The sequence below is a fragment of the Hydra vulgaris genome, chromosome 01 (genome assembly GCF_038396675.1).
Source record: "Hydra vulgaris chromosome 01, alternate assembly HydraT2T_AEP".
Taxonomy (NCBI): domain Eukaryota; kingdom Metazoa; phylum Cnidaria; class Hydrozoa; order Anthoathecata; family Hydridae; genus Hydra; species Hydra vulgaris.
The window spans coordinates 46,197,340-46,269,428 of NC_088920.1; the positions used below are offsets into that span (position 1 = coordinate 46,197,340).

The 72,089-nt window shown below is 28.1% G+C and overlaps 1 protein-coding gene and 1 long non-coding RNA gene across 4 annotated transcripts; both read right to left on the bottom strand.

The window, feature by feature from the left end:
- Window positions 1–7,004: 7,004 nt before the first annotated feature.
- Window positions 7,005–36,533, bottom strand: LOC101238921 (uncharacterized). 3 transcript variants are annotated; one of them, XM_065788357.1, is made up of 6 exons: window positions 32,124–36,533; window positions 28,259–28,523; window positions 27,113–27,252; window positions 25,481–26,957; window positions 20,640–25,025; window positions 7,005–7,500 (listed from the first exon to the last, which is right to left on the bottom strand). In XM_065788357.1, exons 1-6 carry the CDS (start codon window positions 32,343–32,345, stop codon window positions 7,064–7,066), a joined length of 6,927 nt encoding a protein of 2,308 aa, XP_065644429.1. In that variant the 5' UTR covers window positions 32,346–36,533; the 3' UTR covers window positions 7,005–7,063. The 3 variants fall into 3 exon arrangements, with proteins under 3 accessions (XP_065644429.1, XP_065644428.1, XP_065644430.1); XM_065788356.1 differs by having other exon boundaries at window positions 7,005–7,503; XM_065788358.1 differs by having other exon boundaries at window positions 7,005–7,503; window positions 27,147–27,252; window positions 32,124–32,362.
- A 16,512-nt stretch (window positions 36,534–53,045) lies between these two features.
- LOC136074885 (uncharacterized) lies at window positions 53,046–54,360 on the bottom strand. Its single transcript, XR_010635528.1, has 4 exons — window positions 54,062–54,360; window positions 53,804–53,979; window positions 53,232–53,328; window positions 53,046–53,159 (listed from the first exon to the last, which is right to left on the bottom strand). It is a non-coding gene; the product is annotated as an uncharacterized LOC136074885 (long non-coding RNA).
- Window positions 54,361–72,089: the final 17,729 nt, after the last annotated feature.

The following is a 72,089-nucleotide window of genomic DNA, read 5'->3' on the forward strand; positions in this document are numbered from 1 at the left end:
TAAGCTTAACATTGAACATTGCCCCATTGAGGCTTAAAAAGGGAATGCTCTTCAATATCTAAGCTCCAATTTAAATTACATAGTTCGTAATGATTATTTTGACCCACTAACCTCTTTTTTTTTCACTCCTTTAGTTACACTCCTACACGAATAACAGCTAAATCGCAGACACTTATTGATAACATATTTGTAAACAAAATAATTCACCTGACCAAATTTCTGTCAATCACACTTTTATCATATGGAAGATATTATCTGCATTCCTAGGAAATATAATCACCCTAAAATATTATATTTTCTATTTTTTTTATTATATATTAACGATATGCATAAAGTATATCTTTATGCATATCGTTAATAGTAATTATAAGTAAAATAATTTATTTATAAATTATAAATAAATTATTTTTCAAGAACTTTAAAAAGATAAACTAATAATACCAGAGTAACACGGATCTGTTAAATCAAAATATTGTGTGACAAATCTTCTTGAGACTTTAAATATAATAACAGAAGCAATAAATAGTGAAAATTTTGTTGATGTTGTCTTTTTAGATTTTTTCTTAGGTTTTCGATTCAGTTCCGCATTCCAAACTGAAACCATTTAGTATTGTTGGAAAATTGTTGCTACAGTGTAAAGCTTTTTTAGCAAATTAAAAATAAAGAATTGTATTGGGAGTATTTGAATTAGAATGGGAATCAATTTGTTGTGGGGTACTACAAGGATCAGTTTTAGGATCTTTGATCTTGACATTTTATTGGACGAAAAAATGGATAATCAGTTTTATCAAGATAAATGTAAAATTATGCTTTTTGGTTGTGATAATTCAAAAATAAAGTATATTTTGAAATATAATGATACAAAAACAGATATCAACACGAACTAGTAGTAACGTGTTTATGTTTCGGACATTTTAAAAAGGGAATACACATTAAAAAAATGGTAGGTAAGGAGAATCAAAAATTGGGTATGTACACATAATTCTCTATCCAGATAAAATATCAACAAAATTGTTATATATGTCATATACAATTGTAGCCACTGAATTTTGGATCTTATCTCCTTTAGCCTTATCTTCCGTAGCCTTATCTTTTTCTAACAACTCAAGCTTGATTTTTGTGTTTTTATAGATTAAATTTTATATTCTTTTTGTAATGCCTTTTTTTTTCTAGAACTTTTATGAGATTTTTGAATTTTGGATTCTCTCTTATTTCCCAATCTTCCATCATTTATTTATATTTTTGAATAGATTAAAGAGTATTTTTGTTTTTCCAATTCATGCCAGGTCTTTGTAGCATCATTAACTTTGCAGCCTTTTTCATTTTTTTACAAACACAATAAACTTTCATCTGTCATCATATGACTTTCATCTAACCACCATCTGTCAAATAAGCTATCATCACTTCTTCCATCAACGAAAATTCCATCTTGAGTGACTCGTCACTCATCAGCTATGTTTTATCATATAACTGTCCATTTATTGTATTTGTCATTTTTTTGGACAGAGGACACCTTTGTTTCAAAAAGATCGATATGGTTTCTCCATGAGAAATTTTCATCAAAAAGTAATCCCAAAAATTTTGTGTACTTTTCACGTTTATTTTTATTTTTATTAATAAACAGTTTAGACAGCTTTAACAGAAGATTAATTGATTTCTTTTTTATGAAAAAGAGTAAAGCTAGTTTTTCCACAATTTTGGGATAATTTATTTGCTATAAACCAGAGGTTGAAATTTTTGAGTTCAATATTCATAGTTTTAAACAAAGTCTTTGCATCAGGATGATTAAAAAATAAATTTGTATCGTCAGCATACATAATTGTAGATATTTTTTGGGAAGCTTTATGCATATCGTTAATATACGTTAAAAACAATAATGGACCTAGGATCGAACCCTGAGGAACTCCACGCGTAATGTCGAGGGCTCCTGACTTTTCTAGTTATACAAATTGCTCTTTGTTAGAAAAATAGCTTTGAATCCACTTAAATGTTGAGCCTATTATACCGTAATATTTTTGTTTGAAAAGTAAAATACTGTGATCAACTGTATCAATGCCTTGGAAAGATCAATAAAAACTCCTGATACCAGTTCATCCCTATCAAACAACTTGTATACTTTTGTCAGCAAGTTTAATAATAGCATGTTCAGTAGAGCAATTGCTTTGAAATTCAAACTGATTTTTGTGTAATAAATTGTTTAATGTAAAGTAATTACTAACTTTATTATAAATTACTCTCTTAATTACTTTTAAAAATACTGTAAGTAGAGAAATAGGTTGTTAGCTAGAGACACTATTGCAGTCAACTTTTTCGAGGATCGGATTAATTTTGGCTGATTTAAGTTTGTCAGGGAATATACTATTTTCAAATGAAGATGATATTAAATAAAATAATGATTTACTAATACTGTCCATAACAGAAATGGCTACATGACTGGAAGTACCATCATCTCCACAAGATTTGTTGCGCTTATCTAATAGTAGGCTATTAGATAATGGACGTAATGGTACTCCTTTGTAGCAGCAGGCTATACGATAATGGATGTAGCAGTACTCCCTTGAAGCAGCAGGCTCTAAGATAGTCGATGTATGCACTAAAGCCAATAAATATTTTTTATGCTTATATTAAAAAGTCACCACTTTGAGCAAGTCTCCACACGAAAGCGCAACAAGCGATAAAATAAAATTATTTTAGGCCGCATATCAGTAGCTTTGCCTCGTTTTACTTGCAGTAATCACTTATGTAAAGATTTCTAAAAGTTTAGGAACATTGTGGTGCAAAAAGAGTTGCTATCCAGTTTTGGGCTACAAACAAGCTCTTTTTTCATCAAAAATGTTACCTGCCTCTGACAATAGTCTCATTTTTAATGGATTTAACTTTTAAATAGTTAAAAAGTATAGGATGCCTAATACAGTAAATATTTCATATACATGTATATATATATATATATATATATATATATATATATATATATATATATATATATATATATATATATATAAATATATATATATATATATATATATATATATATATATATATATATATATATATATATATATATATATATATTATAGTTTATAAATGTATATTATGTAGCCACGATGCTGAGGTGCAGGCTTTCACTTTCAATCTTGATGGTAAAAAACTACATAAATATAAATCTCGTTCTGATCGGATTTTTTTTAACAATTCCGGCAAATGGTACACCCCTAATATATATATATATATATATATATATATATATATATATATATATATATATATATATATATATATATATATATATATACAGGGCCGGATTAGGACATTATTAGGCCTGGGGCTGTAAGTATAGGTGGGCCTAATGTGGCGGTAAGGTAAAAATGCCAAGCGTTAGGAGGCTAAACCCGGGGGTCAGCCCCCAGCCGGGAGGGGGGGTTGGGGGCCCCCAGACCCCCCAAGTAGGAGGTTATTTAACGTGTTAAAAGGGTTTCAATTGATTGAATGTGGGTTTCACTTGTTTCATGGCGAGCTAAGTCTCTTGCAGCGTGTTTCCAATCATCATATCCTGATGACATCAAAGCAGATGCTCCAATTCCACATTTTGAATTAAATGATTTACAATGGGCGCAGAAAACCTTACTAGTTGATGGGGAATAGCAAATCCAGTCTCTCTTAATTTTCTCACCATTCACTTTTTCCCGGAAAAAAAGGGACTTTGTACACTGTCGTTTAAACTTAAAAGTGTCACCAGGCAGTACTTTAGTAGATAATTTAAAATCGCTATCCATATGTTGGCATGATAAAAACCCATCTGCACTTTTGCTGAAATACTCACGCAGGTCGTCGGTTATAATCCACTCAGCCACATCGGTGTTGACAGTGTGGGTCGTCAGAGCCAGGGGTAACACTGCTGAGATAGTTGAGACGCTTGAACTTGCTGTAGCTGAGTCTGCTGAGACACTATTAGAATTACCTGGAACTGGTGCTGACATAGTTAGTGAGTTTGAACTCGCTGAACTACCTGGAACTGGTGCTGACATAAATGAGTTTGAACTCGCTGAACTGGTGCTGACATAAATGGAATGGTGAACTGGTGCTGACATAATCTGGAACTGGTGCTGACATAAATGAGTTTGAACTCGCTGTAGCTGAGTCTGCAGGGACACTATTAGCACTACCTGGAACTGATGCTGACATTATTGACATAGTGAATTTGAACTCGCTCTCGCTGTAGCTGATACCGAGACACTACTTGCAGTATTACAAAACTCAGTCATTTTTTTATTTTTGTTCAATAATTCATTTAATTGAATCTCATTCTTCTTCTTTTTTTGCATTTTGTCCCAACCGCTCAGGCCGCTCCTTTTCATTTTTTATTTTAATTTTGTAAACGAATGAGCAATGCTGTAATTTTCTGCGGTAACGGAAGTGTTCATAAAATAAAATAAAATAAATTTTTTTTTGATGTTTTAATGTTTGAGAACATTCAAGTTTATTTATGTTTCCATCTATGTCCGCACAACTATTAGTTTTTTAAATACACGCTAAAAAATTAACTTCGTGACATAAATTTTCTAATCAAATAGGTTTTTTAAGAGAGTGCTTTAAAATCATTCACTAATATAATTGTTTTTCCTTTAAAAGGTTTTTACATCAACGAATGTTTTAAAAGCATTCTCTTATAAAACCTATTTAATTAAAAAATTTATGTTACGAAGTTAATTTTTTTAGCGTGTTTTTTAAAAACTGATAGTTGTGCGGACATAGATGGAAACATAAATAACTTGAATGTTCTCAAAACATCTTTATGCGGAAAGATAATTTTAAAAATATTTGCGAATACCAAAATTCCGCCAAATATACGAAGATAGAGATATAGTATATCTCTATTCATTTATTTATTCACAACGCCTCCGCAGCTCCCAATAAATTGATTTAAAAAAACTGAGAAACATAGGAATATTTATCTGGTTCCCTAAAAAAAAAAAAGTAAAAAAAAAAAAAAAAAGTCACGGGCCTTAGGGCCTATTTTGTTTATAAGAGCCTGGGGCTGCAGCCCCATCCGCCCCCGCCTTAATACGGCCATGTATATATATATATATACATATATATATATATATATATATATATATATTTTAATATGTATAAATCTATACTTTTATTGTCATCAGGTTTAAAAAATGAGAATCGTTACTATTGTAACAATTTTTATTTATAATACCTGATCTTGCTGACCACGATAGATCAGCGAAAAATCGATTAATATAAATTAAAATAAAATTATTCATTTAAAAAAAAGTTTATAGACAGCCGTATTAATTTAATTCGGCATAAAAGATGAACTTTCCATATTTGTCACAAGCATCTGCTATGCATTATGGAAAAAGAAACAAAGCAACTTGCATATCAATACGCAGTTAAAAACGACATTGAAATACCAGAAAACTGGAAAAGGAGCTGGTACTGAATGTTTTTTTATTTGTTTTTTTTTTTATTATACTTGATGCAGCTTATCTGCAGTGCTTGAACTAGAATGAGCAAAAAAAAAAAACCACAGAGAAATATGAAACATTTCTATTGAAAAAATTTTAAATATAAAGGAGGATAACTAATAAAAACAAATAAAAACGAACAGATGTTCAGAATTTCACAGATTTATCTTAAGAAGAAAAAGCTAATACACACATCATAATCACAGTAATTTTACCGTTAAAGTATACCTAAAACAAAGCAGGACACATAAGTAACCATAAATCTTCATTAAATACAAAAGTTTAAATTACTTTAAAACAAACATATATATATACATAGATATATCAATGTTAAAATGAATAAACACAAAATGATAGGTGGTATAAGATAAAGAAAAAACATTATTGCTTTTGTGTAATCATAATTTATGTAGTGGTGGTAATAAACTTCTTTATGGAATTGCGTTTATTTTTACCGGCGTTTCGAAGAGGCTCAGCACCAATACCTAGTTTATCCCGTCAGATAAACATCATCGCCATTTACGCTTTACCCTGCGATTTACGCCTACTCCATACTGCAGTAAAAAAAGACTTTACTACAAACAGCCAAAACCCTAACTTCATCCAAATTTGTAAAGCACTAATATTTTTAAAGAAACAATATGGATAGTGAGAGATGTGATGTGAGAGTGTGAGATGTGAATTCAATACCAAATACTATAAACAAAATTAAAATAATATATAAGTTATAAGTTAAGTATATAGAATAAAATATAAATAAAAATTTTAACAAAAATAACAAAAAAAATAAATGATAATATAAAATAATGAAAACTATAATATTCAATTAGAAAACCACAAAATGCTTAACTCCACTACCAATGTGATAAATGCTGTTAGATAAAATTTTATTATAAACACAGCTAAAATCATTATTTGATAAATAAACCCAAGCCGATAAGATTTAGAAATATAAATTTGAAATAAAATAACTTGCATATCCATATGCAGTTAAAAACGACATTAAAATACCACAAAACTGGAAAAGGAATCAAACTGTTGGCACTGAATGGTTTTATTTGTTTCTAAATAATACAAAATAACTATTCGTATGTCGGAAACTACCAACCACAAATAAATTATGCCTATTGGTATTTATATTCTGAGTAGAATAGACAGAATAATTAAACGCTCAGACTTTTTTTCTTTTTAACTTGTCCCATTTCACTTAAACACGGAGTGACATGTCACATCAAAAAACCAATGCCGTGAACTGCATTGCCCATAAATGGTAATTCACTCATTAATTATGTAATTATGGTTTCATTATTACATAATTAATGAGTTATGTTATAATAAGTTTAAGATATAAAGCAGCACGCAAACAAAATTTTTTGTCTCATCTCACCCCTCTCCCCTACAATTTTTATTATTGTACCAGGCCACAAAAATTATGTAAAAGGCACGGTACAAAACGAGCTGAGAAATGCTTTTATAGATCCTTTAAGCTTGCTGAGTATTATAGCAAAACATATAAAACTGCCAGAGTGCGTAACGATAGCAAAAATTTTTATTATATTAAGTTAAAACTCATTTAAACAGATATCTTAAGTAGATTTATCGTAAGCCACCATTATAATATTGTCACCTCTAACAAAAAGTTGATTAACATAGCGTTTCTTATAAATGAGACCAGATTTAGGATTATTCGGAATAAACGTGATAGGTTGGACAGACTTTAATAAACTTTCCGTTCTTGCTTTTTCTTTTAACTCAAGATTGTGCTGTGAACGTCTTTCCAGGAATCCTCCTTCTTTCATTAGTTGCTTGGTGTGAATCAATGATGACTTCTTTTTAGGTAGAATAGACGTATTAAAATTTTCATTATCATTTTTTATTGAAATGACGGTCTGATCATCTCGTTCATCAAGTTTCCTTTTTATTTGAATAGTTTTTTCTCGATTCCGTTTCTGAAACACGTTTAAATCGGACTCCTTTTTAGAACTTATATCTTGTTGAAGTATTTTATTGCCGCCAATCAAACCTGCTAAACAGGGTATAAACAATTATAAATAAATATCAAATATATTTTAAAAGAAAAAAATTATTTATAAACTTGTTATCTATTTAATAATAAAATAACTACTTATAAATGAAAATGCTTTTCAAGGGTGTAGACATGTTTTTTTTTCCTTTTTTATTTTTGGTGTTTGAGATTATCTCAAAGACCTTATCTCAAACACATAATTCAAACGTTTTGCAAAAACTATGCTAACTTCACAACGAAATAATCTCTGAATGTTAGCATCCCTACCTAATGTTAGCTTCCCTACCTAATGTTAGCTACCCTACCAAATGTTAGTTTACCGGAAACTTACAAGCAATAAGTAAAAAATTTTTTTGATTTTTGTAATCATATTACGAAAACCAAACTAAGTTTATGTTTCCTCTACTTAGTGTCCTCGACACATTAATTATTATTAAAAATTATATAGTGGAAGACCTATTAAAGACGTATTTTACGGATTTTTGTAGGGTAAGACGGGGCAAAATGCGACAGCGGGGAAAAATGAGTCAGATCGCAGTTATAATAATCCCAACCTCGCAATTTATTGTTTTAATCATTTTTAAAAGTTTAGTTGTGTTCTAAAATCATTTGTTACAGAAAATATCTTGAGTCACGTTAAAATAAAGAAGATGAAGAGAAAGACAATCATTTCATCTCTTGGCTATGTGACAATTATGAATTTCGATGCGTTGGTGTTTTTATTTTTCTTAGTGTTTCTTGATCTCACGCAGTGGAAAAAATTTTATAATCAAAGTTTGTGTTTTATTATCACCTTTAAGCATTGCTCTATCATTTCGATACTTTGATAAATTATTTTTATTGCTAAATTGCCAAAAAATTACTAAATTTCGATGCCAACATGTTGCGGGGCAAAACGAGTCGTTTTTGTTTTGTTTGTTTTGCCGATATCAGCCATGTTTATTTAATGTTTTACATGAAAACAACAAACATAACAAATAATATTTTTAAATATTAACATTTACTCTAATATTTGAAATATTTGAGTAATATTATTGTTTACATACTGTAGATTTATATACTTTATGTTTTAATATTTGCTATGTTTAGCTTTTATCCAGCATATTATTATGTTTTATATTTTGTTTACTTATATTTATTATATTTGCCTGATATGTTTATATTTTATACAAGAGGTAATTCCTATTGTAATCAAAATACATACATACATATATATATATATATATATATATATATATATATATATATATATATATATATATATATATATATATATATATATATATATATATATATATATATATATATATATATATATATATATATATATATATAATGTATATAGAGTGTTTGTATGTATGTGTGTGTATGTATATATATATATATATATATGTATGTATGTATGTATGTATGTATGTATGTATGTATGTATGTATGTATGTATGTATGTATGTATAAAGTTAAATGTGGTTAGAAACTATAAGAGAAAAACTATTTGTGGCAATTTTTCTGAGCAAAGCATGTTATTGGTAATCGACTCCATAAAGTTAAAAGAAATGTCATTGAGAAAAGCAAAGTAAATAATGATGCTTTAGACAAAAGGATTCAAAGAAAATTAAAGAATTTAGACTCTATTAATATACATAAAAAATCACTTGGTTCATTTAAAAAGTATTGCCAAATGACGCTGAAAGTCAATTAGTTAAATACATAGAAGAAATGGCTTCATTTTATTATGGATGGTCCATAAGTGACATTCAACAATTGTCTTTGAGTATGTCAAAAAGTACAAAATAGTTCACCCATTTAATAAATATAATGGTGTTGCAGGAAGAGACTTTGTAAGTTTTTAAACAGACGTTTCGATTAGAAAGTCTTAAGGGTTGTCTTTAAATTGTGTTTATCGTTTAAACAGCAATTCTGTGAACATTTATTTCAATAGTATAGAAACTGCTATGAAAAAGTACAAGTTTGAATCTCATCAAATTTTTAACTGTGATGAATTAGGCATTACGACTGTACATAAACCTGTAAAAGTTATAACAAAAAAAGAAAAAACATTGTTTCCTCTGTAATTAGTGGCGAATGCGGTGTAACAACAACAGTTGTTAGTGCTATAAGCATGACTGGACAATTTATTCCACCCATGCTCCAACTGGAACAATTAGAGGATGCTCTTAAAATGGCTGGATTACAATTGATCTGTTTATAGAGTATATAAAACATTTTACAAAGCACACTAGAGCTTCTATCGAAAATAAAATTCTTTTAAATTTATATGAGCATAAAACACATACAAAAAGCATTAATTTGTTAGATTTTGAAAACACTCTTTAAATCCTCTGAAAAGTTAAAAGAACAAAAAATAGAAAATAAATGTGCATAAGGAAAGGGTAAAGAAAGGGTTAAATTTTAAGTGTTGAAGACTGGGAATGTTATGTTTGTAATAGATTATGGAGTAAGACGGCAAAAGGAGAGAAATAGAGTCAATGTTTAAAATGTACAATTTGGGCTCATTCAGATTGTTGTTTATTTCAACCTACTGGTGAAGCAATATGTGATTTATGTGACTAATGACAGTCTTGATTGACTAGTGAAAGTGTGTTTGATTATATAATTGACTAGTGAGCGTGTGTTGGATTGTATGATTGACTAATGACAGTTTGATTATGTATTATATTTGTTTGATTATATATTATATATTATTATTAGCTGTATTACATTATAAAGTGTTTATCTTGCTAAACCTCTTAAAAATCTGTTTTGTTTTTCATTATTTATTTGAATTTCTAAAAAAAAATCTGTCTCATTTTGACCCGCATTGCAGGGCAAAATGAGACATGATAGGTGTTGTCAATAAATAATCTCTGGTGACCAAACCACTGCAGCTTTGCAACTCATTTTTTGTAAGGTTATAGTAGGATGGTAAAAGTTTGAAAAATATCAAGCTCTTTTTTCAAAAGTTGTTAGATGGCCTGTATTAAATAAATTAGTGCTTAAGTGTCTCATTTTGCCCCTCGTTACCTTAATAGCGCACGGTTTGGTTGACGTCACGAAATTTTACTAATTAAAATTTGGGGATTAATATTCGGACAAACAAATCAATTCGTATAAGATAAGTATAGCTGCTTTATGAAGTGCAATGCATTTCTTATAAAACTTATGACTGTGATATAAGTTTATATTGCTATTTGAGAAAAATTTGAACAAGGTTTTTTCTTTTGGAAAAGATGATCCTGAAGCATTTTTAAAAAAATGACTTTTATTGTATTTAATGTCGATGAGATAAAATGATAAATTGAGTGTTATGGACAAAAAAAGTGGGAAAAAATGTCGATTTAAATAAAACTAACTGCAAATCCTTCCTTAGAAAGAACAGAAATTTTTGATACCTGCTTCAATAAAATATTAAAGATAATATTATTACAACGTTGAATATTATAAGTGGGATTGATTCTTCATATGTGCGTAAATAATAAGTGGATATTTATTATTTACATACACGTTTACCATTTAATGAAAAATGATATACCATTGGATTTAATTGGATATAAATGACATACAATTGGATTTGATTGGATATAAATAAAAGCAGTTTACCATTAGACATAACAGTAAATCAGTACAATCAACTTAATTCTAACTACTTTATGTTATTGAAATTTTGTGTAGGAAACTTTTGAAATTGTTGTCGAGATGAAAACATCAAAACTTTATGATTTTTAAAGGTATAAAAAAGAAACATTATCCGCGTTGTAAGTATGCTACAAATGTAAGACTAATACTATACATAGGAGCTAATGTGACAAAACCTTGTCGAAAACTTAAAAGAGTAATAAGTACTCTTGGCCTAGCTATTTTTTAGAGTTCAAAATAAATTGGTTGGGTTTCTTTCGTGTAATATCTTTGGTTGTGGAATTCTAGTAACTTAAGTTATATTTTGCTGGACCAACAAAATCAAATTATGCCCATATACGACTCTTTTTTTTATCTTTAAGCATCAACGTTTTACTAATGTTAAAATCTTTTCTTTCAAACATGAAGCCATGTTTTAATTTAAAATTTTTTCTTTGTTTTTGCCAGTCTGTAATTATTTCTTAAATATTACCAGATTTAGGAAACCGTATAAAAAATGTTTCTAGAGGTAATCTATCACTATATTTAGAATCCGATCTACAAATTCCCCATGAACAGTACTTTGTAGGGTCTTTGCTCTTCGCGTTTATCAAACTGTTTGTCCCAATATCAATCCCATAAACACTTGTACTACATTAAGTAGCTCTATTTTTCGGAACACTATTGTATTTATATTTATTAAACTATCTCAGTTTTTCTCCTACAATCAGATACTAATTATTAATTTACTAATTATGTACTGTTCTTTTGATGGATCAATTTTTTTTTCGAGTTTTATAATCTAAATTGTTATACAACATTTTTAAAGCTTTGTTGCTTTTCGACGCTCTGTTACTTTTATACATTATAGTTTTTCAAAAACTTCTGTCTAATTTCGTATACATGACAAAAATGTTCAATTTTCTTTTTCTTGCATTAGGATTAGTTTAAGTTGAAATTTTGATAATTTTGAATTTAATTTTCTACTTGAATAACACAAGATTTACACAGTTATAAATTGTTGATTTAAAGATTATCGAATACCTTTTTGTGGTTTTGAAGTTAAGCAAAATGATATTGTTATACCCACCTTATGAGTATTTTAGAACACCCTATGAGCGCCACGCATAGTTTAAATGGCCCCTTAACTAAAAAAACTTTGTTTATATGAAAAGTGTTATACTTTTTTCTTTATTTTATTTCTTGTTTACTATTCAAAAAATATATTACATGTGTAGGGGAAGGGTAGGCGTACTGGAAAGTGTCACCGAATATCACATAAAAATACGAGGAGAGGGAAAGTTTTAGGAGGTAAAGAGTTAACTACAGAAGGAAAGAATTAACTACATTAACTAAGTGGAAAGAATTACCTACAGCGTGACGTCACAAAAATTTTACTTATGTTTAAACTCTTTTCATATTTAGCTTAGATTGCAAAAATAAAAATGTTCATTTAAGAATCATTTTTTGATCACATGTATTGTTCTTGGGATTCTTTCAACAATTAAAACTCGATACCGCAGTAATGAAAAAAAACGGAAAATTTTTACTAAAATTGATTAACTCGTTGAGACTCTGTTGAGAGTTATTAATTTGCTTGAGCGAATATTATTATTTTTTTTTGATAAATAAAATTTTTGAAAAGAAGAGTTGAACCAGTATTTTTATTTAGTTTAATGTTACAAGTATTTTATTAAAATTTTTGTCGATCATTACCATTACGCAGATTTAATTACGGCCGTAAAATAATAAAAATACAATAGAAATAAAATACACACATTTTTCCTTTAATTTTTTCATATTGAATAGGAGTTGTAATTTTTTTAGCTACATTAGCAATGTAAATTATATCGAAAAAACAACACTTATTCGTAAGTTTGTACACGCAAAAAAAATAGTTTTTCTGTTTGAGGTGATCCATAAAGTACGTAATCCAAAAATTCTAGAAATTTGAACCTCACTCCCCCTGCTGCCATGGGTTCTCATGTCCCCCTCCCCCCTTAAAAATAGCTCGAGTTTTAAACCCCCTTCCTTATCTTTTAAATTACTTTATTTAACGCTTTTCGCAGATCCCTCCCTTCGCCTCATCCCCCTTTCGGTACCGGATCCCAGTTTTAAATATATATGGCCGCAAGCAATTTGTCTTAACAATAAAACTGCATGCATGGGTACGTTGTACATGGGATGCACATCGCTTAAATATTATAAATATGATAATATAATATATTAAAACCTTATGTGAAATTTTGAGAAATTACGTGAATAGAGGAAGGAATCAATGCTACCATTCCGTTGAGTAACTTAACTTAGAATATGTTCTAAACGTTATTCGATATATTATATATAACATATACAGTATCGGACAAAACGAGTGCAACCAAATAATGCTAATTTAGTTTCTTTATATAAAAGTGCTGCATTTTTTCAATTTAGAGAAATAACTATGTAACTGTTTAGAGACAAAGTTCTTCAAGTTTTATTCATCACAAAGTTCATTATTTGTACACGAAAATTAATCAATTAATCAAAAGTATTAAAAAAAGTTGATTTCCCTCTGGACAAAACAAGTGCAACTCGACAAAATGTTGACCAAGCTGTATTTCGCTATCAATATTTCGTGGCGAATCCTTTGTTGTCGATCACAGCCTTGCATCTTCGAGGCATAGATTTGATCAGGTGATCAATGAAACTTTGTGGAATCGATGCCCAGGACTTTTGGATTTGCTCAAACAGTTGATCCTTATTACGAACACCTTCACGATTAATTCTGCGGTTGACGATCTCCCACAGGTTCTCGATAGAGTTGAGATCCGGAGACTGAGGCGGCCAATCCATCACCGATAGGTGGTTGTCTTGAAACCACTGCTTGACTACTTTTGCAGTGTGTTTCGGATCGTTGTCTTGCTGAAAAACCCATTTTATTGGCATATTCCATTCAGCATGAGGTAACAACATCTTTCAGGATATTTTTATACATGAAACGATCCATTATTCCATCGCTTCGATGTATTGGACCGTTAGCAGAAAAACACCCCCAGACCATTACATTGCCTCCGCCATGCTTCACGGTTTTATGGCAGTAACGTAAATCGAGGCGTTTTCCGGCCGGTCGACGTACACGGCAAATGCCATCGCTCCCAATGATGTTCAACTTCGATTCATCACTGAACAGGACAGTTCGCCATTTCTGCACATTCCAGTCAATATGAGATGTAGCAAACAGGAGTCTTTTCTTCTTGTTTTTTAGTGAAATTAGCAGTTTCTTTGCAGGGCGTCGAGAAAACAATCCGGCTTCAACAGCACGTTGTCTGATTATTCGGTCCGATACAGGCAGCTCTAATTGCTTTTGTATCTCAACTGATGATATCCAGGGATCCTTCTTGACGGAACTGACGATCATAGAATCCTCTCTAGAAGTGGCGGAACGCGGTCTTCCACCTTTGTTATCTGCTGCCAACTTCCCCGTAGAACGATATTTGGAACATAGTCTTGATACGGTCCATTTTTTCACGCGATATTTATAACAAATACTTTTTTGTGACATTCCATTTACGTAATCGCCAATAATTTTCTTTCTTAGTTCCAATCCAAGACTGTCGGGAGCCATTTTTGCACTTGAACTCATAAAAATAATAAAAATAAATAATCACGCTTCTTACCGTGTTACATTTACCTCGTGATGATACAATAATGCTCTGTGGAACACAACGTCTTGGTTGGATGTGGACTGTATTGATGTAATGAAACACTTGTTGTATTTCACTTCTTGTATTGATGTAATGAAACACTTGTTGTATTTCACTTCTTGTATTGATGTTCTTCGATAAAACACTTTGATAAAACTCACTTCGATAAACTGTCTTGATAATACTGACTGATTGACTTCCATATACTGACTGAATTACACGTCGATTTACATGTCTCTTATATAGTAAAATGAACCTGTGTGAACCTGTTCTGGAAGATTCTAGATGCTTCTTTTCGATGCTTCTGGACGCTTCTGGATGCGTCTGGATGCTTCTGAATGTTTCTGGATATTTCTGGATGCTACTGGATGCTTCCAGATGCTTCTTCTGGAAACTTCTGGAAGCTTCTGCAGGCTTCTGGAAACTTCTGGATACTTCCTTTAATTATTAAAAAACTTCCGTGACGTTGACACGGACCAGACTTAAAAAAATGAAACAAACCGAAAAAGTTGCACTTGTTTTGTCCGCTGCAAAATGGCACTTGTCAACGAAATTCTGCCTGTGTGCTGTCACCTGTCAGCTGATTGCTCATGTCATGGCATGCTATGACTTCAGACTCCTGAACTGTTTGCTGTGGTAGTATAGTTCGTTTCGTTTTTAAGACATGTAAAATTAGGAACACTTTTTAGCATTGCTCGATGTTGGTTGCAAATGTTTTGTCCAATACTGTATATGTTCTAAACGTTATTCTATATAATATATCGAATAACGTTTAGAACACATTCTATTTAAATTAAGTTACTCAACGAAATGGTAGCACCAATTCTTTTCACGTAATTTCTCGAAATTTCACTTAAGATTTTTGTGGTAATTCATTATTTAAAAATGCTTTTTTGGTACAAAGTAAAATATGGCCTTTAAATACAATATTTTCAAATGCGTACGTGATGCAGAAAGTTAAATCAAATAAGAAACGGCAAACAAGGTTTGGTTTTGAAAAAAAGTTTTGTAGTTAATTTGAGACCTTGTATGAAATAAGATAAGACCATCTATAAAACATAGCAAACTCAAGATTTTCGTAGTAGCAGTAGTTGCATTTCATATACAATAGAATAAAAGAAAACCTTATGTTTTTGATTAAAAACCAAGCTTTTTGACATTCCTCTAAAAGTGTTTTTATTTTATTATTTATGATAAAAATGTTCTATTTTCATAATTTTCGACCAAAACTATTTTTTATAAATAAATAAAAAAAAACGTTTTATTGTTATAATTTATGATAAAAAAACGTTCTATTTTTTAAACGTTTTAAAATTTTTTAAAAATTTTAAAACGTTTTTATTTTTTAAAAATTTTTAAAAATCTTATGGTGTTGTTCTTTATAAAAGCCAAAATTTTTATATATATTTTATATATTAAATTTTTATAAAAGCCAAAATATTTAAAAAATACCGTGAAACGGGATTCAACTCTTCTATAATAATAGCTAAGGAAATTACTGAAGAAGTTCAAGTGACGCCTGAATTTAAGATTCAAAGAACTGTAGGAAATTTTTCATCGAGTGAAGAATATTTTAGAATTGAATATTTTCTTGTCGTTGTTGATAATGGGATTAATTCATTCACGAGAAGATTTAAACCTTATAAAGAACATGAAACATTGTATGGTTTTTTATATAGTTCGGATAATATTAAAAACATGAGTGAAGATGAACTTCTAAAATATTTTAAAGATTTATATATGACATTGCAATATGAAATTGATGTGATTGATTTATGTAATGAAATCAAAGTTGTCGTCGAGTTTTGCCTTCCAACTTCAGAGTATTACAAATACTGCAATATTTGTTAAAAAATAATCTGTTTAAGTTATATCCAAATTTCGTTACTGCGCTTAAAATTATACAAATTTACCAATTACAGTCGCTTCAGCAGAGAGACCTTTTTCAAGATTAAAGTTAATAAAAAAATATTTGAAGTCTACAATAAGCCAAGAAAGATTTACTTCATTGGCAATTTTGCCTATAGAATCAGAAATAGCAAAAAAACTAAGTTACGATGACTTCATCTCCGAATTTGCCATAAAGCACGCAAGGAGATAAATTTGGAATTCTTTCTATTAAATGTATCTATATTTTTTTATATGATATATATATATATATATATATATATATATATATATATATATATATATATATATATATATATATATATGTATATGTATATGTATATGTATATGTATATGTATATATATATATATATATATATAAATCAAATATGTGATTATCAGTGACGGATCCAGGATTTTTGGTGATTAAGATAGCTAACTTCTAGACATGGAGCAAACTCCAAACATTTGTATGTTTATACTTATCTGAAATAATAAGGTTTGCCAAAAATTGCAATGATTGGAGGCTGGGAACGAAAAAGCTCTTAAACTTCATCCCCCGTCCCCAACCCAAACGTCAGGGGCAACAAGTTGATAAAATATTTTTTGTCCTATTCTCAACTAGACTTATGTTCATCGATAAATTTTAAGTTTCACAGTATTATCTCTCAGCGTTCAAAAATTATGACCATATAAATTTTGTAAACCTCTCAAACTAAGGAAGATTTAAACTTTATATGGTCATAATTTTGAACCCTCAGAGATAATACTATGAAACTTAAAATTTATCGATGACTATAAATATAGTTTAGAATAGCAAAAAAATATTTTATCAACCTGTTCTAAACAACAAGGGAGAGTCGCCGAATTCGGAACAGGGAATTTAATTTAAAAATAAAATGTCTCATGGCTATATCTTGTACTTTTCTAGTAAAACGTCTCATTTTATACGCTTTGAGAGATTTTGAAAACTTTCCTTAAAAAATGGGATTACCATAAAAAAATTTTTTTGGTCATCTAGTTTTGTTTTTTCGCTATATTAGGGATTTTGAGAAATCATAACGCGTGAGAGTGGAGTATTAGTTCAAAAAAGTCGATCAAAATTATTTTATTAAAGTACCGCAACAACAAGTTCTTTTAAAGTTAACGCAAAAAATTTTCATTTTCAATAAAGTCAAATTTTTCAAAAATATATATTTAAGAAGTATATTTATAAATATTAAAAGTATATTTATAAATATAAAAAAACATTTCATTGTGAAATATTGTAAACTATTTCAATAAAAAATTTTTAATTAACTGAAATGTTTCAAAAAAGCTTCATCATATTACAGCAAAACAAATCGCTTTCACCAATTCACCGTTTGTGTACATTCCATAAAAGTATATGGCAATTATGGCGATTTTGGCTAATTTTTTAAATGTATCAAGAATTTCGATCGAGCCATAAAATATTGAAAAAATCAGCCCGGAGAAACATGTTGAAATATAATAAAAGGTCTTTTGAATATGAAGATTTATGAGTCGTATTGTTAGCGTAATTTTGACTGCGAAATGATTGTATAAAAATAAGATTTGAAAAATATATTATTTACAATGAATTTAAGTGAAGTGTGGAAATTTAAAGTAATGGTTATTTTAAAACAAAGTGTTGTAAAACCATATTTATATACTAATACTATGATAAAAAGCCCAGAACTCTCTTCAATTCTCTCTAATGCGGGAAAATGGCATCTGTGGTTCCAATTTTTGAAACCTCTGGAGAACATTCTGACCCCTCCCACTATCGTACGATCAGTCTTCTCTTATTATTAGCATAGTCTTTGAGTCTTTGATCAATAATTTTATAACATCCCATCTTGAGCCAAACAACTTACTGTCAGACAATTAATATGGTTTTCGATCTTCTCGTTCTACGGCTGACTTGCTAACTGCTGTGACTGAAAGATTCTATCATTAGATGGAGGCGGTGAGGCAAGTGCTATTGCTCTTGACATGTCTAAAGCTTTTGATAAAGTTTGGCATGCTGGTCTTCTCCATAAATGGTTCATATGGTGTATTTAGGAAAATTTTTTGAGATTATCAAATCATTTCTTTCTAAACGGTTTATCAAAGTCATCCTCTAACACTCTTCTTCATTCCCAGTAACCTCTGGGGTACCTCAAGGTTCAATCCTTGGCCCTTGTTTCTTATCTATATTTATGATCTTCCTGACAACCTTACATCTAAAGTGGCTCTATTTGCTGACAACTCAACTTTATACTTTTGTCTTGACAAAAAGTCTTCTCTTTTCGATCGCATAGAACAGGCGGCTGATCTTGAATCTGATCTCATTTCTGTAACGCATTAGGGTTTGCAGTGGCTTGTGAATTTTAACTTCAACAAAAGTTATTTACTGCAAACAACTATCACAATACTGATATGATATTATACTGTTGATCCTATATTAACGAATGGCAACTCTCTCACTAAGTATTCTTCTTTACGTCTTTTCGAATTATTGTTCACTATTGACCTTTCATGTAAACCATATAAACAATTGATTGCCAAGATAGCATCTGCCGTTATCTTACTCTTGATTCCATTTTCTACTTATACTCTAATTCGCTCCTGTATGGAATACTGTTTTCATTTTTAGGTTGGTTCTTCAAATGATACTCTTTCTATTCTAAAGCAGGTCTAAAAGCGTATTGTTAACGTAGTTGGATCTGCTTTATCTGCCAAGCTTGAGGCTATCAAATGACCATCTTTAGTTCCATCAACCAAAACTCATGCTAACTTGAATCTTCATCAAGCAAAGTCACATCCATTTACTGTATCTGTCCCTGCATGTACTAAAAACTTTAATTCGCCTAGTTTTTTTCCTCGCACTTCAACCCTTTGAAACTCTCTCCCATCTTCATGTTTTTCTATCTCATACAACCTACAACTTTTCAAAACTTGCTCTTTTAACTATATTCCTTGTTTTCTAATAACTACCAACTTAATAGTATTTGCTTTGAGCCTTGTTGGGAGTGAATTAAAATATATATATATATATATATATATATATATATGTATATATATATATATAAATTATGTCAGTGTATTCTACAAATAGAGTGCTCAATGTTCTTAAAGAACAGAGCAATAATAAATTAGTAATAATACTTATCTAATTTTTAGTTTTCTTCAACAGCTTGTTTCTCCATCAGTAGTTTCATAATTTTTAGTTTTCTTATGTTGAAAACTAAAAATTAGATAAATGTTTTTACTAATTTTTATACATATATATATATATATATATCCAATATATATAGTCTAATAGTTCCTTGATCGTAACTATAAAGTTTTTTTATAAAAATATAAAAAAATAGAACTACAATCATAAACCACAATATAAAACTATAAAAAAAAATTCAATATAAAAATATATAGCTACTATTATAAACCTCAAAAATAAAACTTTTTTTAGTGATTTTTAATTGATAAAATAAAAAAACATTATAGGTTGAAGCTTTTGTACAATTAATTACTTGCAGAATTTTATTTTGCCTGCGCATTTTTTAATTCTATTATAAGTTTTAAATGAATTGTTTAAACTGTCACTGTGAGGATGAAAATAATTTTTAAATGATTTTTGGTGTTTTTTGTAAAAGAAGCAAGCTGTTCCAATTAAAAAATCAAAGTTTTCCAACTTAGGAAACCGGTTGCCTTGATTGAAACAAAATAGTGCCCTGGCAAAACCGAACTTATTTCTAATAACAGCGCAATCAATTAAATCAAATTATGGTTAAAAGTATAGTATTAATGTTTGTATTAATCAAATCATAAATGTTTTCATAGTAAACCATCTTTGGTTAAAAAATATTTATTCCTAAGGTGTTTCATATTGGCAACTTTCCCCTATCAACTTAATGTAAAAAAGAAAAAGAAAAAAAAAAGGAGTATAAAAGAAAAAAATCTCACTTGGTTCTTCCTTGAGTATAAAATCTGATAAACTTTTTATGTTTAGAGAATCTTTGTCTGTATCGGATTTTATTTTGATTTTGTCTGTTGGAGGTAAAGGAGAGCCAGAAAGTATGAAATTGTCTGTATTATATTTAGAAGTGTCTTCACAAGATGATTTCCTATAATTAAAGGATTTTTTATTATCATTTTCATTTTTTGATTTTTCTTTAAAACTTTGATGACCGACATTTTCACAGCTGGATATTTTATCTAACTTTTGAGAACTTTTTAGCTCGCTGTCAGATTTTTCAGAAATACTTTTTTCCCTGTTCGATTTATTTTCCGACGATTTAAAACTGCTACATTCACCTTTTGATTTATTGTCAAATTTTTCAGCACTACTACATCCATCTTTTGATATGTTTTCCAACCTTTCACAACTACTACATTTATCTTTTGGTTTTTTTCCCAACTTTTCCCAACTGCCACTTTCATCTTTTGATTTGTTTTCCAACCTTTTACAACTACTACATTTATCTTTTGGTTTTTTTCCCGACTTTTCACAACTACTATGTTTACCTTTTGATTTGTTTCTCAACTTTTCACAACTGCTACCTCCACCTTTTGATTTGTTTTCCAACTTTTCACAACTGCCACGTTCATCTTTTGATTTGTTTTTCAACTTTTCACAACTGCTACGTTCATCTTTAGATTTGTTTTCCAACTTTTCACAATTACTACATTCATCTTTTGATTTGTTTTCCAACTTTTCACAACTGCTACGTTCACCTTTTGATATTCGTAATTTTTCCTGAAAATTTTTTTCCTGATTTTTATCCAAATTTTTATAACCGCTGCTTTCGCAACTTGAATTTCTTACAGATTTCTTTAAAACACTGCTTTCACAATTTGAATTTCTTTCTGAATTTTCATAATCATTTGTTTCGCAACTTGAATTTCTTTTTGATTTTTTTAAACAATCAGTTTTCCAGCTTGATTTATCATCTAATTTTTCATAACTTCTTTCTTTGCAACTTGATTTTCTATCAGATCTTCCAGATCTGCTAGTTTCGCCTCTAGATTTTTTATCCAATTTTTCATAAACCCGTTGTTCACAACTCAATTTTCTGTCTGATTTTTTATGACTACTTTGGTCGCAACTTACTTTTCTATCTGATTTTTCATAACTATTTTGTTCGCCTCTCGATTTTTTATCCAATTTGTCATAACTACTTCGTTCACAACTTGATTTTCTATTAGATCTTTCATAACTATTTCGTTCGCCTCTCGATTTTCTATCTGATTTTTCATAACTACTTTGTTCACAACTTGATTTTCTATCAGATCTTTCATAACTACTTCGTTCGCAACTTGATTTTCTATCCAATTTTTTATGACTACTTTGTTCGCAACTCGATTTTCTATCAGATTTTTCATAACTACTTCGTTCGCAACTCGATTTACTATCCAATTTTTCATAACTGCTTCGTTCACAACTTGATTTTCTATCAGATCTTTCATAACTATTTCGTTCGCCTCTCGATTTTCTATCTGATTTTTCATAACTACTTCGTTCACAACTTGATTTTCTATCAGATCTTTCATAACTACTTCGTTCGCCTCTCGATTTTCTATCTGATTTTTCATAACTACTTCGTTCACAACTTGATTTTCTATCAGATCTTTCATAACTACTTCGTTCGCAACTTGATTTTCTATCCAATTTTTTATGACTACTTTGTTCGCAACTCGATTTTCTATCAGATTTTTCATAACTACTTCGTTCGCAACTCAACTTTCTATCCAATTTTTCATAACTGCTTCGTTCACAACTTGATTTCCTATCAGATCTTTCATAACTATTTCGTTCGCCTCGCGATTTTCTATCTGATTTTTCATAACTACTTCGTTCACAACTTGATTTTCTATCAGATCTTTCATAACTACTTCGTTCGCAACTTGTTTTTCTATCCAATTTTTTATGACTACTTTGTTCGCAACTCGATTTTCTATCAGATTGTTCATAACTACTTCGTTTGCCTCTCGATTTTCTATTCAATTTTTCACAACTACTTAGTTCACAACTTGATTTTCTATCAGATTTTTCAAAACTACTTTGTTCGCAACTCGATTTTCTATCCAATTTTTCACAACTACTTCGTTCACAACTTGATTTTCTATCAGTTTTTTTATAACTATTACTTTCTTTTTTTAACTTTTTATTAATTTTTTTTCCATTATCATTTTTAAATACTTCATAACTTCTACTTTTGTGAATTAACTTTTCATCATTGATTTCAAATACACTTTTTAAACTTGTGTCGGGACTGCTTATTTCTTTTTTCGGTTTCCTATTACATTCTTTATGACAGCTTAATTCTTTAGTTTGCTGTTTGCTTAATATTTGATTTTTATCTCTAGAACATTTGTGATATTGCGAATCGCAAGATTTATCACAAGAAAACATTTCTAACAAATTGTCACAAGATGATATCTCTGAAGAGTTATCACAAAGTAATTTTTCAGAAGATTTATCACAAGTTGACTTTTCTGTTTTTGTCCCATTGGTCGCTACTTTACAATATATTTTTTCACTGTCATCCAGATTTTTTATAAAAGGAAATTTTTCTGCAAGGGATAAATTCTTGAGAGAAGAATTTTTGTCACTAACAAAAACATTTTCATTACTATATTCGGAATCAAAATTTTCTCCATAATTCAAATCTCTATTATTAGACAGATCTCTATTATATCTAACAGAACACTTTTTTATTTCGGATAGACTGGTTATAGCATTTTTTAAACTTTCATTTGAGGCTTGATCTTCTTGATAATTTTGTGTTATCTTCTTTTTCTTTTCTCCAATACTTTTATCCTTTTCTTCGTTATCTTTTTTTAGCTCAACTTTATTCAAATCAACGCCTTCGCCGTCGCTGTCTGTTAACTCTCCGTCCTCTTTAGTTTCCTCAAATTCACAAACTAGTGACTCGCACTTCAATGAGTCGATAGAAGATATAAGAGGTTTGGTCTGAAAAACGTTCTTTTTTATATGTAAGATAAATGACTCGTCTTTTTCCATGCATGTAGGCTTGATGCTACAGTTTGATGTTAAATTTGCTGAAAAAGCTGAATTTTGTTCGTTATCATTATATTCTAAAATTTCATTGATTTTATTTTTGTCAAATGATATGTTCATTGATGATTTTATTTCTAGTTTGTTTTTTTGTTTATCTAATTCACCGATTGATTTATTTTGTTTAATATTCAAATTAGCATTTTCTATTACACTGCCAGGCTGAACCTTCAACTCATCATCATTAATAGAATAAATCACATTAGAATCATGTTTTAATCTGGTATCATTGCAAACTTTATTGCAAGTCATACTATAAGAATTGCTCTCGTAAAAATAATTTTGACACACTTTTTCAAGTAAAAACTCGATCAAATCACTCACAATTTCAGTGTTTTTATTAAAAGTTCTATCTGTATTTGCTTCATCATTTGTATGGAGATAATTATACTGATCCTGATCTTTTTGTGAGTAGCCTGTTAAATCGGACTGATGAGTTTCCATTTTCAAATTATCATCTAAAAAGCAATGACTAGAAACAACTGTTTGTGTGGACGGCGGTATATTTTGAATATCGTTATTTAAATGCACTTCTGGCAAAGTTACAAAATCCAGGGTTTTTTCTTTGTCTGATAGTGTGAAAGTTATTTCGTGTTTTAAAGAGTCTATTAAGCAATGAGTGGGTTCTTTATTTAAAGTTAAATTGGAACTTTTTTCCTTCTTTAAAGACTCTGGCAAGTTTAAATCCATTATGTCATTTAAAAAACTTGGTAATTTGAAATTTATTTTTTCTTTTAAAGAGTCTGGCAAGCAACTTCTTTTTTCAGTTTCGTCATCTAATGAGTGTGGGTTTTTTAGATTATCAACTTCAAACCAAGGAGTAATTTTAGTAAAGGAAGAAACTATTTTACTTTCTAACTGGTTGCGTAAATAATAAGTTTTTAAATTTTTTTTATGTAATTGTTTTCCTATTGAATAAAAAATAAATCTGCAATTATTATACTTTGTATCCTGAAGTGACCTAGTAAGTGAACTTGAGCAAGCTGCAAAGTCATTTTTACGTGAGCTAGTTAAAACACATGCATTGCTTTTTGTTGTTGTTTTTACTTGGTCAATAATCGATTCAGTTTGAAGAGTACCACTTTGAATGAAATCAATTTTTACAGGGAGTTTGTCATCAGACTTTATAGATGATAATAAAAAACTTTCATTTGATTTATTCTTTAATACTATACTGGGTTCCTTTTGAATCAGCATACTTTTAACAACCAGATTTGACGCTTCTGAACCAAACAAATCCTGATCATGAACATGTCTTCGGCTACTGAATGCTAAAATGCAAAATATTTTTAATTTAAATAAAAAAACATTAATATTATAATGCAGAAATCTTAAAAATTATTTTTTAAATGATTGCAATTCTTACGGGTTAACAAATGATATGTATAAACCAGGGGTGTAGAGTCATAAAAAAAAAAGTACCGACTCCGACTCCAATCGTTGAAATTTTCAGAGTACGACTTCGACTCCGACTTCAACTCTAACTCCGACTCCAAAGCAAAATTTTTGAAATTTCTTTGAATTCTTTAAAAACATTACGCGATAATTAAAAAAATTATTTTTTAGCCAAATATATAAAAAATTCTTTGAAGGTTAAATATTTTGTACATGCATGTGCAATACCGAGAAGTTTTACTATTGGATTTCACAACTCTGACTCCACAGCCCTGGTATAAACTTAATTCTTACGGGTTAACAAATGAAATATGATAAACTTAATTCTTACGGGTGATGCTGTTGACTTCCCATAAAATCTCAGTAACCTCACTTTGGTTGTCATCACTATCAATTACAGTGTCAACAATGTCAAAACTGGCAGCTTTACTAGACTTTTTTTTTTCGTCAGAAAAATTAACATTCTTACTTTCGGCAAGACACATTTTGTCTGACGATTTTTTAAATTTTAATCGGAAATCTGATTTTGAAATAGAAGATAAAGAGCAATCACTTCTATTTTTATTTACTAACAAAGGAGTCGGATTGCTAATAATGTTATTCATTTTTGGATCATTAACAAAGACTTTAGTTATGGTTGGACTAACTTCAATATTTTCGACCCTTCTAATTCTAGGATCAAAAGGGCGAACTTTATTTGGTTGAACAACATCAAGATTTTGTGGTTTGAATAGACAAATGTTTTCTGCTGCTGTTTTTATTTTAGCATGATCTAATTCAATATTACTTCCTTCTCGCGTTGCTTTTTCGTTAAACACTGTATTGGTCTTACAACTATCATCATTTTTAATGTTTAAATTTAAGTCTTTGTCGTATTCTGATTTGATATTTTTTGTAAAACTTTGATATGATGAATTTTCAAAAGCATTTAGTTCAAGAGGAGCAACATAATGAAAACCAGCAAGTTGAGATGATGTAGCAACAACATAATGAGGAGCTACATAATGAGAAGCAGGAGAAATGACGTCAGGAACATGTTTAGGAGAAGAAAATGAAATTTTATCTGAATTTCCAGAAAGTAATGAGGAAGATACAGAATAATCAGAAGGTATTTTAATAGGACGTTTGACTATTTCACTTGTTGAATCGCCCAACAAATTATTTTTTAATTTACTATTAGAAGCATCATAAAAATTCTTTCTTTCAGAGTTATTTAAAGTAGAATGTGCTATTTCTGTATTTCTTGGTAGCTCAGCTCGTGTTTTCAACAATTCTAACATTGAGTTAACTAAACTATAGCTCGAGTCAGAAACGCTCTCTTCAATAACAGGAGATTGACAAGGATTTTCCATTTCTTTTTTAGGGACAGACTGTAAAATAGACCATAAAGTAGGGGAAAAATCTTTTAATGATAAACATGGAGTCACATTATTGGCAGCTTCATTTTTTTCAAATAAATTACTTGAAGAAACATTAGTCTCCTCTTTTTCACTAGAATTATTATTTTGTTTTGAAACCTCCATAACAGTATCATTTAAATATGAAATCTCCTTAGGTTTGACACTAACAACTGAGTTGCTCCTAGAACTTTTAAGTTTTTCTGTTAAAGCTTTAAAAAAAATGGTTGTTGATGATAAGCTTTGATTAGAAACATTTTCAGCAGATTTCTTTTCAAAATTAAATGCAGATGTGTAATTGCATGTAGAAGTAACAGTTTTGCATTCGTCCTTTTTTTTCTTTTTATTTCGGACTGGTTGACCAACCATCCATGTTTCAATTGTATATGTCTCGCAAACATCAATCATAGCCTGGATATTTTAAACATAAACAATTCTTAAATATTGTAAAACAAAACATTTATAATCGAAACTTGCTTTCATCAAAATAAATTAAAATTGATTCTCAAGAAGAATATTGACTGTTTTATAAAAATAAAAATAAATAAATCAAGAAAAATAATTACTAAATTCATATGAAAATCAAATGCTATAAGATACCCAGAAACAACACCACGTAAACCATTGTAACGTCTTATCCACACTTTAATTTTATGACCTTCTTTAACACTGTCATACAACACCCGCATTGGACCAGACTTTGTTGCTGAAAAATAAAAATATATATTTTTAATGGTAACTACTTAATTATTCTATTTATTATTAAGCTATTATTTTAAGACTTTAAAAATAGAAAAATTTTTGAGCAGATTGTGTAAACATGTCAAAAAATATACAATACATAATTATGCATTGCATAATTATATTAGTTTAAATAGAATGCATAATGCAACTATAGCATAATACATTCTAGTTTAAGTGAATTTGATTGTTGTACTATTTGTTAACAAAAGCTTGTTTTGAGTGTATTTGAAGGTAGACTAAAGTTAAAAAGAGAGAGAAATTAAAAAAAAAGGAAAGATTGAGTGATGGATTTCGGTAATATAATAGCATGACTTGGTAAGTTATAAAACTTATTTAACAGACATAATTGAATTAGAAGCAGTATTTGAAGAACCATTCAGAGAAAGTGTGATTAATTTTTAGAAATTGACTTCTAACAGAAAACAATGCATTATAAGCATGTAGTTTGAACATAATATAAAAATATTGGAAAATTTTAGATACCTTCAGAGTGTTATGAACAAAGTGAAACATAGTTACAATATTTTAAACTATATATGATATAGTCTAAAAAATATTTTCCCTGATTTCTTGAAAATTCTTGATGAAGGAATTTGATTGCTATATAAAATCATTATTGAAGAATTATTAAAGATAATTGTTGAATCTATTGTTAAAGAAAACTTTTACATCTATATATCTTATGACATCCTCTTTTCTTCCATTTATATATTGACAAACAAATTTTTTATTAAAAAAATATAGCAAGTTTCTAAATCATTTTCAGTATTTATTTATTTCTATATTAATTTATTACTATAGATCAGCAGTACCCAACATTTTTGATAAAGAGGTTTATTTCTCAATCACAACATAATGTTGCTGTTAAGGAAAATTTTTAAAACTTGCATATGAAAAAAGTTGAGCACAGCTGTTATAAACAAATTCTAAATTTTAAACTTTTAAAACAAAATTTTTTTTGTATTTACAATTTGATTCCATCTTTTCCAGAACTGTTTTCTTTTTAGGTGTTTTTAACTTAGTATCTATCAACATGTCAACAGTCTTTTTTGTAATTTTTTCAAATGCTGCTTTACGACGTTCAAGCTTTGAAATTGTTTTACTTTTCACCTCTTTTTCTATGGATATCATCGCCTTTTGTTGCTCAATTATGACATCAGATGGCAAATGTTCAGATAGTTTTACAGGAGGATCCAATGTAAAAGAAACAGATTTAGGATCTACCAATGATTTCTAAAAAAAGAAATGACAATTTGACAACAGTCAAAATTTATAATGTAATAAAAAAAAAACTATTTTTACACAGAGTAAAGAAAACATAAATTTGAAACTTCTTTTTAAATTTTAAAATCTAATCTTCTTTTACTACTACCACCCATTTATCATTCTCTATACATATTTAATATATTTGTTCATCTACAGGAACTTACAAAGTCTTCTGTTGAACTTTAACAGAAGACTTTATAAGCTGAAACTATATGAGTCAGGAAAACATCAAAATGGGAATGAATTCTTAACTGATTTTTGAGGAAAAAACCAGATAAATAAAAATTTTGAGCATGAAAAAACATTTAAACTATTAGATAAAATTTTCAAAAAGTTAAGAAAGGTTATTAAAAAAAAGAAAAAAACTCTGAAAATTTTTTCCAGCTAATTGGATTAACTCTTACATCCAATCTTTCTTGGAAAACATATATCAAATTGATTGCAAAACTAGCATATATGCTAAGCTTGCATCTCTTTATCGTGCTCACCACTTTCTTACTCCTGATTCTATTCTTTATCTCTATAAATCTCAAATCCGTCTTTGTATGGAATACTGTTGCCATATCTAGGGGTGATTTTCCAATGATGCCTTTTCTCTTAAACAATTTGTAAAAATGCAGTGTAAACATAGTTGGACCTGCTCTTGCAGCCATTTCACATTGTCGTAATGTTGCTTCTAATTCTCTTTTTTATAAATATTATAATGGGCACTGTTCTAAAGAGCTAGCGCCTCTTGGGCTATCTACTAAAATTCAGTTGCTTGCAGCCTTGTTGAAAGTGAAGATGTTAAAGAAAAAAAAGAAGTATCTCCAAGAAGTATGACAATAAATTTTGCATTTGGGATTTATTTTGTGATGGATGGTATAAAAAATTAAATAAAAAAATTTCAACTAAAAAAAAATCTGTTGTGGGATGACAAAAAGTTAAACATCTGCACCATGTTAATCCTGTTTTCAAAAAAGTCTTTAAAATAACAAAAAATACTTCATTTGGCTTAACACACCACTTTCACTTATATTGTGTGTGCCATAGATGTGCTGGCTTATACAAAATATGAAAAAATTGTGCATGGGCTGTTTATGTTTTGCTTTTCTTGGGCCCTTTGGCAAAGAAAAATGTTGTATCTAATTTTTTAAGTATATTGTCTGCATTGGTATTAAGCTTATAGCTGACATTATCAAACTGAATCAGGGATAGTTGAGAGCAAGTTAACATATAACTATTTGTCGGTGTTCAAACTATGCATAGTAATATTAATTTAATGATATAGTAATATTTACATATAATACATTGTAATAATAAATGCATATTACATTATATATTAAGTTACAACCCAGATCAATTATTATCCTTGGTTATTTGTTTTATACTAATTAAAATTTTTTTAAAAGAAATTTCAATCATCTATTAGTCAACCTCAAATGACAATATTATAGTTTTCTTTTGTCAATATTAACTAGTTTTCTTTTGTCAATAAGTTTTCTTTTGTCAATATATATATAAATATATATATATATATATATATATATATATATATATATATATATATATATATATATATATATATATATATATATATATATATATATATATATAAATTATGTTAGTGTATTCTACAAATAGAACGCTCAATGCTAAATTAGTAAAAACACTTATCTAGTTTTTATTCTTTGACAGCTTGTTTCTCCATCAGTAGATTCATTAGGAAGTCTTCCTGATGATCAGTGTTTTTACCTAGATAAGTATTTTTATTAATTTATATATATATATATATATATATATATATATATATATATATATATATATATATATATATATATATATATATATATATATATATATATACTTAAATTTTAGAAAAAACAACTTTTAATGGCCATTAAAAGTTGTTTTTTCTAAAATTTAAGTATAAAATGCTCTGTTTTAAAAAAAAAAAAAATTTCCTAAATATTGAGCACTCTACAACGATCAAGAGTTTAGTATTTTTAATACAAAATCATGCAACAACAACATTTTTTTTCAAAATAATAATTTTTTTTTTAATTCCAGTATTATTTTATTATTATTATCTAGAACACATTTAGGGAGTGAGAACAGACATTAAAAAAAAAGTTTTTTAAATGACCACCCCAATATATATATATATCTATATCTATATATATATATATATATATATATATATATATATATATATATATATATATATATATATATATATCTATATATATATATATATATATATATATATATATATATATATATATATATATATCTATATATATATATATATATATCTATATATATATATATATATATCTATATATATATATATATATATCTATATATATATATATATATATATATATATATATATATATATATATATATATATATATATATATATATATATATATATATATATATATATATATATATATATATATATATATATATATATATATATATACGTAAGTGTATATATATGAATAAAGAAAATATCTTTCTATTATCATGTATAATGTTGTATACTTGAAAGAGTGCTCAATAGATAAACTAGAGCTATATAGTATATATGTTACTGTTACCCGCAGTACCAGGAATTAGCTAAATGCTAATGTTTATAATATATTTAATATTGCAACTCTGAGTTTCATGTGTTATCACAATCATCAGGCAAGTAGTAAAAGTTTAATTTTGCTACGATTTGTTTAGTGGACGTTACGGTTTATATTTGTATTTTAGATCGTTACCGGACGGAAATTGATTAGTAGTTAAGTTAATAATATTATCAATTTGTTTTTAGTTGGCTAATAATTGTGAAATAGTTATATGTTTAATGTTGTTTAAAATATTTTTTATGAGTTAATGTGTATTATTTGTGTATTAAAAAATAAGAAAATAAAAATAAGAAAATAAGAATTAAAATTGATATAAAAATATATATAATATTATGAAATATATTACAAAAGCTGTGTATGTGAGTAATTTATTAGTTAGCCTAGAGATATATGGAGCAGATTAGTATAATTATTTTTATTTATAGTTGTTAGTCAGGTTTGTAGCAAGCTTTGTAATTTTATAATAAGAATTTATTTTTGTGGCGGCACTTTGATATAAATTCGTTTCTCTTATTTAACAGTTTTTCAGGTTTTGGATATGATATAATAGTAAATTTCTCATACAGACATAGTGGGCATCTTTTGGAAATATTCGAGTAGGGGGGTACTGATTTGAGAATAGACCATGTTAGCATAGGGGTTTCATTATGTTAGCATAGGGGTTTCAGACTATGTCTGGGATTTAAAAAACAATTTTAGTAGTTGCAATATTAAATATATTATAAACATTAGCATTTAGCTAATTCCTGGTACTGCGGGTAACAGTAACATATATACTATATATATATATATATATATATATATATATATATATATATATATATATATATATATATATATATATATATATATATATATATATATATATATATATGTAATTACCACAGGAAAACTTTATTAAACTTAAAAATACTTAATTACATTTAAGCGTTTAATATGTTTTACTTACCTTGCTGATTGATAAAGACAATGATTCACTAAGAAGTTGATTTTTATTTCTTTTATTGTTCTTAACTTTATCTCTCTTTTCTTTCTGTCTTTTTTTTTCTGTTTGCTTGCGCTCTTTCATTCTTTTTCTCTTAGGATCGTTTTTTTCAATGATTACACTCATTGGTGATTCTTCTGTATACTTCATCTTCTTGCTTTTTTGTTCTATTTTTTCTTCATCCATTATTATTTTAATTTACTGCCATTAAAACATTAAATTTTTTACCTTTTTAATATTATAATTTAAACATAAATGAAACAAAGATTAAAAATATAGAATAAAAACTTGAGAGCAGCAATTTTATCATACAAACTCATACTTTTTAAACTTTAAACATTTTAAAAATTAAAAACTGTTTATTTAAAAAAAAGATCAATAATATCATTTGTTAAAAATTTACAAAACAAATGAGAGTAAAATTATATAGAATTTTTCGAATGTTGGGACTTATGGAAGCCCAGTGGAACCTGAACTTGTGTCAATATAAGATTCACCAGAATTCTGAACATACAAAGAAAATTTGTTTAGAATTATTACTTTTTTAAATTTTTTAGCGTTTTGAAATATTTTAACCAAAAACATACATAATCATAAAGATAATAAAAATAAAATTAATCTAATTAAGACAGTTGAAGATTTACATTAACAATTAACTTTTATTGAATAAATAATGTATATCATGCAATGCATCATTTAACATAATATCTTTCTTTATACACTTACTAATTTAATAGGCAATGAGACAAAAACATATTTTAAACATGAAAATTACCTGTGTTCAAAATTTGATGTTTTGATCAACAGGGTTTCTGGTTGGATGTACTCTTATAAAATATAGGATCTAAATATTTTATTTTATTTTTTATTTATAATCTTTATGTTTTTTGTACTCTTATAAAATATAGGATCTAACTATTTTATTTTATTTTTTATTTATATCTTTATGTTGTTTTTTTTAACAAAACTTTAAGATAAAAACAAACAAAGCCATTATGAATATAAAAAAAAAAAAGATGAAGATGCAATGAGTGCATTATTAATCTTGAAAACTTTATTATATTTTGCAGCTTTTGCTAGACACAACCAGTAAAGTCACCAAGTAATTTTTCCAACAAAGCTACCAAGTAATTTTCACTTTTAAGGCCACCAAGTAATTTTTACCAATAAAACAATTATGCAATTTTAATTTCAATAAACACATTTCATATTTGTATAAATATTTTTGCTTTTTTTTTTAACTCAAAGTACAATACACACAGTGTTGTTGGATTTTAAAATATTTATTAAAAATTTTGAATTTTGAAGATATGGTAAATAAGTTATAATAGTAAATATGGTAAAGAAATAATAATGGTGAATATAGTTATAGAGGTAAATATGGTTATAGAGGTAAATATGGTTAAAATGGTAAATTATATACTTATTATTGTTTAACTGCTTACATTTTAGTATTTTAAATGTAAAACTTTTAAATGACAACATTTTGTATGAGAGTTTAACTAAACTTTCAATGTAAAAAAACAAACAAGTTTTGTCAATACTAACTTTTAATATTTTAAAGAAATTTATGCTGGATTTTTGGATAGGGGCATTTTCAGTTTACATACAAATGATGATGCCACTATTTAATATTTTCAGTTTACATACAAACAATAATGTCACTATTTAATGGCTTCTATATAGTTTGTAATAAATAAGCATCCTTTATTCCTTTTAGTTAAATGTAAATATAAATTTAAAATAACAAATAAAATTATTTTCCCAGTGTATACCAAATATGAATACAAACCAAAATACTTTAATGAGATAAAAATGAAAATACCAAAAAGAATAAACAACACACAAAACATGTACAAGAAAAAAAATGAGATCAACCTGCAATCAGGCATCATAAAAACAAATGTTCTTGTCATATATAGTATAAACAAATCAAAATCTTGAAAAAAATTAGAGCCTAAAAATTTAAAAAAAAGTTCCAAAATTGATCAAAATTTAAGTTAAAAGCGTAGACACAAAAGGTGTGGACCCAAAAACACTGATGGTCAAAGAGACTGCAAGGTTTTATATTGTGTTATTCAATTGAAACCTTTTTTTTCAATTAATTCCAATCAAAGTCCTAAGAGTCATAATTGGTGCAAAAAATAAAAATTGAGGGGGTCATAACCTATTTAAGCATTTTAGATGCATGTTACAAAAATTTATTTAAAAAAAATTATATATTTAGAAAATATTTGTTTTATAAAAATAGAAAAAAGTGTTTGTAAATTTGGAAAAAAATGATAAGAGTCACAAATAGGGCAAAGGCAAAAATTAAGGGGGCCCAAGCCCATTTAAGCATTTTAGATACCTATTACAAAAAAATATGTATAAATTGAATTTCAAATATTTAAACAACGTTTAAAACAACAAAAACATTTTAAAATATTTACAATAATAGTGTATATATGTTACATAATCTAGAAACAGTCATACAATTTTTATCCTATTATAGAGCACCATGTAAAGTTAATGTTAAATTAAATTCTTCTTCCATTAAAAGTAACTACAGAGTCGCACTCAATGTTGAGTATACTCTTGTTTAAATCTATTCCATGTATGTTTAAATTTAGAATGAAATTTTTATACTGTGTAGCAAACTGTCTTGTATAGATAAAAAAGAGTTTTTGATACACCATTAAATATCAACTTAGATCTATAGTTCAGTGTATAAAAGTAATTAAAATAGAAAAAGATTTTTGTTTAAGTCTAACTCATGAGCAGGCAATTATGCAATGATTAAATTCCTGTTTAATTTTTTATGCAATAGTTCTCTAGCTATATAACCTGTTGTTATTCTTCTTCTTTTTACAATTGTATCAGGGTAGTCCCATTCTACACCTGTTTTTTTTTTAAATATCTCTTTTTGTAATGAAGTCCCTGCTCGCTTCAGAAATCTATTAGAAGCACTGAAAGGGGGACTCAGACCAATCAAAAACACCAGTTTTCACATTTACAACAGTCTCTATGAAATGGTCTAATGTACTCAGTGAGACATGAAGAACCTATAAAAATATCACTAATTTTAAATGTAATAATTGTAATATCACAGGTTGGAATTGGTTTGAGGGTTTGTCCAGTCCTTGTAATATAATCAGGGTTTTTTTAAGTAAAGGACTGTCTTCCTGTTCAAGTTGGTTAAATATTTAGTTCATAGTTGAAGTTTCTCGATTGACTACAAAACCATTTTCAATTCTTTCAATATTCAAACACTGATCTTTTGAGCATGCTCACAGATTACAAAATGCACCTTCTAAAAAAAGATTTGCTGCTTTCATATCCATTATAACGGGTGACAACTAAAAATTCGGACAAAAAGAAATTGTGCACAAGTCATATTCAGTTGTTTAACCTTGCCACTTACATTATCAAGTAGTGTATGATTCAAGTAATAATTTTAAATAGTTTTTGTTTGACAATTGTCAATTTAGTTGTCATAAAATGTCATCTAAAGAGAAGCTTCTTCAAGAACGTGTTGTACATTTTTACGAATGCCATAAAAGTGTTGGCAAAATGTTTACTGTAGAACATTTTTTGAAAGAAGGTATATTAGAAAGTACAATTTACAATATTTTAAAACGTGGTACTGTTGAAAGAAAGCAAGGATCCGGACGAAAGCCCACAATAATGACCAAGAAAAATTTGAAGAAGTTAAAAACTCCATTTAACAACAAAGATGGCATTAGCCAGCGTGATGCTGCTAGAATATTTGAGTGTTCCTAGCAGTATATCAGTAGGGCGCTCAAAAAGCTTCAAGTTAAACCAAGGAAAAAGCAGAAATCGCCATCCTACACCGAAAGTCAAATTACTAAATTAAAAAAAGATGGTCATTATCTTGTGAGATATTTTGGTAACAAAAATTTCATTTTTGGATGATGAAAGTTATTTTACTTTAAGAAAGCCCCAAATGCCTGGTAACAAAATTTATTACACAGACGACTCTTCTGTTACACCACCTGATGTTAAATGCAAAATGCAAAGCAAATTTGAGAAGAAAGTAACGTTATATATTGTTGTCTCCGACAAAGGAATTTCAGAGCCATTTTTGAAGAAAAGTGGTCTGGCTGTCAACCAAGAAGTTTACAAAAACCAATGCTTAATTAAAATTTTAATCCCATTTATTAATAAATATCATTCAGATGATAATTACATATTTTGGCCCGATAAAGCATCGTCACACTATGTTAAAAGTGTTACTGAGTTCCTCCAAAGTGAAAATATTCCTTTTGTACTGAAGAATGTTAACCCCACAAATCTTCCTCAATGTAGACCAATTGAAGATTTTTTTGGAGAACTAAGTTCCTTAGTGTACAAAGGTGGTTGGAAAGCTCGAAATATTTCACAACTCAAGCGTAGAATTAAAAAATCCTTGAAAGAAACGGACACAACTGGTGAACAAACAGCTTGCGCGAACATTAAAACAAAGTTGCGCAGAGTAGCGGATAAAGGACCCTTTGTGGAAAATCATTAATTTTACTGTATATTTTAAGTTGTCATCAATTATATATCAACCATATAAAATTGTTATGAATAAATTATTTCATCAAAATTAACATTTCTTCTCATTCCGGGTTTTTAGTTGTCACCCGTTATATGACTGCACTATCACCTTTACTTTAAATTGTTTTCCCTCTTTATACATAAGGAAACCTTTATTTTTTAACTCTTCAATGTCAAAATTAAAGACAAACAATGATTGAAGAGTTTCTCTTGATTCTTTTAAACAAAATGATTTGAACTTCAAATAATATAATTCAAAATATAAACAAGTTTACGTGATAAGTAAAAATATTATATTATTACTATATACACCACAAACCACTCAGTTTTGATTTTAACTCTTGCAACTCGTTCATTTTAAAACAGATTGAAATGCTGCAATATTTTTTTTTTATTAATGATTGTACTAACTAGATTAAATTTGGTTGAAAAGAAAAGTTCAATAGAAAAGAGGTAAAGGGGGGGAGGGTAGAGGTGTTGGTCAAAAATTGGTTTTAACCCTTTTTTTAATTTCTAGACATACACTTTAACTGAACACATCTTCGTCTTTAAAAAACATGTACAAAATAATGTAAAACTATTTGCATTAATATTTTTTAGTATATTTTACAAAAATTTAAACAAAATGGGTAGGGTCACTCTTTTACTTTTTTTGTTTAAAAGTGCTAAGTTGGCACAATTTAGTTAAAAAGCATTTTATTCCTCTTTGTCATAGGAGTTTAAAAATATATGGGTTTACTAGTGCCAACTTAGCACTTTTTAAGATTTATTTTTTAAATTATTTTTTCTGATAAAAAATTATTTGAAACACACTAAAATTTTGCTAAATTTTAGTTGTTTCATTAGGTATTACATGTAAAATAAATTTTGCGCAATAATCTATAAAGTCAACATTCACATTTCCATAAACTGCAGTCTAAGATTGTTTCTACATACAATTATCACATTAGCACTGCTTATATAGCAACATTTTTTCTTATACAATGCCAACAATGACTTTAATGTATCATTTATACCTATTACCTAAATTTTGCAATGAATTTAGGTTTTTCAAACTAGTATATTTTCTGAACAAATTTTGCTTTTGAAATAATTTTTTTTTAATAAACTGGAAATTTATTTGGCTTTCAATAACAAATAACTGAAATTTATTTTGGTAACATTGATTTTTGAGCAATGTCCACTGTTTGGCCGACTGTGATTAGTGACCTTTATTTTTTCCTGATTTTATAAACACTGTTTTCTATTTTTACAAAATAAATGCTCTAAAAAAATTTTTTTTGTAACATGCATCTAAAATGCAATCTAAAATGGGCTAAGACTTGACCTCCTCAATTTTAACCTTATACCCCAATTATGAATCATCACTTTGTTCAAATTTTAAAGACTATTCTATTAATACAAGACCAATACTCCTGAATAAAAAAGGTTTCATTTGAGTGACACACCATAAAACCTGGTGGTCTCTTTGGCCATCAGTGCGGAATCTTACAATAAAATATCTATTTGCTAGCCAGAATTTAAAATAGCTAATTTAAAAATTAAAAAACAAATACAATAAACTTATCATCAAAAAAAATAATGAAATTATTACTGTAAGTTTCAGGAATTATACTCTACTAGCTTAAAAGTTTTTCCATAAAAATTTGATTTAAACAAAACAAGAACAAGACTGAACAAAATTATAAATATAAAAATAACAAGTAATATAAAATATTAGATGTTTTTTTAGTCTTTAAGAAAAACTATAAAATTTAATGTTTTTCAATAATTAATGTTTAACTTAATGGTTAACACTTTAAGTTAATGATTTTAACAATTAGGTGACAATTAAAAGATGGTTTCTTGTTTAAGTAGCCAGAATGTCATTAGGATATATATTTTTTTATCATAAAAGTTTCTTTCAGCTTTATCTGACATAAAAGATTTTTTTTTTAACTAATGGAAAAAAAAACACTGATTTTTGCCTTTTTGTTAATGAATATTCTTTAGTTAATTTTCTAATTAATTTTATGTTTAAAATAAAATTTTACTAAAATTGTCTTTACAGAATTACTATTCTGTTTGATTTATGTAGTCACATTACTTTATGTTTAAAATATTTCAATTGTATATCTATCATGTTCTATAACATTGTAACATATTATGCCAATAAATTTTAGTTTTATCAAGTTGATTTATTATGCATTATTTTTTTATTATCATACTTGCTAACAATATTTTTTTTAAATATCTTTAAAATCAATTTGAATCAAATAAGAAACTTTTGAAAAAACATTTTCATTTAGCATGAAAACAATCTAAAAAGTGAAATATAAAAATTTTTTACAAAGTGGACATCTTCAAAAAATAATTAAGGTATACACAAACCATGGAAATTTAGTTCAAAATCACACAAAAAAAAAAATCACATAACTAGAATATTAAAAGACTTCACAATAAAACTAAGCACCAGGCCACGCAATATCTACTTGTAATATAAATCTTTAAACAAGATTATTACTTAAAACTGGTATTTACATTTTAACATTGAAAATCTTAACTCCAAAATAATAGTCTAAAAAACAGGAAAAAACAAGTAGAGATCTAAAAAACAACTTGAGATTTTGTTTAAACTTGATTTTCTGATTAACTTACATTGCAAAGAAATTAACAAAAAATACCTATAAGTTTTGAATCAAATTTAAAGTAAATAAACCTTCATGTTTAATAAAGTGAACACTTTTTCAAATAGTACATTACTATTTTTCCAAATGGATTGAAATTTTTGCTACTTCTTTCACTTCAAGTCTATAAAATCAATAAATAATTAAATTATTTTTTTGTTTTTTTTTTGCTAAACATCATCATTCAAAAATTTAATCAAGTTAAATTTTTTAATTGATTTTTAATTAAGTTTTCAAAATGATTTTTATAAATATGCATCAATAAGTTGGTGGAAAAGGAAAAGGAGTTTGGCTGTGATTGTTCGTGAAAATTAATTTAATCGCATCTAAAATAAAAAATGTAATGGATCTTGAAACTTGTAAAATAGAGCATATGCTGTATAATATTGCAATAAAGAATGATAACAAAATAGATGCAACTGAATTAATTTATAGACCTCCTATAGTTATAGATGAAGATAATAAAAAGTTAGATGAATTATTGGAAATAGCAACAAATAAAAAACTTAAGGAGTCAAATTATAATGACAGAGGGCCTAAATTCCTTAAAAACAATTTAGGGTAACAACAAATCAGCGGTCAGAACTAAACAATTTGATTCAAAATTTGTATATAAACAAGACACAAGAATAAAAATAAATTATATACAGGGCCGCCGAGAACTGTCACACCGCCTAGGACAGCAACCCTGATTGACACCCTTATTTATCAGAATTTTCCTAAATTATAGATGAAGGACCTTTTTTTTTTAGGTACCGTCTTTTTATTTGGTGGCCTTTGGATATCTGCGGCCAAGGACAAACTGTCTCTTTCACCCCCTCTCCCTCTTGGCAGCCCTGATAATCCAAGTCCCTTTTATCTAAATCTTTACTAAATACAAGATGTAAAAAAACAAAAGTTTTCTACTACTGGAAAAATTTTATCCAGAGTAAGACAAATTTGACCAAGTAATGATTTCTCTACACCTATATGATAAAGATGATAATGATTAATAATGATATAATGAAAAATGGATGTTATTGTTAAGAGTTTAATAAAAGATAAAAAAAACTCAAATTTAAACATTAGCAAAATAGCTATACAATAAGCAAATGAATGAATGCAAAAATTAATTTGGAAAAGTAATTGATCATAAAAATAACTAATTTTACAAAAAAAACTTAAAACCAAAATTGGATTTCCATGTTTCAAAGCCAACTCTGGCCATATATGCATCATTGGTAAGGAAGGTGTGAACTTTCTGGTTAAATGTTACTTTGTTGTGCTGTGATACAACCACTAGAACTCTTTGGAGGACTTAAAATAACTTATTAAAAATATATATCAGATTATTGAGGTCAGTGCCAAAAATTATAACTTAGGCAACTTATAACTGAGCTACTTTACAATCTAGCTTTTTAAAGTTAATCTTAACACCCTCATGTTTTTAAAGTTAATCTTAACACCCTCATGTTTTTAAAGTTAATCTTAACACCCTCATGTTGTCCATAAACATACTATTTTACTAATAATAACTATTTTATTAATAAAATTTTTAATACTATTTTATTAATAATAATTTTATTTAATTTACACTTAAATTTTTATTATTAATTTTATTATTTATTATCTATGTTATTTTATCATTACTTTGTATATCAATTTCCATTTTTATTCTTTTTTTATTTGACAATAAAAAAATGAAAATTTTTAGGGAAAACAAGATGATCAATTAATTTTAATTATTACTTAGCCTTAAAATTGTAATAACTACTAAGAGTTGCAATCACAAATAGCATTTTAAAATTTCGAGATCAAGATTATGGAAATAAACATTTCCAGAATTTGAGCTAAAGATTTATAGCAAGTTTTACAATTTTTACATATTTTAAATATCTTACAGAGAAAAGAGGAAAAAAAAATCAAAAAAACTATAATGATGTAGTAATAAATAAACTATAAAAAAAGTAGTTACTGTAATGATATAGTAATAAACTACTTTCAACATCAAATTTTATTTTTGAAAGTCGAAAAAAAAAAAAATTCTGAAAAAAATATATATTATAAAAAGGTTCTTCAACTTTTCTGTTTTTCCAATGGAATTCCATTTTTTTCCAATTTTTTAAACTTTTGAAATGGGATTTAGATTTCAATTTTTACAAAAAAGAATTTCTAATATTCGAAAAAATTAATTTGAATGAATTAAAAAGAAAAAGAAAAGAAAAAAATTGTTATGAAAATTGATCTTGTGAAAATTTTAAATATCTTGAAAAAATTTCAAATTTCAAAAAAATTATATAAAATTTTAAATATGTCAACATTTGCATTTAAACAAATATGTTTTATATTTGTTTAAATGCAAATGTTGACATATTTAAAATTTTATATAATTTTTTTCAAATTAACAACAAAAAACAACTGGAAATTTCTGGAAAATTAAAGGAGTTTTAAGTGAATTTCTAGAATTCCAAGAAATCCCATAAAAAACTCATCTATGAATAAATTAATTTATTCATAAGTTTTTTTAATATTAAATATTCATTTTTTTTAAGTTAGTTTTTAGAATTTTCTATAAAAATATTTTTATTCACCTTTAAAGCAGTTAAATACCATTAAAACCAAAAAAAAAAGTTTTGATAAAGCAAGGTCTGAAAAAAAAGCCAAATTTAGTCAGACTGGTTGGTTAAAAAAAAAAAAATTAACTAGTAAATGTCAAACTTTCAATAAGTTCGAATTGCTACCAAGTCATTACCCGAGAAAAAAAAAACGACTAATATTGCTCGGAAACTGTCTAACCTCCTATTAATCCCGTCAAGCGCAAGCTAATTAAATTTTGTAATTCTATTGTGGGAAGTTTTTGTCACTTTGTGACAATTGCATAGTTAACAAATTATATGATGGTTGATTGCTAATGTGTTTATACGGCTTTTAATATTAATTTTGAAGGTTATAACTCAAATTTTACCATTTTTTAGTCTGGCTTTAAAAGATTGAACTTTTCGACCTTTATTAATAAAAGCTGAAAGGCTTTTCAGCCTTTTAGTGAACCTTAAAGTTCACTCATTTTCATTGTTATCTGTTCTTAGAACTATAAGATTATTGAATATTGTTATATTTTAAATAAATTAATAATATAATTCATATTTAGTTTGCATTTTTGCTATAGGTTTAATGTATGTATGTATGTATGTATGTATGTATGTATGTATGTATGTATGTATGTATGTATGTATGTATGTATGTATGTATGTATGTATGTATGTATGTACGTATGTACGTATGTACGTATGTACGTATGTATGTATGTAGGTATGTATGTATGTATGTAAATATACATGAAACCTATATTGTTATATCACACAACATACATACATGAAATATATAATTTATGTTTCATAATATGAAACATAAATTATATGTTCATGTATGTATGTTATGCATATATGAACCATACATAACATACATATATGAATCATATATGTATATATATGTATGTATGTATGTATGTATGTATGTATGTATGTATGTATGTATGTATGTATGTATGTATGTATGTATGTATGTGTTTCATGTTTAGTTTAATCTCAAAGTATGTACAGTCAATCAGCATCTGGTAACTCTTTTTTTCTGTTTCGTTTATATATAGTATAACTAAGCATAATTACTCAGTGATCATGTTGAATTTAAATATGGACCTTATAATGTTATGATTGTCTGTTCTTGGCTTTTAATATATATATATATATATATATATAAATATATATATATATATATATATATATATATATATATATATTCATATATATATATATATTTATATATATATATATATTTATATATATATATATATTTATATATATATATATATATTTATATATATATATATATTTATATATATATATATATTTATATATATATATATATATATATATATATATATATATATATATATATATATATATATATATATATATATATGTTTGTATGTATACACACACACACACAATATCAGTCCGATTGTCCGATTCTTATTCTTTATTAGACCTGGCAATTTGTAAGATAAATGCTGGGACAGTCTATGATAGTTTAAAATGAGAAATTCAACCTAATAAGGAAATAATGCATATATATATATATATATATATATATATATATATATATATATATATATATATATATATATATATATATATATATATATATATATATATATATATATATATATATATATATATATATAGAATACTCAGCCTTTAATTATCATATACATAAACATTAATAATATAAATTCTTTTTTTTTTAGGAAATTCAATAAATACTTATGAAAAATTGTCACAAATGCATAAACATGTTGAGAAGCATGTTGAATGCTCTGTATGTTCAAGGTTTTATGTTGCTTTTTTTTTAAAAAAAGAAAATTAAAGTGAAGTTACCTCTAGCAACACTACAGTATTATCAAGTAATTTATGTTTTAATTACAAGATGACATTTTGACGACAAGATGTTTATAATGGTACACTTTAAAGTAAAGTATATTTATTAAGTTATTGACTTAATATTTTATATATTTCATTAGAGATACAGTTTTGGTTTAATAAAACATGAAGACAATAAAATATTTTTGTTAAAACTTTGTATTAGCCCCTATATTCTATTAGCCCCTTACTACATAAATGCAGTTATAGAAGTCAGGTATATTTGACATACCTCTAATTATAATATACATACACATTTTTATTTTCAGTATGGAATATATCAAATACAGTGATGGTCGAATAAAAGATTAATTGGATCGAATAAAAGACAAATGGGATAATAAAGGTGGCATTGTTTGCTGATGATACTATAGTATCATAAATGCAGTTATAGAAGTCAGGTATATTCGACACACCTATAACTATGATATACATATACTTTTTTTTTTAGCAAATGTGAACACTCATTAGAAATCAGCACGACTTTTATAACTATTCATTTTTTATAGATATTTTTTTATACACTTATACTTTTAGATTTTTCCCTGAAAAATTACAACTATTATAACTATAGAAAAATAATAACGAAAAGCTTTTCACCATTCTAAAATTATGATGAGTTGAATAAGCTTTTCTATTGTTAAATAATGTAGTTGTCGACCTACATTAATATTTTTGTAAATTTCATTATAGTTACAGTTATGGTCGAATAAAAGATGAAGACAAATGGAATAATATAAGTAGACTATTTCCATTGGCATCTTCGAATTATTAAACAACTGAACTTCGTTATTTGTTGTATTTTTTTTACTGTTTTAATAATAGAAGATAGCACTTCTTTATTTGTTATTTTTATAATTGTTTTTTAAACCAGCATCTTTATTGCTCAGGCAACAAGTTAAATTAGTTACACAATAATGTACTACTATAACAGTTAAATTAGTGAAGTTTATTTTTTTTTTTTAGTTATCTGTGCTTAAGTAAAAATTTAATAATAATAATTTTTAAATTTTTACTTTAACACATACTTCTTGAAAAAATAATCTTACTAATTTAACTGTAATGTACTCTTTAAAACACAAATAATTCAATTAAACACCAAATAAAAATACAAACATTAACTAAAACCCAGTTTCTGAATGCAATACTAATAATTCCTACTATGTTCTCACTAAAACCTAAGTTCTCACCAAAACCAAGTGCTGAGTAAAAAGCTTATTATTCCTACTAAGTTCTGACTAAAACTTGCTAAACGGCTAATGACTGAATAAAAACCTGAGTATTCCTACTAAGTTCCAATTAAAACCTATTTTTACTACTAAGTTTCATGTGAGTACTTGCCAGGAACTTAGTAAGTATTACCAATATGACTGACTAAGTACTTAACAGTATTAGCCAGTTTTTTTTCTCAGGTAGTCTCAATTTTGAGGTCACATATTTTATGACTAAGTTCATGATAATAAGAGAAAATACAAACATCAAAAGTTTACTGATATATTATATTTAAAGACTGATACCACAGGTCTTTGAAACGGTGTTCAACCATTTACCATTTAGGTTTGTTAAAAAAAAAACCAAATTTAGTCAGGCTCTGATTGGTTACTAGAAGGAAATAAACAACATCCTAACAATTATTAATCATGTCGATTAATGATCATTTGGAATTAGAATTATCATTAGAATGAAACTAATCAATTATAAAATATAGGTTTATAAACTTGCAAGATATTTAACATTTTAAATATCTAGCAAAAAGCACTTTTTATTTTTCAATAAATAGAAGTTAAATAAATTAAAAACCTACTTGAATATGGAGCACCAACCATTTATCAAAGGTAAAAATCCAATGCCGCATAATGTTTTTAAAAAATTTAATATCATCACAAAAATATTATAATAAATATATAACTATAATAGCAGTCTCCTGATTCATGAAAATATCATCTGCCATCAAACCATTACATATATTCATAGTAAAATAACATCATTCTTTTTGCAGGTAATGATAGTAATATATTGAGTTTAGTTAAATTTTTCTTCTAAAAATAATTATGAAATATAGAGAAATAAAAATAAAACTTAAAAAAATTAGTAATGATGTATAATGTAATAAATACATATAAGGAGCCCATTTGCAAAACCCATTTTGTCTGAGTAGATTGATTTTGAGAAAACAAAGAAAAACTGAACTACTCATAATTGCACATAACAGAAAAGAATTTTTATTTTTGTCTTTTTTTAGGACAAAAAAACTTTTAACTGGTCCATTATTTAAATGGATAATAGATGTCAGTATACAGAATGTGGAAACAAAATTAACTCAAAATTTTTATTCTTGTGACTTAGCATATTTTGCAGATGGGTTCCTCAATCACAAACACATACTACAGCATTTTATCTGTAATAATAAAGTTTTTCTGCACTTAACTTTTATAAATTATAAAATATATCTTTAAAATCTTGAAATAGCTTAGAAAACTCTGAAACAGTAAATGTTTAATACTTTTTAATATTGCAAATATACTAATAGAAATATATCAAAAGTAAATCACCCAAGAAGCTTATACAATCACACTTCTTTTCTTTCAGCAATTAAACCTTTAAAAATGTTCAAACTTTAAAAAAATAGAACATATAAAAACATTAAATGTACCATACATTAAATGTCTGTAATAATAAAGGAAAAAAAAAACTTGGAAAAAAAAATTCTATAGAATTAAAAAGCTAATGTCTAACTCTCAATTATTTCAAATTGCTTCCAGGTCATTAGTCTCAATTTTGTCACATATTATAGCTATGTTTATGAAAATAAGGGAAAATAAAAACTTAAAAAGTTTACTGATATACAATATTCAAAGACTGATGCTATTGATCTTTAAAACAGTGTTCAACCATCAGTGATGGTTGAACACTGTTTAATTTATTTGACTTAACTATCGTTTATACCTGTAAAATTCAAGATGTTTTGCCTGTTTCCTTAAATATCATGCATGCTGATGTTTTTGTTACTGTATTGTTATTGTTCTATTTAAGAGCCTGTTATTTATTATTTTTAGTTTTTTTTTTTATTATTTTAAGTGCATTTTTTTTATTATTCTTAGTGTTTTTCTGTTGTTGTTTTTTTATTACTATTATTATATTATTATTATTATTATTATTATTATTATTATTATTATTATACTACCTGATATTATTATTCATGTACTAGTAATATGTCATATATTTTGTCAAATTTATAATGAATATTTGTAGGTTGCACGTATTTGTTGGTTAAATAAATGTTTGTAACTGATCCTAACTTTGTATTTACTTTATAAAGTGAAATAAATGATTGATTGATGGTTTAATACACTTGATGGTTTAATACTGATTATTTAACTGTATTTATAAAATATACAGTTAAATAATCAGTAATTATTGGTAAGATTTTTTTTTAAATATATGTAAGATTACTTTTTATTGTATAAAAATTATATAAATTTAAAGATTTTCTTAAAGAATTGTTATATCTGAAAATTATTCATTCTATTTAAAAACCTAGAAATCAAAAAAAAAAAAAAAATTGTTTAAATTGTTTTATTTTGAATATAGTTTTGAAATATAAATAACATTTTGTATAAATAATAAAAAAATTTGAAAATTAAATATCATTAAATTTTAATGCATAACGATTACTGTTTATTACAGAATACATTAAATAATTGATTTTACAATCATTGCATTGCCATTAAGTAATTTAGGATGCTTTAGGATGAACAGTGATTACCATAACTGATGATATATAAATGTTGAATTTTTATTTCCCGACAGTTCGACACGCGCCATGAGCGCCAAGCACCTTAAAAAAAAATTCTAATATCACCAATTGCGCCAACTAGCACCCCGGTTAAAATAAACTTTAAAAAAAAAACTTAATCTATTTAATGAAGCGTGACCAAAAGTAAATATAGATTGAAAAAAAGAAAAAAATTTAATTATGACTATCGTTTTTTTGAGGTGCTTGGCGCTCACGGCGCATGTCGAACTGTCGGGAAACAAAAATTCAACATTCATATATCATCATATAACATAACGTAAAAACTTTTACTAAAAAAATTATCATACCTTGTGATGTCAAACAACTGTTATCATCAACAGAAGAAATTAAGCAAATTCATGTCAACTTTTACTTTTAACAAATTAAAAATTATACAGATAAAGCAGCGTGCTGGGGTATAAAAAGCTCATTGTTCTCCACTAAAAGAGAATTAATCCGATCTAAATTAATGTTCGGCTACGCAAATGTTTGTGCAAAACACTTATTTAGCAATGGGGCACCGTTTTTCTTAACACTCTCTCACGAAAGATGCTCGATTAAGGAGCTTCTGGCGTTTTAGAGAAGCTAACTGTCCTAAATAAAACTTTAGGATTTTGACAGTGAACATAAACGCATAAACGCCGGGATTAGTGATCGACCGAAATTGAAATTTTGCAAAAACTTTTACCGAAATTCAAACCGAAATTTCGGCACAACCGAAATTTTTAAAAAAAAAGAAATAACGTGTTTAAACAATGCTCTTTTGATATTTGTTTTATTAAGAGTTGATTTGTTGTTATAAATGAAATGATGTAAATTAATAATTAAGAATATAATGTCAAATGTTAACTTGTAGTTAATTAAAAAAATTATTTTTGAAATGTCAACAAAATTTTATTAAAACAAATTAAATTTTTTATAAAAACGCTACAATGTTTTCAACAAAATTTTTTTACAGAAAAAAAACGTTTACACTTTATATGAACGACGTTTATAGAATAAATTATAGAATTAGATTATTAGCGTTTATAATCATAAAATATGCATAACTTTATAAATTAAAAAAATAAATATATTTAATATTTATATTAATATATAATATTTTTATATAAAAAAATTAATTCAAAATCTGTCAGCAAAGTTAAATTTGAAAAAAATTAATTTTTATTTTAATAAAGCTTTTTGAATTACGGTTTTTGGTTTGAAGTTGAACCGAAATTTCAGTTCAACTTCAAACCGAATTTTCGGTTTGAACCAAAACTTAAAAAACTACCAAAACCGAATTTTCCGATCACTAGCGGGGATTAAGAAACAAACAAGTTTCTAATAACAAAAACATGTATATGACAAAGGTTAACTTACAGATGTCAAAACATATAAATTGCGTTTTTATGTCATATAGTATTAAGAGATTTTATCGTACTATTACATGTTAGATAAAAAGTTTTGCCAAACAATTTGCGGCAATAATCCAAAGTAGCAGAAAGCAACCCGTAATACGGGTTACGGTCGGTCTGTTAATTTATAGTTGCTGTTTTCCACAATTTAAAGTTGCGATACCTTAACTAATACCCTGAAAGAAAAACTCCTTCAAATTAAAAAATTAAACTATCTGTAAAATTAAAATAAATTAATTTACCAATTATTTAAGGTGGCACACAACTGAAAAAAAGCAAGTTTTTTGAAAAAAATCAATTTTTAGATTTTTGGGTATTTTGATTCTATAACCATTCCTTGAACATATAAAAAAAAAATTAGTCTCAAAAATGATATAAAAGTTGATTTAATATCATTTTAGTAGATGACACTTGAAAATAAATTCCCTAACAACGCCTTAGCAACCATCAGTCATATGTGTTTTTCTGAATTCAAAACAGTAAAACACCATCACAAACTTGGTTTTAATTTGTTATACGCAGACTCTTGTTAGTTTTCAGTTTTAAAAGTCATAATTCAAAATTTTATTTACGAACAAGAGTGTTTTTAATCTGTTAATGTTAGTCTTTTATACTGTAACTTTTCTCTTATTTTATACCAAATAATTTAAAAATTGATTTCAATTTAGTTGGAATAAAGTTGTTTTTAAATGAATAAACAAGAAAATAAAACTAAACAAAATTTATCAAGAAGGATAAAACGAAAATGGAATGGTGTTGTTGGAAATAAAAAATCATCTTCTTCTTACATCTTATCATCGACGATGACATCGTCCACAACTCAAGCAGCAAGTAGCTGTTCTAGTGAAAGGAAAATCAAACCCAACTACTCGAATACATTTGATTCTGGAAAAGATAACTATTTTGTTTTTATTAATTTTTCAATTCTTAAAGAACTTATAGCTAAAACTGCATGCAACAACTGCTTTCAGCCATTACTTTTAACAGATGTTGATTCCAGTAGAAAAGGATTTGCACATTTGTTTCAATTAAAATGTGAACACTGTGATTATGTTAAAAGATTTAATTCATCAAACAAATCAATAAATGCTAAATTTGATGCAGTAACAGCTAACTCACCATATGATGTTAATATTCGTGCAATAATAGCTTTTCGAGAAGTAGGCTGTGGTTATGGAGCTATAAAAACATTTTCATCTTGCATGAACTTAAAATGTATATCTGAAAATGGATTTCAAAAATTAAACAAAACTATTATGGTAGCTTATAAAAGTGCTTCAGAGAAAAGTATGTTATTAGCGACTAAGGACTCTAAAAAAGTTGACATTGCTCAGGATATACCATGTGTAAGAGTTTCAATTGATGGTACATAGCAGAAACGCGGTCACAATTCATTGCACGGTGTAGTTACTGCGATTTCTGGGGATAAATGCATTGATATTGAAGTTTTGTCTAAGTACTGCATGGGCTGTAAAATGTGGAACAGTAAAAAAGGAACTCCAGAATATCAGTGTTGGATAATTGATCATCAATGTGAAATAAATCACAAATCTTCGTCTGGAAGTATGGAGTCTGCAGGAGCAGTAACAATTTTTAATCGCTCGGTTAAAAAAAATAATCTAATTTATAAAGAGTTTCTAGGTGATGGAGACACTTCTTCATTCAAAGATGTCAAAAACTCAAACCCTTACCAGGATTTTGACATCACTCCAATAAAACTTGAATGTGTAGGTCATGTGCAAAAAAGATTGGGTACACGACTTAGAAATTTAGTCAAAGCACACAAAGGCACTAAAACACCTTTATCAGGTAGAGGTAACCTAACAGAAAAATGTATAAATTCTATGCAAAACTATTATGGCATGGCCATTCGTCAAAATGTCAACAACTTGTATGCTATGAAAAAGGCAGTTTATGCTATTTTATTTCATTTTACCAACTTTGAAAACCAGCAAATGCAACATCAGTTTTGCCCAAGAGGATTGGCAAGTTGGTGCAAATATTGGGCTCTAAATAATACAAATTACAAATCAAAATCATGTATACCTATCTGGATTAAGAATCTTATTTTACCAATCATCAAGGATCTTCAGGCTGATGATCTTCTAATTAAATGTTTGCATGGAACGACGCAAAATGCCAATGAAGCATTAAATTCTATTATATGGTCTCGCGTACCAAAGCACACATTTGTTAGTAAGTCTACAATTGAAATGGGAACATACTCAGCAGTGCTGCATTATAATGATGGTGCTAATGGTGTATTAGAAGTTTTAAAATACTTTGGCTTGAGTGGAATTGTTACATTAGCTTCGTCAAGTAAAGTTGACAAAACCAGAATTCGACATATGAAGTCAAAGTCAACGGATAAAAGTAAAATGCAGAGAAAAAAAATAAGAGCAGTTAAAAAAGGTTTCATAGACGATCAGCAAATAAAAGAAACAACTGATAGTTACATCTCTGGTGGATTTTGATAATTTTTATGTTGTTATATATTTTTTTCTTATTTTTGCTTTTTTCTCAATATGTATTTTTTTAAACTTTGAAACACATTTTCTCATTAACAAAACAGAATTACATAATACAATTTTCAGGATTTGTTTATCATAATATAATACTTCATTTAACCCTCAGAATTTTCATAAAAAGTTATAGAAAGTGAAATATTGATGTTTATAGTGCTGAATTTATTGATATTTCATATATATATTAGGTGATTTTGTTAGAAATGCAATATTTCATGAAATAATTTAAATTATAAAAATTCCCACGGTCAAACAGGGTGAAATATGATTAGGAAGCTATGTTCAAAATTTTAGTTTCAGTAGTTGAGGCAAAATTAAGTTATTAGGTTTTGAAGATTTACTAAAAACACATGTTTTACAACCCATTTTTGGCCATTATGGATAATAAAATTAATTAAAAAAAAAAATTATCTGTTTTTTATTTTATTTTAATATAAAATAATTGTCATTAAAAAAAAAAAAATCAAAATTTTGATTATTTACAAAAAAACTTGTTTTCAGTTGTGTGCCACCTTAACGTTATTTGAGTAATTTACAACTGACATAGGTCATATCAGTGTATGGCCGAACCATTTTCCTAGACATTACTAAGTTCAACACAATACGTTTTTAGTTACTGACATAAAATAATAACACTTCATCATGCCTTAAATTGACGAAAGATTAAAGCTAAATTCTTGTTATATTTTTTATAACATGAACTTTAATTAATAAGAATATGAAGTGAAGTAATTTATTTATGAGTTATTAATTTTTTGGTATCCCCTTGATACATGTTTCTTTAAAAAAGGAAATTGTCTTTAAAACGATAAATGCGCACAACTAAATAAATTTTTCTATAAATAACTAAGCAATTGAGTACAAATACGTTTCAAACAAAAAAAAGTCGATTTACAATCAAACATGTGTATTAGGGTGGGGCGATTTTCATAGCAAAAAAAAAAGAGTTTAAAAACCAATATTACTGAGACACGAATCAATGTCTATTGATTATAAGATAAAAGTAAAAACAATTTTTTGATTTTGATGAGAGACCTTGAGGGTCCTCTTTGGAATTTAAATTCTTGACAGGTCCTAATATTTTTGAATTTTTTTTTTCTAAACCATATCAACCTTGGACTCAAAAAAAGCAGAAAAAAATGCTTGTTTCATAAATAATAATTTTATTAGAAAAATTTTTCAGTAAAAAAATACTTGCAAAAATATACCTTAAAACCCCCGTTTTGTTGAGAACGGGGGTTTTTAATGAAAAAAACAACTCTACCTTTTTATTTTACTCTACTTTTTAATTTTAATTTTTTAATAAAAACAAATATTATTTTCAAAATCAGTATATTATTTTGCTTCTTTTAAGTATCAAGTTAATATAGTTTAGAAAAAAAAAATTAAACAATATTAGGACCCATCAAAAATTTGGAATCCAAAGGGGAACCTCAAGAACTTATCTAAACTATAAAAAAAAAAGAGTAAGGTTCTTTTTTCACCAAAAGATATTGATTTGCTGCTCAGGCAAATCAAATTTCAAAAATTTTCAAAATCACTCTACCCTAATGTGTATTACAAATTGTAAAAAATATGTAAACTTTGATCTTTTATATTGCATTAATGCGTCATATGACAAACCTAAAATAAAAATTGTAACAGATAAGTAGACATAAAAGAAAAACAAAACAAACAAACTGGAAAACAATTTACCTGCTTTTTGGTAGCCTGTTGTCATACTTAAACTGCTGTCATGATGCAACTTGTCGGTGTTGTTTTATGACGTTATTTCACGTTGGCTTTTAGTAAACTTTAGTTATTTTTAAAAGACATTACAATAGATTTAAAATATTTTAATTAAAAAGAAAAAAAATGCTTCAAGGAGCCAAACTAAAAACATTTAAGATAAAAAATCAAATAGATATAAATAAATTGCATTTATATAGCTAAATAGTCTGGGCTTATAGTAAATTTTAAAAGCAGTGTTTTCAATAAATTAAACTACCAATTAATTATTTTTAACAAATAGAATGTAGCATCCTATTATGATGATTGGGTAGTGAATCAATTTAACTATATTTAAGTTTAATTGGTAAAAAACAAATAAAATTTCAATTAAAAAAGACAAAAATAAACCAAATACAAACAATAGTATATTATAAAAAATAAAAAATTACAAATTAAAAAAAAAATTACAAAATAAAAAAAAATAAAAAAAAGTCACCAAAGAAAAAACGGCAACAAAAAAGTTATAAATATCTTCACTGATAGAAGACATTTATAACCTTTTGGTTGCTGTTTTTTCTTCGGTGTCTCCCAACACCCCGGTATGGATGAGCCCTCCATTTGAAGGATGGCTCATCCATACCGCCATTACTTCGCCACTTATTGAAGGACCTCTCCGAGAGAGGCCCTGGGTGTTGGGAGCGATATCTTTCATATTCCTCAAATGTTAACGACTCTAAAATTACAAATAGAAGGATATAATAAAATTTAAAAACATTTGCAATTTTTTTAAATCAAAATATAAAGCATAACCTCACCATTTTCACAGGATGAAGAGGATGCTAAAAATAAATTAAAAAAAAGTAAATTAAAAAAAGTTAAACTTGTGAGAAATTTAATTTTAATAAAAATATGAGTAAAATGCAAACAGTTTAAAAATGTCATATTTATAATAAATAATTCTTTCACCTATTGCACATATTTCTCCGTAAAAAATATATAAAATTTAAAACACAGCCCTACCAGTTATGCTTCTACCAGACACTAAAGACAAAAAATATACCTCAGAATAATTGATAGAATTATATTTACGTATAAATAAATATTTAACTATAATTTTTTTTAACCATTCCCCTCATTTCTTCCATGAAGTTGTTAGTTTCTTTCTATTGTATAAAAATATAAAAACCTACTGTTTTACTTTTAAGTCAACAACAATATTTTAAAAAACATTTTAGTTACTTTATAAAAAAAAAAATCCTTTTAAATATACTACCTCTCTCTTCATTGTTGTCAACTAAACAGAAAAACAAACAAACAACTGATAGTAAATTTTCCCTTTGATAGTAGGTTATTAAATATATTAAATAGATCAAAGATCTATAATCTGCTCTAACAGTCTACAACATTATCATTAAACTATAACTATTTTCGACAACCTGGTGTAATTTAACATTGATATATTTTTTTTCAAATGACAAAAATTATTAAAGTACATTATATAAACATAGAACAAATGTAGTGATAGTGGATTTATTCCAAAAATAGAAAGAACCTTTAGAAAAAAGCTTACTGCTTTTAAATCTACAAAAGTTTCCAACTTACATTTTTTATTTGCATTTATATATAATAAAATATGAATTAATGAGTTACCATTATTTAAAGTTGATCCAGAAGCAACTAAAATAAATTATCAAATAAAAAGTTTATTTATATAATCTTGACGATAATGTTGAAATAAACAATATTTATTGCTTGAAAAGTTAAGTAACAAATGTAATTCAAGTATATTAAAATAAATGTACGAAGTTACCTGTTGTGGCTGGTGCAACTGAAGTTATAACTAAATAAAAAAATATTAAATAAAAAAGCTATTTTATCTATCTTATCTATTTTATCCTGATGATTATGTTTAAATAAACAATATTTATTGATTCCTTTTAAAATAAATTAAAAAACATTACTATTTGCTGTAAAATAAAATAAAAGACATTACTACCACTTTTTTTATTTTTTTTATTTTTAAACATCTTCGCTTCCAACAAGGCTGCAAGCAGCCACTAATTAAAGTTGGAAGTTACTGTAAGAGAAAAGATGAAGATTGTAGAGCAAGATAACGATTGACGGACGATTTAAAAGATTGCAAATTATACGAATCAGGAAAGCAAGATGAAGGAAGCGAATTCCAAAGAACTGATGTTCGAGGGAAAAAACTAGAAGAATAAGCGTTTTTAGACCACTTAGGAACAGTCACAGAAAAAGGATGACACTTAATTGAATGACGAGTAACACGAGAATGAATTTTAGTAGATGGCACAAGAGACGCTAGCTCTTTAGAGCAGTGCCCATTATAGTATTTGTAGAAAAGAGAAAGAGAAGCAACATTACGACGATGTGATAATGGTTGGAGGTCGGCTGCAAGAGCAGGTCCAACTATGTTTACAATGCGTTTTTGCACCTTGTCTAAAAGAGAAAGGACATCATTAGAAGATCCGCCCCAGATATGGCAACAGTATTCCATACAAGGCCGGATTTGAGATTTATAGAGATAGAGAATAGAATCCAGAGTAAGAAAGTGGCGAGCTCGATAAAGAGATGCAACCTTAGCAGATGCTAATTTTGCAACTGATTTGATATATGGTTTCCAAGAAAGATTGGAAGTAAGAGTTAATCCTAGAAGATGAAGAGTAGGTGACTCATCGAGTACATCACCGTTCATAAATATAAGAAGATCTAAATTATTGCGATAACGATTGGCTGAAAAAAATTGAGTTTTATCTGAATTAAAGTTCACCAGCCACTGTGAGCCCCATGCTGTAGCAGAAGTGAGATCCTTTTCAAGCTCAAATGCCCCCTCCAAGCAATCAGAGGGTGTTGGTTTCTTATCACGACAAGAATAAATGGTAGTATCATCAGCAAACAATGCCACCTTAGATGTGAGAATATCTGGAAGATCGTTGATGTAAATTAAAAAGAGTATAGGGCCAAGGATAGAACCTTGAGGAACCCCTGAAGTTACAGAATAAGAAGAAGAGTGTTGTCCATCGAGGACAACTTTTATGCTACGGTTGAAAAGGAAGGATTCAATGATCTTAAAGATGTTGCCGGATACACCATAAGAAGAAAGCTTATGGAGAAGACCAGCATGCCAAACTTTATCAAACGCTTTTGTAATGTCAAGAGCGATGGCCTTAACCTCTCCACCTTCATCTAATGCACGATAAAACCTGTCAGTTATTACTGTTAGCAAATCAGCTGTAGAACGAGAAGATCGAAACCCATATTGATGGTCAGAAAGTAAGTTATTAGATTCAAGATGAGAAATTAAGTGTTTGTTAATTAAAGATTCAAAAACCTTGCTTATGATAGGAAGAAGACTTATGGGACGGTAGTTAGACGAATCAGATCGCTCCCCAGAATTTTTGAAGATAGGGATAACAGATGCGGCTTTCCAGCAGGCTGGAAAACAACACTCTGATAAGCACTTGTTGAATAGTTTTGAGAGTATAGACGACAGCTCCGGAGAACACTTCTGCAAGACAATAACAGGTATGTTGTTTGGGCCACAAGCTGTAGAAGAGTCTAGGCAGGAAATCACTTTAGATACAGATGCTGGAGTGATATGAATGTCAAGCAATGGATCAACCTGTTTGTTGGCAATATCAGGTAGAACGCAATTAGTGGAATCAAGAGATGATATTGATGAAAAGTTTTTAGCAAACAATTTGGCTTTGTCTTTAGGTGAGGTGACAAAGTCTGAACCATACATGAGAGGTGGAATTATAGATTTGCCCTTATTATTGATATTATTAAAGATTCTCCAGAAGTCACGAGAGCCTAATTTTTGAGATGAGATAGGAGATTTCATGACCTGAGAATAGCGGGTTTTGGCGTTAGACAAAACCTTTTTACAGTTGTTTCTAGCAGTAATAAACAGACGTCTGTTTTCTGGAGAATTGTTTTGCTGATAAATATGGAAGTAACGGTTTCGATTGGCAATCGCAGCAGCACATTGTGAGGAAAACCATGGAGGCGAGTGAGGCTTGACCTGGAATCGTCGAGAGGGAATAAAAGATTCCATGCCAGCCTGAATCCACGAAGTTATGCAAGAAGCACATTTGTCGACAGGAAGTTGAAAGATTTCTACCCAAGGGCCATCACGAAGAAAGTCACGGAAAGAATCCCAGTCAGCTTTACTGTAGTTGAAAGAGGTTCGGTAATAGGGGGATTCAGGTGATGAAGAAGAATGAGATATTAGTTTTAGAGAGATCAAACTGTGATCAGAAGAACCTAAGGGTGAATGCGGAGAAACTGAGCACTGACTAGGGTCAGAAACAAGACATAAGTCGAGTAGAGAAGGTAAATGATTAGGGTTGTCAGGAAAGCGAGTTGGAAAGTTGACTATTTGAGTTAGGGATTGAGAAAGGCAAAAGTTTTGGGCTTTAATGCCTGCAGAGTCACTGGCACTAGAGCCAAGCCATTCAGAGTGGTGGGCATTAAAGTCACCGACAACAACTATATTAGCTGATGGATAAAGAGAGAGGGCTTGGTCAATATGATCAGAAATAACATCAAAAAGAGTGCAGTCTTGAGATGAAGGAGAGCGATATAGAACAAAGAGAAAGGCAATAAAGTGAAGTGGTGCTAAACGAAAGCACATGAAAGAATAGTCTGTGGATTCAAACCTAGTTTCACGACAAACAGGTGAATTCTTACGAATGTAAATGCCCAGGCCAAGCATGTGACTATTGGAGTCTTTACGAATCAGAGGAAGATAACCATCAAGACTAAGATCACAAGATGAGACAGCCAAACTTAAATTAGTCTCACAAAGAGCAAGTAGGTCTGGTGAACTTTGCAAGAGATAAGGCTCAACAGAAGAAAAGTTACTTCGAAGACCACGAATATTAGTGAATGATAGGTTTAGAGGACTTGGTGATGATGATAGTTTTTTTGTGTTTTATAGTTTTTGGTACTTTATTCATTTTTAAATTAGATTGAAGAACTTGACTCAAAGCATAGATAGTACTCAGAACACCGTTTAATAGCCCAAGCAATTGCCTCATTACTACTAATAAACCCTAAGCCGTAACAAAGGGCTCCAAATGTGGCCTCCGCAATGCACACCAAAAGTACAAACAGGGACACCATCCATGCGCAACATGGCACTGTTAGTACTTTGATATTTTTCAGCTGTTGATGGAATCAGCCTCTCTGAGAGCTACCACAGAGTTCGGGAAACCTGACTACCAGCCGGCCTCAGAACCTTAAAACTGAGTTTTAGAGCTGTACCCTCATAAGGAGATAATAGAATGAGTTGCTTAGTCATAAAAACAATGACACAAGCAAACCCATGCATTGAGTCAAGAAGATCCAGCATTCAACATCCTAAACTGGAAACAATGTATTAAAAATACATCTGCGCCAGCCTAATAGATGAAGAAGGGGTGCGAGGCTGGTCAACAGATAGAATCTGTTTACCCCTTAAATCCTTGCCTAGGAGGCTTTCTACAAGACAGTAGCTGGGTGCATTTAACATCTGCCCAAGATGAGTATTTTTATCGAGACACCATCTCTAGCCTTTACTCAACCAAGAGCCCCAAGGCAGGGGGTGTTTTAAATCGGAGTTGGCATCTCCTAGCCTTTGCCTAAAAAGGCGTATCCTACAAGGCAGCAGGACATGAAGCAGATTGTACTGGGTTACATGTTACCAGTAGCAGGATAACCTGATCTGACATATTGCACCAACTGATGACACTTGCACCAACTGATGATGCTACCACACCTAAATAACAAAATTTATTAAAATATTTAAAACATATTCAATGCTTTAAAAGAATATTCAAAAGAAGTTTTTAAATCTACAAAATCTAAGTCCTTACTGCGTTCTACCTGTCTGTCTAAAAATAAAAATTGAGATAAAATTATATACAATAAAATTGCTAATGCTACATTTGTACTCAAATAAAATCTAAATGATAAAACTTACTTAAGTCGCTGTCAGCTACCCTGTCTAAAAAAAAATTTGTATTCTCATTAATCCTAATCTATAATCTATAAATAAACTTACTAATATAAACGATAAATAAACTTGAACTAATATAAACTATAAATAAACTACTATATACTATATAAACTAATATAAACTATAAATAAACTAATATAACTATGTTACTAATATAAAAACCATAAATAAACTACTATACACTATATACTTACTAAAAAGGCCTTCAGCTCCTTCTAACTGCTCTAAAAAAATGAAAAATACTTGCTTAAAATGATCTAAAAAGACTGAAGACAAAACTGAAACACTTTACTAAAAAAGAAACATTGTACTAAAAAAAATTTTTTTACCAGTCATTTTAGTTTTAACTTCTTCTAAAAAAAAACACAGAAAAATGAAAACAACGAACAACAAACAAATTTTAGTTTTTAAACAATGAACAACATCTGTTCCACTTGAAACTAAAAATTTATCAGCTCTAATCGACTGAAAGACCTTGCTTGAAAGAAACGCTTAAGTAAAGAAACGCTTTTAGAAAAGCCTAGAAAGTTCTTTATTAAAAAAGAAAGTGAAAAGACACTAACACTATTGAATTACAGAATTCATATTTAGAAGATTAGATAAATTACAGCATTCATGTTTAGATTGTATTATAAAAACTATTTTACCAGACATTTTATTTCTAACTTCTTCTAAAAAATGAAAACAGGCTATAAAAATTAGAATAATAAAAACAACCAACACGATTATTTAAATTTTTGTTTTAAACAATGAACAACATCAACTCTTCTTGAGAATAAAAGTACATCATCTCGAATTCGTAAGCTGACTTAACTTAAAAGACCGCATGGAAAAAGAAACCGCGCATTAAAAAGTCTAGAAACTTCTTAAAAACTAAGAAATAGTGTATTTTACAGAATACAGAACCGTAAATAACAATACGAACAATAGGCGAAACATTAGGCGTAACTATGCGCACTATTCATTACCGTATTCATATATAAGATTATAAAATTATAAAAATGATAAAAACTTCGATTGAAAGAAATTTAAAGTATTATAAAGAGTTGAAAATTTAAAAGTTGAATAATTCTTTTAATTATTTGATGCGCTGTTTGAGAAAAACTAAATTTTGATGCATTTTTGTTTCTGTAAACTACAGTTGACGTTGAGAGCTATTTAAGGACGGCATTTAAATCTAATTCGAGCAAATTTTCTGTATGAATAGATTATTGTCGTTGCTTTTTTATTTTTGTTTTTGGTCTTGTCAAAGAGCACCGCGGAAGAGCATTTAACTCGAAAGTTCACGCTTCCTTCCTTACCAATAGCGCAAAATATGCCATGAACTCACTTTAGGGCCCTGGATCTCTTGCTTATGAAGCAAGCGCTCTAACCACTGCGGCTCGGCTGCTCACTGCTGGTTTGTGTTGCTGATATCAAATTATTTAAACAATTGATGACAGTCTCCTTTGAAACAGCATTCCAAGAAGAAATGAAATCTTTCATTTTTTGAACAATTTTCAGCATAGGTTTGTTAATATTGACACACAGACGCGCAATTTTGCGACAATAATTAGTTTTAAGGCTATGTATTACGCCTTCATCCGTGGAATCAGATCTAAAGACAGATGCGGTTTTAGGGGGAGTTTCTTCCATTGGATTGCATTTTCCTATTATAGTTTTGTTAATAAGATTTCGTTTAATTAGCATTTTTTCGTCTTTGATATAAAGCTTCGAATAAAGTAAACGAATTCTGGAAATATTTTCCAGAATTCGTTTACTTTATTAAAATGTTATCAAAATATTTATTGAAAAAATTTATTGAAAAATTGGACATAACGAGAGCGAACTGGCATTAAAACAGTAAAACCATTTTAAAAAAGTATTCTTAGAGATACCAAAAAGCTTGAGATATTGACGTTCGAGATAAAAAGACAGTTTAAGCCCAAACAAGTACGCAATGTCCAATGGACCAGGAAAAACAAGTTACACAAAAGATACACGAAAGCTTCGAGATACAAAAAAGCTCGAGTTATCAAATAAAAGTTTTATACGAAAAACCGTGTTAAAACTAATGTTTTGAGAAAAAAACGTTTTTGGCATTCATTAAATTTAGTAAAAAAAAACATTTATGTTATATTTTAAAAGTTGTGTTTTGTTTTTTTGTTTTGTTTTTTAGTTTAACCATACCAATAAAAATTTACAAATGCTCATCGTAAATTAGCCGAATTTGGTTAGGTATCACTCATATAGTTTCAAACTAGTCAATGGAGTGACACCTAAAAAACATAAAATTCTCAAGAAAAATAAAAAAAAAATAAAAATTAAAAAAGATTGTAAAGCAATAGATAATGATATTAGTATTATTATAATAGTAACACGAAATAATAATAATAATAAAAGAAGTATCAATAATATTAAGAAAAATTATAATTTAGTATAAATTCCATGTACATATTATAGACAATAATTAAAAATAGTAATAATATAAAATGTAGTAATAATAACACAATAATAAATCAATATCATGAAAATAAATAATAAATAAAGCAAAAACCTCAAAAAACTGGCCATAATTTGAAATTTTTCAAAACATTATGAAATTATTATTTTTTTTTTTAAATGATTTATACTATTTATAATATCTAAAAATATATAGGCTAGTTATTTATGTTTATTAACAGTATTGCTACACGAATTTAAAAGACGTCATTTTTTTAATAAACTTTCATTAAAAAAGTGCAGAAGTTATAATTTCAATTTTTTTTTTAGTTATTCATGAACAAAAATTTTTTTTGTCGGTATGTTTAAGATGTCTTAACTTCTACGTCAAAAAGATTTCACTTACTTAAAGTGAAAATACACTTTTTTTCACTTTAAGTAGCAGATTTTTGTAATTTTCAATTCGCTGTTCGTTTAAAAGACATCTTTCTCAAGCTAATCTAACTCAATCTTTATTAAGTTCTGGTTATGGTAATACCTCATAATAAAATTCAACAGCATATATTCATGCATTATGATAAATTTTAAGCTACTAATTTGCAATCTTTTTCTTGCTCTAATATTCTCAATGTTTATAATTCGTATAAAATATATATAAATGCAAAAAATTTAAAGTTTTTTATAAATACTAACAATTAAGTCATTTTGCTAGGTTAAAAAAATTTACTTTTTTGTTTTAAATGATTTTATGCGTTTTTATTTTTTTCGTGAATTTTTTGAAAAAAGGCATTTTTTTCATGTACTTTATTTATACCACCGAGGGGTAGAAACATTTTTTATTTTATTTTTCTATACACGAATAGTATATGACACTCTTAAAAAAATTCAGTTCAAATTATTAAGTTTTTTAGTTTTTATAACAAGTCGAGTACTTTTTTGCATTTGGCAATTTATAACAACAACTTTTTTTGAGTATTACTAGAATCGCTTTAATTTTTACATAGAAAAGAATTTTCTATTTTAATCAGTTAGAGGTCGTCCATAAATTACGTCACGCTATTAGGGGAGGGGAGTTGGTGGTTTTGTGACGACTCATACAAAACTTGCTTCTTAAGTGTTACGATTTTGTGACGAGGGAGGGGAGGTCAAAACCGGTTAAAACGACCCCTTATACAAAAAAGTATAATATGAATAAGATTATGGTGCAAAGAGAAAAATAACATTTATAAATTTATTTAAAAATAACATTTATTAAAATATTATTTTATTTAAAATTACTATGTTAGTTTGTTATTATTAATCATAATAGTACTTAGGCAAATAAACATCACTATTTTTTAAGTCTTGTAATAATCCACTAAAAGAAGCTCTTTCTTCGTCTGCCTCTTCTTCCTTATCGGTCTCTTCTTCTTTATCACTCTCTTCTTCTTCAACCAAGTTTTTCTCCTTCCATATCACTTTGCCTGGTTAAATTTACTAAAACTCATTTTTCATAATTTTTATCTATTATCAAGAACTGTTGATGCATTTGGTGGTTTTTGAATCGCTTTTATTTCAATAGAAACGAATTTTTTATTTTAACCAGATATACACGTTTTGTTTCGCACACTTCCCCAAAAACCACTACAAAAAAGATACAATTAATGGTTTTTTATGACTTTGCTATTTATAAACTGAGTTTTTATTAGCTTATTTGGTTTTTAGAAATATTAGTAAAACTGACTGGCTTGAACATATAAAAAAAGTCATAAGAACACATAAAAAAAGACATAAAATAACACTTCATGACGAAATAAATTCGTCATGAAGTGTTATTGCTGAAAAATACAGAACTTTACTAACAGAAAAACAAAAGTCTTATTATGATCTTACCTAAAAAGAAAATCATTTTTTCAAAATACGTCTTTTTACTTTCCTTAACCAATGCAAATTGAAAATGATCAAATACAAACGTTGCAAATTCCGTTCCTTAAAGTGCGAGTTCAATTGACTGAAGGACTTTTTAATCAACAAATCGATTACTGCAAGAAACAGTGCTATCCATCCTTCTTCATCTATTTGTAGCAGTATTTTGGGTTCTCTCAATGACTCAAACAAAAAAACAAGAGGTTTTTTATTTTATTAAATTAATGTTTTTTATCAATAAATAGTATTTATAAATAAATGTCATTTATTTGTAAATGCTGTCATTAAATACTAATACAATTACTTATAATTTTATGTCATTAATTTATAAATACTATTTTGAATAAATTTCTTTTCATTCAAACAAGGTCCAAAATACAAATGCTGGGATGAGAAATCGCATCGTACTAAAAGGCGAGCTCCGTCTAATTTATCAAAAACTACTCACATTGAAAGCTCTTATTAGCGGCTTCTGCTAAAGTAATGAAAAAACCAGATTTGGCATATGTCCGTGAAGTCGAGGAAATAAAGAACCAAATAAATAAGCAAATTGATGAAGAAGAGAATGATAAAGAAAAAGAGATTGATAAGGAAGAAGAGGCAGACGAAGTTTTTTTAGTGGATTATTACAAGACTGACAAGCAACATAACTTAATTATTGGTATTTATAAAAAAAATTTAAATTTTTTGCATTTATATATATTTTATACGAATTATAAACATTGAGAATATTAAAGCAAGAAAAAGATTGCGAGTTTGTGGCTAAAAATTTATCATAATGCATAAATATATGCAGTTGAATTTTATTATGAGGTATTACCATAACCAGAACTTAATAAAGATTGAGTTAGATTAGCTTGAGAAGGATGTCTTTTAACGAACAGCGAACTCAAAATTACAAAAATCTGCATTTTTTTGCGTTGTTTTGTAGTAATTATTGAAAGTGTTTTTTCACTTTAAGTAAGTGAAATCTTTTTGACGTAGAGGTTAAGATATCTTAAACATACTGTCAAAAAAAAAATTTTAGTTTATGAATAATTGAAAAAAAAAATTGAAATTATAACTTCTGCACATTTTTAATGATTATTAAAGATGTGTCATTCAAAAAAGACGTCATTTTTAGTTTATTACAAAAATGACGTCTTTTAAATCCGTGTAGCAGTCCTGTTAATAAACATAAATAACTAAACTATATATTTTTAGATAATATAAACAGTATAATTTATTTAAAAAAATAAAAAATTTATTTTATAATGTTGTGAAAAATTTCGAATTACAATTTTTTGAGGTTTTGCACCACTGTGCACTCGTACGTTAAAGAAGTTATACACTAAAGAGAGAAATTCTAAAGAAATACACTTTAACCACATATTTTAAATCGAATTCTGTTAAGCAGTAAACAATCCGTAATAGGAGATATTTTTTAAAACTTTTTTATTAATGCAGGAATACGCTGGTTCCATTGGGAAATACATTGTTGTTTTATGGAAAACTTACTATATTTAATTGTGTTAAAAAAAGATCAGTATAGCTTACTATTTTCTGTGTTCCTGGTGCGATGATTATGAATTTCAGTTGTTTCAATAAAAAAAATTTAAAAATAGTTTGGTAGTTTATTTAGGAGAAAATCAAATACAAAAAGACAATTGTAAAATTTACAAGATCATGAAGTTTTAGGATTTTTAGTCTAGAAATTTTTTTTTAAATATCAGAACTCATTTGTAAAAAAGTTATTATTCTAATAGATACGTGTTGTAAACTAGCAATGCTATTAAGTTAAAAGTTACTTTTTTGATCCCAAACAATACAACAAAAGCAAAGGTGAGGAGAGAATAAAGAACAATAAATCATTCGAAGAGTTTGGCTAGGAACATAGTAACAAATTAGAGAGAGCATACTGTTAGCTCGTGTATGTTTTTTTTAAGATGATACAGTTTTTTATAGCAAGATTTTCATCAAGATATACTCCAAGATACCTTATATATTTTGACGGAAGACAAGGTTTTTTTGGTTAATTTTAATTTTAGTGTTGTCGATATTTTTTTGAGGGGAATGAAAAATATTGTATTCAGTTTCATTGGCATTCAATGAAATACGATTACTATTTAACCAGTTACATAAGCAACGAAGATCTTGATTAATTTTTTTACAAAGAGTCGTAAATGATTTGTTGATATGTAAAAGATTAGTATCATCAGCATGATGTACAATTTTTAATGAGCAAGATAAGTTATTTATATATAATAAAAACAATAAAGGCTCTAGAACAGAACCATGTGGAACGCCATATTTAATAACTTTATGTGTGGATTCAAATCCATTAGGCCGAATGAAAGAAACAAGCAATTGCTTTTACTCAGCCTTTTTGGAGTAATTGTTCAGCTTTACCTGAGTAAAAACGTCAGCAATTTTACTCAAATTTTTATTTACGTAAAGCTAAGTATTTACTCAGCGTTTATGGAGTAAATTGCTTAGCTTTACGCCAATTAAAATTTGAGCAAAATTGCTAAAGTTTTTACTCACGTAAAGCTGACCAATTACTCCAAAAATGCTAGATCAAAATTCTTTATGAATTGGTAAAAACAAACATTAATTGGTAAAAATAAACGACTTAGCGTTTCAAGTATCAAAATTCCTGTTCTACAGAAGAAAAAAAACACTTTTCGAAAGCATTTTTTGAAAAGAAAGTGTAAAAATTAAAAGTGTAAACTATTTCACTTACAAAAAGGAGGCAAGGGACCACTACAAAGAAAACGTAAAGATAAAAGAGAGTTTCAAAGTATTGATGTACTAGGAAATAAACTAGATATAATAAATTTTTTTGACTATAAATAGACAGATACAATAAAGGGATTTGGTGAATAAAGAGTCAAGCGAGAATTTTAGGTTTTAGGTTTGAGATTTTAGGTTTACGGAATTATAGATAATAGGTTGTTTGAGCCTCGCCGCTTACATCTAATACACAATAGAATCGTTCAGTTGATCAGTAGGCAAGTCAGATGTAAAACTAAAAGAACGAAACCAGTATTGATTGTTTAAAAAGTAAGTTATTAAATTTAAGATGAAATAATGACAACTTAAGATTCAAAGACCTTGCTGATAATAGAGAGAAAACTGATTGGATGATAGTTTGCGCATTCAGAGTGTTCTTCAGAGTTTTTAAAAACACCTATGTCTTTTTCCAGATGGCTGGATAACAAAGTTTTGTTAAAAAATTATTAAACAATTTAGAAAGCATTAAAGAGAGTTCTAGAGAGCACTTTTCTAACATTATGAAAGGAATGGGCCATAAGTTGTATAAGAGTTTAACTGAGAAATTGAACTGAGTAAGGAAGCCGAAACGGTTTAGATTCCTAACTATGGGTTAACCCGAATTTCAGGAAGAATGTCGCCATTCGATTAGAGGAACTTTTAAGAGGTAAAGTTTTTGACAAATACTTTAGCCTTATCCTTGGAAGGTGATAAGATTAGGTCAATGTATCAGAGATGAAATGTTAGACTTACTTCTATTAATAGCACTGTTAAAAATCTTGCAAAAGTCTCTAGAGCTTAACTTCTGAGATAAAATATAAAATTTATTAAAATAAGAAGATTAGAGTTTAACATTAGACAGCACCTTTTTGCATCGATTTCTTGGAATATTAAAAAGGCGCTTGTTCTCAAGAGAGTTGTTTTTGTGAAAAAGATGAAGGAAAAAAATGTTTAAAATCAGAAATAGCAGCTGCACAAGAAGGTGAAAACCATGGGATAGATAAAGATTTAATTAAAATCAAAGAGAAGAAAAAAATGCTTATATACTTGATCCAGGATATTACGTAGGAGGTACATTTATCAGCGGAGAGAAGAGAGACATCAGCCCAAGGACCGTCATGAAAAAAATCTCGAAAAAAATCCCAGTCAGCTTTAGAGTAGTAGCAAATATTGCGATTGTAGAATGAGTTCGAAGAAGAAGTACAAAACGAAAGATTTATAGAGATTATTGAATGGTTGGAACCACCTAAAAAAGAACAAGAAGAAAGTAAACACAAGTTAGGATCAGAAAACAATCAAGAGAACAAATCAAGGAGTGAAAGTAAGCAATAAAGTTTGTCTGGAAAAAGAGTCACAAAGTTAACTACGTGAGCATGAGATTGAGAAACACATAAGTTATAGTTTTTGGTGTTAGATAGGTCGGTTCCGTTAGAACCAAGCTATTCAGTATAGTGAACATTAAAGCCACCAATAAACATTGTTGGTTGAGGGATAAAGATAAAGATCTTGTTCAATTTGATCAGAAGTTACATCTAGAAGAGTGCAGTCTTAAAAAGTAGGAGAGACATAAAGAACAATGTAAAAAGTGATTGAGTGAAGAGGTGTTAAACGGAAGCACATAAAGAACAGCCAGAGGATTCAAACCTGATTTCGAGACCGTTGGGCAAATTAGTGCGTAAGAAACCAAGTGTGTGATTATTGGAGTTTTTGCAAATCAAAGAATAATTGCCTTCAACACTGAGATTTGAAAATAAAACAGCTAAATTTAAATTCTTTTTTCAAAATAAATCCTTTTGTTGATTTATCAAAAGCATTTTTTAAAGTTTTAAGTTAGTTAACGAGCATTAAGTGGTCATTCAGCAAAATAACAAGCAAAAAAGTATTCAAGTGCATCTATAAGAGTTCAACCCACATTTTTCAAGTTGCAGAAAAACTATGAAAATTACTATAATTTTAAAGGATCAAAATTGTAGTTGGCTGACCGTTATTGATATTCTAAATCTTGTTTAAAAAACTTAAAACGTTGTTTTAATTTATCCATCAATAATTATTGGTCAACAACAACAAAAAAAAATTTTCTGGTGCCAAGCAAACAATTTGTTTTTTGTATAGCATTTCTCATTTTGATTTCAAATATTCAGCTTAATTTTCCCCATCACGTTAAGTTGTAAAGATATTTGGGTTCAAACCTTTAGCATTTGGGGTAAAATCCCTAATATTGTCAAAAAAAAAGCGTGTTATTCTGATTCTGCTTGACAATCGAAAGAGATGAGTAAAAATTTATAATTAATTTCGGTTTCTTTAAATTTTAATTTTAGTGCGCATGTTTGATAGTTGAAAGTCATTTTAAATTTTGTTGTTGTTGTTAATGCTTACACTTGTTTTTCTATATACATAAATACTTAAGAGTCATTGCCTGAGAAATCTAGGCAAAATAAGCAAATTCTGGAAGTGATGTCTTCAAATTGTCCTCGTTTTCAGGTATTTTGAAAAAAAACAATGAAAGTAAACCTCTGGTAAATTTTTTTGGGAAAATTCTTATTTATTCCAGAGACATTGGGTCCCAAAATTTGGCTCATTATCAAATATTTTGTTAAATAATTGCGCATGGAGTGCAAATGCTACTTTGAGGGGCAATTTTAGCGACACGAATATAACAGACACATTTCTTTTAATTTTTTCCGCTAATCTGGGTAGATTTCTACTGTAAAAGTAAAAATTCAACATGGTTACATTTTTGGTTGTCTAGAAATCATGGTCCGAAATAGAGAGTGACACGGGGACAGAAAGTCTTCCCATCCCCACCCCATCTCCATACACATTTTTCCATCCCCGTCCCATCCCATCAGGTTTGTCCCATCCCCGCCCCATCCCCATCAAGTTTGTCCCCATCTCCATCCCATCCCCATCATTACCGCTTCTCTCCCCATCCAGTCACCTCATCCAATATAATAATTCAAATATCAAAATCTTGTGTTTTAACTGTGTTTATTAACACTTTTATTAATACTTGAAAACTGTCCTTGATTCAGATATATTATTATGCATACCTACTATACCTATTCTTTGTTCAAACCATGCAGAAATAACAGTCCATCAACACAATCCGGATGAAGTTGTGTTCTTCTATCGTCAAGTGTTCTTCCAGCAATTGAAAATGAACGTTTGGATGATGTGCTTGTTGCTGGAATTGACAACACTGACTGTGCTACCTGTGACAAATTTGGATAGAGTCCTGTTTTACTTTTCCAATACGAAGTAATATTATCCTCAGAATCTGTGCTGTTCCAGTAGCTGTCAACTTCATTGATGGCAGCTTCTTCACTTTCAAATAAATTGTCATTATGTATTTTCCTCTTTTTTTCAGGTGGCTTAAGAGATGTTTTTAGATTCGAGTCAAAGGATGCTGGTCTGACTAGAGGCAATTCATCTACTATGTTGTTTAAACTGTTTAGTGCTTCTTTAATTTCTTCTTCTGTTTAGTTGCAATCCTTTGAAATTTTGGGTCCAAAAGAGTTGCAATTTTATGCATTTCATTTATAGGAAAATAGCGCTTCATCATGTCATTTAAATGTGTCTTAAAGTCTTTAATGATATTACTATCTGTAGCCGATACTTGCAAATGTTTTGTTATTTGATATTTAGTTGCAACAACCATGTGCAAAGAACATTCTTTGTTTGTAGAAAGATGTTTAGTAGCAGTATCAAATGGTGTTAACACTGTGATGACATCTTTTAATAAAGTCTCGTTCAAATCGAATAATTTTCTTTGAAGTTTTTCTATCTTGTTCTCTTGCTGACAAAGTTGTTATATCTTCAAGATTTGTCAACACTGATTGCAACATAGTGAGTTGAGAATTCCACCCAGTTGAAACAGATTGCTTAACCGATGTTTGTAGTTCATGTTGAATTTTTGAACGTTTTATGTGTGTCACTATTTCCTTGCATGTGCCAATAAGACTAATGATTTCCAAAACTGAAGCAGGAGCATCTTTCACTTCTAGACCATGAACCAAAACCAAATTTAAGTTGTATCCACAGCATGGAATCCAAATTTGATCTTTAAAAGCAGCTTAAACATTTGAGCCATTGTCAGTTACATAATAATTGTCACTTCGCCATGCTCCCATTTTTTCTAGAATTTCTTTGGTAACGGATTTAATATTCTCAGCTAAATGTAATAATTATAAAATATTTATGAAACGTTAATTAAAATTAAAAAATACAAGATTGACAATACCAATAACATTCAAATAAGATTTTAATTGATGAAAGTTTTGTGAAAAGTTATTACAATAGACTACTTTTTAAATTGACAAGAAAAGAGAATCGACAAGCCAAATAAATATTTATGAAATCATTTTTTAACTTTTAAGTTTAACTTAAGTAAAGAAATATTTATGAAATCATTTGGTTTTAAAAAAGACATATTTGTAACCATGTGGTTTTAAAAAAGAAATACTAATCAAATCATGTCGTTTAATATTATTAAAGAAATATTTTTAAAACCATTTCGTTTAAATAAATAAATATTTTGGAAACCATCAAGTATTTAAATCAATAAAAATTATAATAATCTCACCTGTGTGTTTTTCTTCCATTGATCTTGTTGCAATGATGTATGAGCACAATTTCTATTGGTCGTTGATATAGAGTAATGTAATTGTGATGTATGTTGTCTGTACGTGTGTCAACAAATCAGTTGTTACAGCAAAACGTTTCTGCTTTTCAAACACTTTTCCAAGCTCAGTTTGTTTCTTTTCTGCTTCAGTATAAACATGACGAGAAACAGTTCGAGCAGAAGGAAGAATATCATCAACAGAAAGATTTCCATGTTTAGCTCCGATTGAAACTAATTTCTCTGCAAATTTTCTAAAGCCAACACCTTCTACAATTGAAAATGGCCGAATGTCAGTAGCACACATGTTCGAAATTACATTAACCAGCTCAGTTTTTTCTGTAATCGATATTTTTTTAACAGTTTCAGAGGTTGACACAGCAAACCTGGTTATTTTCGGCGACTCTGTTTCCCCACACACGATTTTATGTGAGCTTTCAAACCACTTGTACCATCTCGAGATTTCCATTTTAGTAGAGCTTTACACTTCGAACAAAGAACGTGCTCACTAAAAACATTGTCAACATTCACCTTTAAGAAAAACGGCCAAACATCGCTGGTTCCCAGATTTTCGACTTAACTTATACTATCATCGTTTTTTGAAATAAGTTTGCTTAACTTTAATTTATCCATTTTATGTATCCAGATGACAAATTAATAACCGTTACCGCGGGAATAAATTCAGATCTGTTACCGCTACCGCGGTATAACCGTGCCCATTATTACCGTTTCCTCGGTATTACCATAATTTTTTTTCCATTCCCGCGGTATTACCGCAATTCCTGTTACCGTGTCACACTCTAGTCCGAAACCACTAAATTTGAAATTTTACCCTAACTTTGAGCTCTAATATCTTTTAAGGCCATTACTTGCACGTAGTTTTCTTAGGTGTTTTTGAAAGGCACTAAAAAATACATTGATTATATGAAGCACAAATCATGTGCATGCAAGGACCTGGGAAGGAGTAACCTGCCAAAAGTAACTTTTTGCGTTCAACGCGCCTTGATAAACTACCCATAACAACTGTGGCCTTAGGTCTGCCATAAACAGTGTAAGTTATTTAATTTCCTTAAACATGCATCTTTCTATATCTGGAAAAAATCCATGTGTTCGGATGATAAAAGAA

What these genes read in the sequence shown, in the direction of transcription:
- LOC101238921 (XM_065788356.1), bottom strand. Translation starts at nt 32,345, where the DNA reads ATGGATGAAGAAAAAATAGAACAAAAAAGCAAGAAGATGAAGTATACA. An exon ending in GGAAAAGATGGAATCAAATT is followed by an intron (nt 27,253 to 28,258) that starts GTAAATACAAAA and finishes TTTATTTTTCAG; the next exon opens with CAACAAAGTCTGGTCCAATG. An exon ending in TATACTCAAGGAAGAACCAA is followed by an intron (nt 7,504 to 20,639) that starts GTGAGATTTTTT and finishes TACCCTGTTTAG; the next exon opens with CAGGTTTGATTGGCGGCAAT.